This window comes from Schistocerca serialis, chromosome 9 (genome assembly GCF_023864345.2).
Source record: "Schistocerca serialis cubense isolate TAMUIC-IGC-003099 chromosome 9, iqSchSeri2.2, whole genome shotgun sequence".
In the NCBI taxonomy this organism is placed as follows: domain Eukaryota; kingdom Metazoa; phylum Arthropoda; class Insecta; order Orthoptera; family Acrididae; genus Schistocerca; species Schistocerca serialis.
In genome coordinates, this window is record NC_064646.1 from 129,622,759 (window position 1) to 129,694,847 (window position 72,089).

A 72,089-nucleotide genomic window follows, 5' to 3' on the forward strand; every position below is an offset into this window, starting at 1 on the left:
TTGTATACATGGAAGAAGCCTGGAGATACTGACAGGTTTCAGGTAGATTATAGAATGGTAAGACAGAGATTTAGGAACCAGGTTTTAAATTGTAAGACATTTCCAGAGGTAGATGTGGACTCTGACCACAATCTGTTGGTTATGAACTGTAGATTAAAACTGAAGAAATTGCAAAAAGGTGGGAATTTAAGGAGATGGGATCTGGATAAATGACCAAACCAGAGATTGTACAGAGTTTCAGGGAAGGCATAAGGGAACAACTGACAAGAATGGGGGAAAGAAATACAGTAGAAGAAGAATAGGCAGCTTTGAGGGTTGAAGTAGTGAAGTCAGCAGGTGATCAAGTAGGTAAAAAGACGGGGGCTAGTAGAAATCCTTGGGTGACAGAAGAAATATTGAATTTAATTGATGAAAGGAGAAAATATAAAAATGCAGTAAGTGAAGCAGTCAAAAAGGAATACAAATGTCTCAAAAATGAGATCGACAGGAAGTGCAAAATGGCTAAGCAGGCATGGCTAGAGGACAAAGGGTAAGGATGTAGAGCCTTATCTCACTAGGGGTAAGATAGATACTGCCTACAGGAAAATTAAAGAGGCCTTTGGAGAAAAGAGAACCACTTGTATGAATATCAAGAGCTTACATGGAAACCCAGTTCTAAGCAAAGAAGGGAAAGCAGAAAGGTGGAAGGAGTATATAGAGGATCTATACAAGGGCGATGTATTTGAGGGCAATATTATGGAAATGAAAGAGGATGTATAAGAAGATGAAATGGGAGATATGATACTGCGTGAAGACTTTGATGGAGTACTGAAAGACCGAAGTCGAAACAAGGTCCTGGGAGTAGACAATATTCCATTAGAACTACTGACAGCCTTGGGAGAACCAGTCCTGATAAAACTCTACAATCTGGTGAGCTAACTGTATGAGACAGGCGAAATACCCTCAGACTTCACGAAGAATATAATAATTCCAATCCCAAAGAAAGCAGGTGTTGACAGATGTGAAAATTACCGAACTATCAGTTTAACAAGCCACAGCTGCAAAATACTAACGCGAATTCTTTACAGACGAATGGAAAAACTGGTAGAACCCGACCTCGGCGAAGATCAGTTTGGATTCCGTAGAAACATGGGAACACGTGAGGCAATACTGACCCTACGACTTACCTTAGAGGTTAGATTAAGAAAAGGTTCAAATGGCTCTGAGCACTATGGGACTCAACTGCTGAGGTCATTAGTCCCCTAGAACTTAGAACTAGTTAAACCTAACTAACCTAAGGACATCACAAACATCCATGCCCGAGGCAGGATTCGAACCTGCGACCGTAGCGGTCCTGCGGTTCCAGGCTGCAGCGCCTTTAACCGCACGGCCACTTCGGCCGGCGATTAAGAAAAGGCAAACCTACGTTTCTAGCATTGTAGATTTAGAGAAAACTTTTGACAATGTTGACTGGAATACTCTCTTTCAAATTCTGAAGGTGGCAAGGGTAAAATACAGGGACCTAAAGGCTATTCGCAGTTTGTACATAAACCAGATGGCAGTTATAATTGTCGAGGGACATGAAAGGGAATCAGTGGTTGGGGAGGGATTGTGACAGAGTTGTAGCCTCTCCCCGATGTTATTAAATCTGTATATTGAGCAAGCAGTAAAGGAAACAAAAGAAAAATTCGGAGGAGGAATTAAAATCCATAGAGAAGAAATAAAAACTTTAAGGTTCGCCGATGACATTGTAATTCTGTCAGAGGCGGCAAAGGACTTGGAAGAGCAGTTGAACGGAATGGACAGCGTCTTGAAAGGAGGATATAAGATGAACATGAACAAAAGCAAAACTAGGATAATGGAATGTAGTCGAATTAAGTCGGATGATGCTGAGGGAATTATATTAGGAAATGAGACAAAGTAGTAAAGGAGTTTTGCTATTTGGGGAGCAAAATAACTGATGATGGTCGAAGTAGATAGGATATAAAATGTAGACTGGTAATGGCAAGGAAAGCGTTTCTGAAGAAGAAAAATTTGTTTACATTGAGTATAGATTTAAGTGTCAGGAAGTCGTTTCTGAAAGTATTTGTATGGAGTGTAGCCATGTATGGAAGTGAAACATGGACAAGAAGAGAATAGAAGCTTTCGAAACGTGGTGCTACAGAAGAATGCTGAAGATTAAATGGGTAGATCACATAACTAATGAGGAGGTACTGAATAGAATTGGGGAGAAGAGGAGTTTGTGGCACAACTTGACTAGAAGAAGGGATCGGTTGGTAGGGCATGTTCTGAGGCATCAAGGGATGACCAATTTAGTATTGGAGGGCAGCGTGGAGAGTAAAAATCGTAGAGGGAGACCAAGAGATGAATACACTAAGGAGTTTCAGAAGGATGTAGGCTGGAGTACGTACTGGGAGATGAAGAAGCTTGCACAGGATAGAGTAGCATGGGGAGCTGCATCAAACCAGTCTCAGGACTGAAGACCACAACAACAACAACAACAACAACAACAACAACAACGACCGCGAATATCAGGAATTCGGTAAAACATCAAATCTCCGACATCGCTGCGCCCGGAACAAGATCCTGTGAGAACGGTAGCAATGACGACTGAAGAGAATCGTTCAAAGTGACAGAAGTGCAACGCGTCCGCAAACTGTTGCTCATTTCAATGCTGGGCCATAACAAGTGTCAGCGTGCGAACCATTCAACGAAACATCATCGATATGGGCTTTTGGAGCCGAAGGCCCACTCGTGTAGCCTTGATGACTTGCATTCTGTTCTACATAAAGGTTTTCTGCAGAGTTCGGTTGGAAGCCCTCCCTACGCTTATGATAATCTGTGTTGCTGAAAATGAAGATGTAATTTCCGTGTCAAGCATTCGGAATATCGATTGGGAGGGGAGGGGGATACTGTAAACCATGTGGTGCATGTGCAATTGCTTAATATTGTCTCTGCAATGAATATCTCTCGCATACAAATGACCCTGCCATTGACAGTCTACATCTAGGGAATTCTATGAAGCGAAATATCATGTTGTGGCTTTACACCAGTTTATCACATCAAACCAGTCATTCCTGTCTGGACACTAGTAGAATGGATCAGAACTTGATATGGTAATACGATAAATTATTTATTCTCAAAAAAAAAAAAAAGTTTTGAGTGGAAGAAATTATATACATATGAAGTACACAATTTCGGATTCTATACTACCTGTTGTGACTTGGCAAGACAGCCAAGCCACTAGGAGGTGAAGCCGAAAGGCACGCGTTTAAGCTCACGCAGGCTGGCGTGATGTCTGGAACTGGACAAGGTAATTAATATAGCCAATAACGTACGTAGCTGCTGGAATACTTAACTTTAATCCACAATTGGTGAACATCGGTCTGACGGTACATGCATCACAAGATAAATAGCAAATGATAATGGCGCCTTGCTAGGTCGTAGCTAATGACGTAGCTGAAGGCTATGCTAACTATCGTCTCGGCAAATGAGAACGTAATTTGTCAGTGAACCATCGCTAGCAAAGTCGGCTGTACAACTGGGGCGAGTGCTATGGACACTCTAGACCCGCCGTGTGGCGGGGCTCGGTCTGCAATCACTGACAGTGGCGACACGCGGGTTTGACGTATACTAACGGACCGCGGCCGATTTAAAGGCTACCACCTAGCAAGTGTGGTGTCTGGCGGTGACACCACACTATCTGTAATTTCGGGATCGGCAGAACATATGTTCGTCTTTCTTTAGACCACCCTAGTTATTAGACGGAAACAAAGGTGGCTGATACTGATTAGTGGTGAGAAACAGAAGACTACACCGCGACTGACACAAAAGGTCAATGGGGAAGCAAATGGAACTCAAAACATTTACTGTGAGTGTTTCCGCATCCGCCGAACCCGAGTGTGCACATCACTTGGTGAAGAATGGACAGCAGTTGTACTGCATCGATGATCTGCTCCTTGGAGCATTGGCCACTGTGCAGATGACGTACTTGCCATTATTCTCTGCCTACACAGTGGACGCAATTTGCCGTCTGCAAACTCCTAGGTCTGATATTGCCTCAGTAGAAGACAGAATGTGAGCCAAGATTTCAGTTTGCTCACTAACTTGGAATAGAAATTCGTCTCAAGTATTCTCCCGTAAAGAATCACTTCAATTTGCATCAGACCGCACAGGAAGCTAAGAGTCAACTACGGAGTCAGCAGAATAACAACTGTCTTCTCAGAGAAACGACTTGATTCGCTCCTCGTGCCACAAACAACACTTGTGAAAATCTAACCACCAGATTCTCCACTGTGGCTCTCGCCGGCGGAGTCTCTAGGCCGATCCCTGGAGTGGAAGTGGCTTATATCAATCCCTGCTGGGAAATCTCTCCACACTCCCTCACAGAAAGGCGGGGTTTAGACGACGAATCCCGGCGGCCGTTACAGAAACGTTGCCTCCCACTACACGAATCATCAATCTGCCAGCCAATCACCTGAAGGTCGTACTGCTTTCAGAAGATTTCCCGAAGGTTTCTATTCCACCCTACATCCTTAGCACTCCGTTAATCAAGTATGTGGTGTCACCGCCAGACACCACACTTGCTAGGTGGTAGCCTTTAAATCGGCCGCGGTCCGTTATTCTCTGACCAGGGGGCGGTGGTTTCCTTGCCACCGGATTTGCCCTCTATTTTGCAAGACGACGCAACGACTGTGGTTAAGGTCTTACGGTTTTGTGTCCTGTCCAATTTGTTGCCTCGGATTTTAGGGAGAGGATTTTAATGTGCTGGGTGACTGGCTCACCCAGGCTTTAGGTAAGAGGTCCGCCAGTCACGATTACCTACTTGTTTCACTTCGATTTCTGTTCTCTTTTCCTTGTGTTTCCATTTTTAGCGCGTTTCTTCTCCTCTTGTTTTGCCTCTGTATGTGAGGATTTGTAACTGCGTCAGGTCTGTGTCTTTTAGCCGTTCTCCTTGTTCGCAGTCCGTCTTCGTCCCTTCACTGCATGTGTTCCTTTTTCTATGCGTTTGGGCGCTGATGACCACGCTGTTTAGCGCCCGAAAACCTCAAACCACACACACACACACCCGCGTGTCGCCACTGTCAGTGATTGCAGACCGAGCGCCACCACACGGCAGGTCTAGAGAGACGTCCTAGCACTCGCCCCAGTTGTACAGCAGACTTTGCTAGCGATACTACACTGACAAATACGCTATCATTTGCCGAGGCGATAGTTAGCATAGCGTTCAGCTACGTCATTTGCTACGACCTAGCAAGGCGCCATTACCAGTTTATATTGAGATTGTTATTAATGTACCGTCAAGAGCGATGTACACCAATTATGGATTAAAGTTAAGTATTATATCAACTACGTACTTTATTTGCTACTATAAACTCCTTTAATTGTTCCAGACCTCACGCCAGTCTGCGTGATCTTAAACGCGTGCCTTTCGGCTACCTCCGAGTGGCTTGGCTGTCTTGCCAAGTCACTGCAAAGTACATGTCTCGTTTTTGAGCGGGAAGCATGACCCGCTGCTTCACATTGTCCTGCCGGTGACGCTCTTTCTCCAGGTATGCTATTCTGAAATTTTTTTCGCTCCACCAGAGTGCCACCTACCGCCTGCACTGTCCAGCCTGCAGCATTGTCAGACGCCGCTTCCTAGCCCTGCTCTCTCTCTCTCTCTCTCTCTCTTTCTCTCTCTCTCAGGGCAGTATATTTCCGCTCCTGCAGAACGCTACGCTCTTCCCAGACTCCCTTTAGCCGATAGCAGTTTCCCATGAATGCATGGCCCGTATCTCCCTTTCTGTCAGTGTTCAACTCCCAGGCATGCAGTATTTCAGCCAAAGAAACGATTTATAATCCGGTTATGTATTGTAAACGATGATCGAAGATAAATGTAAATCGATAAGAGTATACAGAACATTAAATGTATAGTGCCGAAAATTGCCCGGCCGCCGTGACCGAACGGTTCTAGGTGCTTCAATCCGGAACCGCGCTGCTGCTAAGTTCGCAGGTTCGAATCCTGCCTCGGGCATGGATGTAAGTGATGTCCTCAGGTTAGTTAGGTTTAAGTAGTTCTAAGTTCTAGGGGACTGATGACGACATCAGTTAAGTCCCGTAGTGCTCAGAGCCATTTGAACCATTTGATTGCGTTATATAGGCTAACTATGTTAAATGGGGACAAACTGTATGAAACTATCCCTGAGGGGATGTTGTTGTTGTTGTGGTCTTCAGTCCTGAGACTGATTTGATGCAGCTCTCCATGCTAATCTATCCTGTGCAAGCTCCTTCATCTCCCAGTACCTACTGCAACCTACATCCTTCTGAATCTGCTTAGTGTATTCATCTCTTGGTCTCCCTCTACGATTTTTACCCTCCACACTGCCCTCCAATGCTAAATTTGTGATTCCTTGATGCCTGAGGACATGTCCTGCCAACTGGTCCCTTCTTCTATTCAAGTTGTGCCACAAACTTCTCTTCTCCCCAATCCTATTCAATGCCTCCTCATTAGTTACGTGATCTACCCACCTAATCTTCAACATTCTTCTGTAGCACCACATTTCGAAAGCTTCTATTCTCTTCTTGTCGAAACTGTTTATCGTCCATGTTTCACTTCCATACATGGCTACACTCCATACAAATACTTTCAGAAACGACTTCCTGACACCTAAATCTATACTCGATGTTAAATTTCTCTTCTTCAGAAACGCTTTCCTTGCCATTGCCAGTCTACATTTTATATCCTCTCTGCTTCGACCATCATCAGTTATTTTGCTCCCCAAATAGCAAAACTCCTTTACTACTTTAAGTGTCTCATTTCCTAATATAATTCCCTCAGCATCATCCGACTTAATTCGACTACATTCCATTATCCTCGTTTTGCTTTTGTTGATGTTCATCTTATACCCTCCTTTCAAGACACTGTCCATTCCGTTCAACTGTTCTTCCAAGTCCTTTGCTGTCTCTGACAGAATTACAATGTCATCGGCAAACCTCGAAGTTTTTATTTCTTCTCCCTGGATTTTAATACCTACTCCAAATTTTTCTTTTGTTTCCGTTACTGCTTGCTCAATATACAGATTTAATAACATCGGGGAGTGGCTACAACCCTGTCTCACTCCCTTCCCAACCACTGCTTCCCTTTCATGCCTGATATGAACATGTATCCAGACTAACATTCTTAGGGAGGTGCATCTATTTGAAGATGAAGATAAAAGATCTTTGACAGTGTAGGTTTCAGTGATTGAAAGCGCACAAGGTCACACCTGGGAAGTGGGAATGTTCTTCAGGGCAGTAGTTGTTCCTGACAAAGGCGACGGAGGGTATCGCCGAATGCACGTGTGTTTTACTCCAGTTCGATACGGTAAGACGACGGAGAAAACTAACAGGAACGAAGCCACACAAAAATCAAGCACGAGCTGCGGAACACTGCGATAGCTCCTAAACAAACATACTCCTCCAATCGTAACCCTCTGAATGAAGCAATACTAGCGTTTAACTTTCCTTCGACGACGAAACCATGGAGCACGAGTTGCAAACAAACCACGCAGGCATTAGGGAAACCACGAAGAATCGAAATTTTGATGGCCGGAATGGAATTTGAATCCCTGCCTTCCCGAACGCTATTCTGGTGTCTTACCTGTGACCAACCTCGCCCTGTGAAAGGCTTTGTTTCAACGCAACATTTGGGATTTTTGAATACAATACTTTAGGTTTGTTATACTACGTTGCTAAAAGCCACTGTAATAACTTTTTGTACGTCCATCCCTTTAGCAGGAGGTCGCTGGGACGACAGAAGTATACTATTGTCACAAAAAATAAAAACACCTACAGCCGACCTTACGATTTTATTTTATTTTGTCGCTACCAGTTTCAACGCTTCATTGCGTCATCTTCAGGCTGTTTTGATGCGGTACAGGTTGATACGATCCCGATGCGGATGGGTTATGCGTGGGGATCGTATCAACCTGTACCGCATCAAAACAGCCTGAGGACGACGCAATGAAGCGTTGAAACTGGTAGCGACAAAATAAAATAAAATCGTAAGGACGGCTGTAGGTGTTTATTTTTTGTCACTGTAATAACTGTCTAACTGACGCGTGGCGATAACAGTATTTCGATTCGTCACCACAAAGCTGATCGTATGACACTGAGGCAATGGCAGGTACAGGGGGAGGACAAAAATGTGGAAACACTGCGAGAAATCCACGCTGAAACATAAATGCAGATGATAGCCTAGCCTACAGGTTGCGTGTTGTATTTCACCGTGAACGGCACCTGTGCAATGTATGCAACGTTGAAAGTTCCAGTCGTGCCAGAACAGTGTTTTGTGTTGTTGTGAGTGCAGTGAGTGTGTCGGAGTTAAGGTGAACGCGGGTAAGCTGCTGGTGTCTGTGTGGTGGGTACTTTTGTAATAAAGAGACTAAAGCGCTTGATGTTTCAAGAGGTACAGTATCGAAAATTTATACCGCATACATGGGAAATGTAAAACATCAATCGCTATATCACAACGCCAACGAAAATCTATGTTAACCGGTCGTGACACATTATCATCGAAAAAGATTGCCATGAAAATAAGAGGACGACCTCTCCAAAAGGTACTGCACAAGTGAATGTAGCACTCACGAACCCTGATAGCATAAAAAAAAAAAACGGAGGAATTTCCACAGTCAGGGAATGCAGGGCGCGCAGGAATTCCAAAGCTATTCATCAGTGATGCAAATGCCCAGAACAGGAGAACGTAGTGCCCAAGCAGTAAAACGGACTGCGGACCAATAGGAGAATATCACTTGGTGAGATGAGTCTTGCTTTCCACTGTTTCCAACATCTGGCCGAGTTTACGTCGCAAGAGTGTAACGTGGCGGGGGTTCAGCGATGACTTGGACAGGGGCAGTCATGGTATTTCATGAACCCCACGGTTATAGCTCGCTAGCTGGCGCAGGATACATTGGCCGATGCGCAGTGACCAGTTTTCGTCCATAGCACTGGGCGAGTTCATTCATTTGTTCGGAAGGGGAGGCCGGAAAGTGTTTTCCAGCTTTCAGCCGGTCGCCGATGACAGAATCAAGGCGCACGCTCAGCAGTCTTTTTCAAACGATTTTACAGAAACTATTCGGTAAAAAAAATTTCATTTTTGCTTTACTTATACCTTTATACGTCAGGTTCATGATGATGCGCCAATCATTTCGTTAATGGTCACAGTTATTGTGATATTTGCGTGAAAGTAAGACACTGCGCCAAATTCAGAAAAGTGTGGAATGAAAAAAAAAAAAAAAAGATCGTTATGATTTTGATTTTGGTGCGTATTCTGTAATATGTAGTTGCGTATGAAATTTAGCTAACATATTTTATTTTTATTTAGACTTGGGTCGAGGTAACTGTTACCAGTTTTGAGAAAATAGATCTGATGTAGCACACTCACTTGTGATTGTGCCGCGCCAGCGATAAAGCCAGAGCGAAATATCCTCACCATTCCGAATATTTCACAAGCCGCTTCAGATATCCAAATGATATTACGCCATATGATAGCACACAAAGAGGAGAGTATTTTACCATATTGTTATTATGTAAAACTTCATTATCTACTGTATTATTCCAATAACTATAGACTTCTCCAGTGAAAAAATGTGATTTTTCGGGGTCATTAATTGCTGGTGAAACAAGAAATGCTGTAGGTTTTGGATCAATATATGTTAAGCTATTACACGTTGCTTTGTACGAAGGATGTGCTTTTTCATGAGCTTCTGACTTTACTTTCCTCGGTTGCTCACTTAATGAACTTAACAAACCACCGTTTCAGAATTCTCTCACACGTGTGTCTGCACAACATTTAGTGGTGTGAGCCAGTGTAAACTCCTCTGTGTTTTGGCAAAAGAAGCAAATTTTGACATGGCAACTAACTCAAAATTTACTGATCCAGGCCGGCCGGTGTGGCCGTGCGGTTCTAGGCGATTCAGTCTGGAACCGCACGACCGCTACGGTCGCAGGTTCGAATCCTGCCTCGGGCATGGATGTGTATGATGTCCTTAGATTAGTTAGGTTTAAGTAGTTCTACGTTCTAGGGGACTGATGACCTCAGAAGTTAAGTCCCATAGTGCTCAGAGCCATTTGAACCATTTACTGATCCGGTCCATCCTATTGCTCAATGTTTATTCCCCACTGGCGATGTTGTGGTCCAAGAAGCCGTGTTCACGCAGCTCGCACCCTCCTGAACAGTTTTTGTGTTGTCGGGAATGAATTGTCACGTCTCCCCTGTCCAGCATGGTCACCATATCTCAGTATTATTGAGCCTGTGTGATCTGATTTGGAGAGAAGGATGCTCGATCGCAATCTATCTCCATCATCGTACCTGAACTTATCACTTTTTTTGCAGGATGAATTTTCGTAACATTCCCTAGAAAACCATGCAGGGTCTGTATTTATCCATTCCGAGGCAAGTGAAAGTTAGTTTGTAAGGTGTATGCTTCGCCGGTGATGGGCGAGGCATGACAGAATCTCTGACCAGAGAGTAGTTTATCGTTAGTTGTTGCTTGTCGCGAGTCTGCGCTTGTCTGCGCGAGTCGACAGTAGTATTCAGTCGGATACGGTAGTAGGGAGTCGGCATGCGTCGGCTGTGTGCTGTGGTCGCGACTCTGGTCAGGACACTGGACGATGAGTATTGTTGTAGAAGGTAAAGAAGCGGCCTTGCGCATATTTAATAATGTATGTTAATTGTAATTTAATTTGTTCAGAAAAATTGCCCTAATAATAATTTTTTTTATAAAGTAACTCTTTTAAAGAAAAGTATGCATTTCAATTTAAAGAATTTTTCCACACTTTTGAAGAAAAAGCATTCATTTCAATTTAAAGAATATTTCCTATGCATTCCTTCCAAGAATAAAAAAAAATATACGCCAGCATTGCACGAAGCTGTGTCGATAAATAAGAGCAGATATAGTTGCAGTTTTTATTGAGGTAAGGTCCGCCCCGGTAGCTGAGTCGTCAGCGTGACAGACTGTCAATCCTAAGGGCCCGGGTTCGATTCCCGGCTGGGTCGGAAATTTTCTCCGCTCAGGGACTGGGTGTTGTGTTGTCCTAATCATCATCATTTCATCCCCATCGACACGCAGGTCGCCGAAGTGGCGTCAAATCGAAAGACCTGCACCAGGCGAAAGGTCTACCCGACGGGAGGCCGTAGCCACACGACATTTCCATTGAGGTAAGAATTTTGCTTTTGTTATTCAGAATACAGGGCCGAAGGTCAGCGCAGATATTATTATTTCTGTTAGGAGGTTACATTTGGTTCATGGTTCATTATTTAATCAATATTATTGTCTGGTTCTTTTTTCATTATCATTTTTTAATTTCTGGGGTGAGGTTACGCTTGGCTCCATTTCCATTTCTCATTTAAAATATTTTACGTGCGGAGGGGTTACAAGTTTGAATACCAATGGGTTTCCCACACCATATTAGGCATGGTAATACGTTTTTGGAATTTCCATAATTTCGTGCAACCCCTGTACATCACAAGGAGCAAACATAGGCTCTTCCCCAATGTTGTACCGGCCTTCTAGTAGCATTTTAAATGAGTGGCAACGCAGTGTTCAGACACACCTCGGAGCGTTTATTTTGCGCTAAATGTGTTAACAATATACGGATTATATCAATAAGTAACTGATCTAACGCAAGAGGAGCACGTCAAAAAAATGTACGGAAATCACAGCACGCTGCACTTCACTGTTAGATGGTAAACTCTTAAGGGGTAACACCAGTGTAACGGGCAGAAAAATGTGTTTGTTTGAGAAGCTTTTGGGCGGAAGGAAAGGTGATAGAGAAATAATATTTGTGGTAGTTACTGAGCATATATTTAAGTATATTATAAAAATAATTGTTGGAAGAATTACAAAATGGCGACATTGCAGCAGTTATCCAGAGGCGTGTTGAATTTGAGGCGATCTGCGGCACGCACTATAACTGGTGCTAGTTTGATTCTGGCGAAAAGAAAAAGAATCTATGTAAACCACTTGAGTGTGGCTAGTGAGCCAAGTTCGGAATTTTCGAGACACTCATTTTTTGCAGTTGGCGAGTGTTTGAGTGAAATCGTTAACGCTCGCTAAAAAGGGACAGTTGTTAATTACAAAATATTATTTAAATTAACTAATCGAAAAGCCCCTATGTGGTTCACTTTGAAATGTTATTTCGAGGTTGTGGTTCAATTTTCGAACAAGAGGATTTAAAACTGCGCCGTGCCGTTCTGAAAAATCTATTCCAAGAAAAACGCGTTTGAAGTTCAGAAATGTTATTGACATCAACGATTGAAAAAATTCTACTTTTCGAAAGCTCTTACCGTCGACCTGCTATCCCAGGACCGACCCGTCGTATTGTTGCGATCGAAATCATATCCACTGCTTTATCGTAAAACGATTTAAATATCATATAATGAAACTATAATGAAATCCAGACCTTTAGCTGCTTACAGGCGTTGAAAAATTCCAACGGGGACAGTTGAAAAATGTGTGCCCTGGCCGGGATTGGAACCCGGGACCTCCTGCTTACATGGCAGACGCTCTATCCGACCTCTCCTTTTTTTCCCGAAATAGTTCGTTGCGTTTGGTCTAGGCGGACGTCACAAGACATCCGTTCAAGTTGATCGTTGATTCCTTGATTACGTTTTTTTTTATTACAGAGAGCACACAGTCCTCTGACCGAACACACTGAGCTACGGTGCCGGCAGAAAATCCCTAATGAGGCCGGGAATCGAACCCGGGACCTCATGACGCAGAGGTAGCAACGCTAGCCACTAGAGCACGAGCTGCGGACGACTGGGCCACCGAGCGACTGCCATGTAAGCAGGAGGAGGTCCCGGGTTTGAATCGCGGTCGGGGCACACATTTTTCAACTGTCCCCGTTGATATTTATCAACGCCTGTAAGTAGCGAAAGGTCTGGATTTCATTATAATTTCATTCTTCGAGAGCTGCAAGATCACCAATGGTACCTGTACAGATACCAGCTTCATATTTAAATATCGGGCGTGGCAATTCCATAAACGCACGAAACTTCCCTTTAGCCCCACTCGAAGCAGGCGCTTTGTTAGGACGATTCGACGGTTGATTTCATATGCGTTTCGTATCAAGTTATTACTTGGTATAACAATTTCTGGGCAGTCTGTACAATAATTATTGTGAAGCCAAATACTCGAGGACTTCGTTCTTCCAACATGATGTGTGCAGTGTACGGTTTACATTTCGCGTTTTGAGAAATAATAGAGAAAACGGCAAGAAACTTATAATCCTATTTATTAATCCGTAATTCGCATCAAAACCCTGTTCATTGTCTTTCAGCTTCTTATCAGAGGCACTGATTCCTTCCGAACTGCTCTCAGCCTCATACTGTATCTATTCTCTGGGTGCTTTGATGACATCCTGTTTCGACACCGCGTTGGATAAGTTGTTTTCGTACCGTTTCTGCCGAGCACACTTTGTAATCACTCATTCTTGCTTAATGACAAAACCGTATGCCATAAGATCACAAATAAACTATCAAAAAGTCAATACTGCACATAAAAATCAAGATTCAAAACGAAAGAACTGTCTTAACCGTGCACTTTCTGACCCCAAGTTGACGTATTATTGTTCTGAAATGCTTCTGACTGTATCAAGACACTAGAGGGGGTCTCAAGTTGGCGCAGGTAGGCCGTTTAAGACCATCCGATGCGCTAGAGGAGGACCTCGGAATTCCATAGAACAAGATTTCTTTCCAGGGATTGGAATTTTTGCCACATATTTCAGGAGGTTCAAAGCGTGTTTTAAGTTAACACAAAAAATAATGATTTTTTTTTTTAATTCTACGGTGGTGTAACCACTTAAGTCATACTGTACGGCAGGTAGCGCGTTTCACGAAAGGCCACTTCCGGTATAACAAGCAGTTCTCGCTCTTCACTTTACCGACAGATTGAAAGTAGTAGACGGACAGTGTTACAGGGGCAACATGTCGCGCGGCCTCCTGCATGATACGAGGGCAGTTCAGTAAGTAATGCAACACATTTTTTTCTGAAACAGGGGTTGTTTTATTCAGCATTGTATTACACCAGGTTATTCCCCAATCTTTTATCTACACAACACTATTTTTCAACGTAATCTCCATTCAATGCTACGGCCTTACGCCACCTTGAAATGAGGGCCTGTATGCCTGCACGGTACCATTCCACTGGTCGATGTCGGAGCCAACGTCGTACTGCATCAATAACTTCTTCATCATCCGCGTACTGCCTCCAACGGATTGCATCCTTCATTGGCCAAACATATGGAAATCCGACGGTGCGAGATCGGGGCTGTAGGGTGCATGAGGAAGAACGGTCCACTGAAGTTTTGGGAGCTCCTCTCGGGTGCGAAGACTTGTGTGAGGTCTTGCGTTGTCATGAAGAAGGAGAAGTTCGTTCAGATTTTTGAGCCTACGAACACGCTGAAGTCGTTTCTTCAATTTCTGAAGAGTAGCACAATACACTTCAGAGTTGATCGTTTGACTATGGGGAAGGACATCGAACAGAATAACCCCTTCAGCGTCCCAGAAGACTGTAATCATGACTTGACCGGCTGAGGGTATGGCTTTAAACTTTTTCTTGGTAGGGGAGTGGGTGTGGCGCCACTCCATTGATTGCCGTTTTGTTTCAGGTTCGAAGTGGTGAACCCATGTTTCATCGCCTGTAACAATCTTTGACAAGAAATCGTCACCCTCAGCCACATGACGAGCAAGCAATTCCGCACAGATGGTTCTCCTTTGCTCTTTATGGTGTTCGGTTAGACAACGAGGGACCCAGCGGGAACAAACCTTTGAATATCCCAACTGGTGAACAATTGTGACAGCACTACCACCAGAGATGTCAAGTTCAGCACTGAGTTGTTTGATGGTGATCCGTCGATCATCTCGAACGGCCGGCCCGCACGCGGGAGATCAGACAGTCTTGCTTGATCTTGCAGCGATGATGACACACGCTTTGCCCAACGACTCACAGTGCTTTTGTCCACTGCCAGATCATCGTAGACATTCTGCAAGCGCCTATGAATATCTGAGATGCCCTGGTTTTCCGCCAAAAGAAACTCGATCATTGCCCATTGTTTGCAACGCACATCCATTACAGACGCCATTTTAACAGCTCCGTACAGCGCTGCCACCTGTCGGAAGTCAATGAAACTATACGAGACGAAGCGGGAATGTTTGAAAATATTCCACAAGAAATTTCCGGTTTTTTCAACCAAAATTGGCCGAGAAAAAAAATGTTGCATTACTTATTGAACTGCCCTCGTAGATGAGCCTCGGCTTCCGACGCCTAGTCCGTGCACCACTGAGGTCATTGCCGACGCAGCAACCCACGATGCAATATGGAGGTAAACCCTTCATGCATAGCAAAACCCTGACTCAATTGGTTTTCTACTGTCTTCCACACTCATCGGATTTTTTTTTTACGACTTGTACGTTGCAATGTATTACGATTATATTCAGCAGTTTCTATCAGGATTCTTATGCGATACTCTGCCTTGTGGCAGGTCCGTGTCTTCGGACGGAAAATTTTTGACGCCAATGTTCCCTGTCTTCAGCTTTCTTCTTCAGTCTTTTATATCTTATTCCATCTTTCATGTCATCCAGATGTTGAATACTTCGTCCTCGACCTGTAGTTCCTTTGATCAAAAAATGGCTCTGAGCACTATGGGACTTAACATCTGCGGTCATCAGTCCCCTAGAACTCAGAACTGCTTAAACCTAACTAACCTAAGTACAGCACACACATCCATGCCCGAGGCAGGATTTGAATCTGCGACGGTAGCGGTCGTGCGGTTCCAGACTGTAGCGCCTAGAACCGCTCAGCCACTCCGGCCGGCTCCTTTGATCTTCCGTTCAATGATGTCGTGTATGAGTCCCTCGTGCCTAAGTAAGTGTCCGATCGCGTTGGCTTTTATCCGAATTGTATTTAGAATAGATTTCTTGTCTCCTACTCTTCTCATTACACTGTCGTATGTCGCCTGAACTGTCCACTTCGTCTTCTCTGTTGTTCTCCAGCGTCACATTTCAAAACTTTCCAGATAGTTTTTCTCCATTTTGCTCATGTTCCACGCCCCTGCTCCGAACAGTGCAAAGCGCCACATCGAGCACGTCACCAGTTTCTTCTTCAAGTCCAAACTCCACTTCCTGGTCAGCAGAGTCCTCTTCTTGTCGTACGCGAATATGGCGATGGCGATTCTTGCTCGAATTTCGTTTGTGCAGTGGGCATCTTTTGTCAGAAAGCTCCTAAAGTAGACTGTCGTCAGATATCCTTAAAGGTTTCTTCCGTTTAGATGTCTGCATCACTTCTGATTTCTCGATGTTGATTTCCATGCCATATTTCCTTCCGGTTTCCACCAGCCAGTCCATCACTTGTTGCTGCCGTTTGACTTTTGGCGCGGCTTACCATGTCATCTGTATATTTGATGGTGTTGATGATTCATCCTCCAGTCCTGAAGTTTCCGCATCCTTCAAACCTTCTCTCGTCATCCATTCTCCATACAGGTTGAAGAGATTCGACGATAGACAACATCCTTGTCTGGCTCCTCTTCGTATTTCACCACTGTTTGCATCTCCGTAGTTCATTCGCACCTTTACTCTTTGTCCTAGGTACAAGTTGAGAATTATTCTCCTGTCTCTCAAATTAATTCGTATCTCCCTGAGGATGTTCATCAATTTTGTCCAGTTAACGCTGTCGAAAGACTCCTGCCAGCCTATAAAACAAGCACAAACTTCTCGTTAGCAGCCAAAACTCTCTCCAACAAAATCCTCACCATACCGATGACGTGTCTGGTTCCCTTTCCTTTCCTAAATTCAAACTGGACCTCTCCCATTACTTCTTCAATTTTATGTTCCAGTCATGTGTTGAGTATTCTTGCGACGATCTTCGCCACGTGTGAGATCAGTCTAATTGTTCTGCAATCACAATATTTCTTGGCTTGTTTCTCAAGTGCAAGCATTATGACGTCCAAAAAGTCCTTAGGCCATTCTCCAATTTCGTAGATCGTGTTAATGAGTTGCGTCAAAGCTTTCAAACCTCCGTTTCCGATTTCTTTCACCAAATCTACCAGTCGCCTCCTGTCGCTTTCTTTTCTTCCTCTTCATGTCTAATCACCTTGTCTGCTTCCGTTGTATTTTTTTCCGTCTTCGTCAGTGGTCTCCTCTGTCTCTGATTCGCTGTCTTGCGGACAATTTTACTTATCGTAGAGTTCCTTTACGTATGCTTCCTGTGTATATCATTTCTTTTGTATACCCAATCAAAATAATTCCGCTGGGGAATCGATCTACAGTCGCAATATTGCTGTCCAACTCCGCAAGTAGGACCGAACCAATGACACTTGATCCCAAGCATTTTTCTTTCGATTAATGTGTGTGTCTACTCTTTCCGAGGAGTCTTAGAGTTGCATTAATCTAGCGACCATATTTTATTGAAATATTTCATCCACCTGTATAGTTTGTTTTGGTTTTGGTTTTAGGGCGCAAAACTGCTATGGTCATTAGCGCCCGAATCCACCTGTATAGACGCAATGTTATGAGTGATTAATTGATCGATAGTGGAGTTCTACCACAGACGTTTTCATCGTGTTTCCAGCGCTCCTCATAGTGACTACGATTTTTCGTCTGCAAAATAAGATATAAACGTCTGTTTCATTACTCGTAGTGGTTTTAGCCTTTCGTAGTCACGTAGCCCGACGCCCGAAAGGATATTATTCAAATTCAGTCTGGCCGTGGAAGACTACACAGTAACAGGGAAGTTGTCTTGGCTCGATCTTCCCTCTAAATTAGGGCTGTTGATATTTTCATAAATATCGGGAGTCCCATATATCGAAATTTAAAAAATATTGTCGGATCTAGATACATCGAAAAGATGTGTCGATATAACGATATATTGACCGTAAAAATATCCATAGAACGGCCTATAAAAATATCGGCTACAGATTGTAAAAATTCTGGCTGTTTTCGAGCTATATATTTGAGTAAAGGTCAGAAAGTAGTAAGAGTTCTTCATACAGTGAAAGGAAAATTATATTCTACTACAATTCCAAAAGAACAATTTGAAAAATGTATCGAAAATTCCGAAAAAATATAACATAAAACAAAAAATATCGGCACTCGGTGTTGCCATTTCGATATCGAGATATCGGTGGAACGAATATCGCCGACATGTATCGAAGTTTTCTGGGAAAAATAACGATATCGATATTTAGACGTACTCTACATCAGGCGACATAGGGACTAAAGGGATGTAGCAGGGAAATGTTGGGCTCGTACCTATGTTGCGATGGGTTCAAATCTTGGTGTGCTCTACGTGACCCAGGTTACCAAAGCTTCTCCTCTAATCTGGTCAAACTCACGCACCATCTCGTTTCCGTAGCAACGGAGTGAGGTTTTGGCAGTGGTTACGACTATGAATCGAGCTTGAGTGAAGCTTGTTTAGATTTTTGGGATTATTGAAGAATGCGATACAACCGTCGGCTTTGACCAATGACGTCACAGCTTACCACAGATCATGTTTTGCACCGATTTAATAGCAAAGATGAATGTTGAGAAACAGCAGACTGTAGGACAGAGAAAACGGATGGCAGACATATATCACGTACATTCATATTTCGAACATAATGTTAAGTATATCGCTTCTTTCAGTCCTAGTATCGTGCTCTTTGGTTGACCTATATAGCTCAACTGAAGAATGGGAGACGAGTGAAAAAAAGGAAGGAAACAAAGGAACAGAAGTAACGTTTGCATGGTGTACCTCAATTGACATGTATTCCGAACGTCAACTGATCTTTATAGGTTAACTGCAGTACGGGGTACAAATTTTTCGCCTTCACTACCACTAGTATCCTATTTTTCAGTCAACTGAAGTACAGGATACACATTTTACAGGTGTTGCTTTTTCTGCCTCCGCTAGTACTAGCATCCTATTCTTCAGAAGGCGAAAATACCGACATACGTCAAATTTGTATCTCATACTTCAGTTGATCTGTATAGATCAAATGAAGGATAGGATACTAATGCAAGCGAAGACGAAAAAATCGATGTGCATAACACTAACATCCCGTACCTCAGCTGAACCACGCGAAGGAAAGAAAGAAAGCGACCTACATAGGTCAACTGAAGTATGGAATACAATTTTTTTTCGGCTTCGATACTATTAGTATTAGCTGAATATTATCATAGTAGTACTATGGATGGCGAAAAAACGTACAACAGTAAAATTTGTATCCGCACTTCAGTTGACTTATAGGTCAGCTGAAGAATAGGATAGTAGTGCTAGCGAAGTCAAAAAACTCGGCGTGAGTAAAATCTGTGTCCGTACTTCAGTTGGCCTATATAGTTCAACTGAAGAATAGGATACTAGTGGTAGCGAAGGCGAAAAATAGCGACACACGAGAGATTTGTGTCCCGTACTTCAGCTGACCTACGTAGATCAACTGCAGAACATGATATTACCTTCGTTGTTCAACTGAGGTACAAAATGCCAAAGTTACGTATGTCGCTTTTTTCATCTTTGCTAGCACTAGTATCCTATTCTTCAGTTGATCTACATAGATTGACAGAAGTGCCGGATACAAACTTTTCGTTTGTCGGTCTTTTCGCCTCCGATAGTACTAGTATCGACTCAAAAATGTTGTTGTGATAGTAGTGCTAGCGAAGGCGGAAGAAAGTGACAACTGTAAAATTTGTATTCTGTAGGCCAACTGCAGTTGACGAACCCTGGTTCGAGTTCAAAATGGCTCTGAGCACTATGGGACTAAACTACTGTGGTCATCAGTCCCCTAGAACTTAGAACTACTTAAACCTAAGTAACCTAAGGACATCACACACATCCATGCCCGAGGCAGGATTCGAACCTGCGACCGTAGCAGTCGCGCGGTTCCGGTCTGCGCGCCTAGAACCGCTAGACCACCGCGGCCGGCCCTGGTTCAAGTCTTCCATATTCATAGGAGTAGATAAATTCATACTTACAAACAAAAACAAAAAATAAAAATTGTCCAGAATGAAAACCGATTCTGCCAAAATATGTACCTAATGAATTGGAACGAACAAATGATTTAATACAAGTGACAAAAATCTTACACAATGTGTAGCAGTGTCATTTAAAAATTCATTCATTACACACTTTGAAACGAATGCCGGTTTTTTTCAATGAAAAAGGCACTAGAAGGTTTCAGTTCCCTATAGTCCGTGTTCCTTCGTCTTATCGGTTCCAGATGACTTCTACTTAAACGGAATGTTAGAAAACTATCTTTCTTTGCCATCATCAGTTGCCTCACTACAGCTGGAATGGTAGCTCCAAGAACGGTCAACGAAAAAAAGTGAAACAACCGCAGTGCTCAAGAGAACTGCGACCGCTGCTGGCTTTGCGCAGACTTTTTGCGGGGGCGGTGTCAGCTGACGCTGCTGCCATGACCTCAGCCACTGCCTCGAGCCCCCGTATTGATTCACAGCGCCGCATCCACACTGCACTGTGGCCGGCACCGTTTACCTGTACATGCTCATCCCAGCACGATGTGTCGACCTCTTTCCTTGGTTGTCGGTATGCCACTGTTCTATAGTCCACTTTTGACTATGTTCTGCTTATCTAATGATGCTTTCTTTATTGTTTTGATGCTCTAATTGTTATGGTGCAAGTCGGCAGCCGCTATGTTCCGAGGAGCCAAATGTTATGTCCTGGGGTAGGGTGGATAAGAAAATCGGTTGTATCTTTTTCCAGAGGAACCATTATGTCATTTGCTTTAGCAATTTATCGAAACCACTAAATCTTGAATCTTAATGTGTAAGTAGGTTGTTTAGGTTTTTATATTGGTAACGCCACGTAGCGCTCTGTATGAAAAATCACTGGCTGTGCTGTGTGCAGTCTGTGGCTAGTTTGCATTGTTGTCTGCCATTGTAGTGTTGGGCAGTTAGCTGTTAACATCGCGTAGCGTTGCGCAGTTGGAGGTGAGCCGCCAGCAGTGGTGGATGTGGGGAGAGAAATGGCGGAGTTTTGAAATTTGTAAGACTGGATGTCATGAACTGCTATATATATTATGACTTTTGATGACTATTAAGGTAAATACATTGTTTGTTCTCTATTAAAATCTTTCATTTGCTAACTATGCCTATCAGTAGTTAGTGCCTTCAGCAGTTTGAATCTTTTATTTAGCTGGCAGTAGTGGCGCTCGCTGTATTGCAGTAGCTTGAGTAACGAAGATCTTTGTGAGGTAAGTGATTTGTGAAAGGTATAGGTTAATGTTAGTCAGGGCCATTCTTTTGTAGGGATTATTGAAAGTCAGATTGCGTTGCGCTAAAAATATTGTGTGCCAGTTTAAGCACAGTCATGTACAATTTTTCTAAGGGGACGTTTCAAATGGACGCACGAATATTTAAACTTCCGTGCTCCCGAAGCCGAATTCGGTAATCCACCCCGCTCGCTCCGTGAAGGTGGAGGCAGTGGTTCATTACGTCACGATTACAGACCGCACTCAGAGTGGCTGAGTCTTGGTTAGAGAAATGCGAAGCCGTTCTGTTCACTCGAAGACCGAAGCAACTGCGAAAACATCGAGACTGCAGGCCAATAAAACTACAGGCACGTCCAATACGGTTTCGTGAGAAAGTCGAATACCATGATATCTGGCTGGACCGGAAATTACTCTGGGTGGACCACATACAACACATGACCAACCAAGCTAGCGCGAGGCTCAAACAGCTCTACCCTATGCCCAACAGCACACTGAACAGAAGGGTGTCGAGGTCCATGTTCATGACAGTTATTCGATCCCTGATGACGTACGCAGCCCCTGTCTGGGGATACGCTGCGCCCACACGCCTGCGTCGTCTGCAGATCATACAAAACGAAGTACTCAAAATCATAAGCAATGCTCCACGATACACACGCATCGTGGATCTTCACCGGGAATACCGATTTGAGACTCTCACGGAGGTAATCCACAAACTCACCACAAGACTATACAGAAACTCCAGACATTCGCAGAACCCGTTCATTCTGAATCTGGGGAACTACGACCACAACCGTAGATGGAAACATAATAGACCAAAAAACATACTTGCAAGGACCTACCATCTATGGCTCAGTACACGCAAACAAAACGGTACGGTGAGCACCTGTTTATCAGCCACCATTACTGGATATCCAGTTGGAACACACCCGCCGAAAAACTGGCACCACGCAGGGAAGCCGTACCGTACACTACATGCAGACAGGCTACAGACACCTCGCACATAGTGAGATGATCTATGGTCGATCTCTCACTAATATATAACTATCTTGACTGTTCCAGGAATGCAGCGGCTGCAGCAAACCGGGATATATCGCCATCGCCTGCCACGGTAATGATGCCTGATACCCACACAAACCAACCCAACCTTGCATGAACTATCGCAGCTAGTAAGCCACTACTGCTCTTACTACCCATCGCACTGTCACCGAGGTTTTTTCCCTCGGTACGAGCCTTGGCACTTTTTTCCCTCTGCTACCCTCATTCGGGTTTCGTCCACAATCTATCACCTGATGGACCGTTCAAAAAAATGGCTCTGAGCCCTATGGGACTTAACTTCTGAGATCATAAGTCCGCTAGAACTTAGAACTACTTAAACCTAACTAACCTAAGGACATCACACACATCCATGCCCGAGGCAGGATTCGCACCTGCGCCGTAGCGGTCGCGCGGTTCCAGACTGTAGCGCCTGGAACCGCTCGGCCACCCAGGCCGGCTGATGGACCGTGTTAATGCGTAACCTTACCCAGACGCACGGATAAAATCACAGCACAGTATCCTGTAATCCACTGATTAGACAACTAACATGTTGACGAAGGTGACAGTAGAACTTTTGGTTTGGTCACCACGTTGGTGCGGTCGTTGAGGGGTCCCATCTCTTTATTTTTTTATTTTATTTATTTTTAATGAAGCAGTGGTTTCGTGTCTCGACTATCACCGGGAGGAACACGTGCATGATGACAGCAATACGGACACTATTCCAGACATATCCACAATTGTAGTCCAAAAGAAGGTTTCCGAAATAACCGCACCTCTTAGATAAAAACCACAGTGAGAAAGCATATTTTTATGACAAAAAGCGTCAGAACGTCCGAAGCTGGCTAGAACCAAATGAAACACTTCCTCCCGGTCAATCGGGGAAGAAAAGACGACAAGAAAACCCCTGAATAGACTGCACTGTGTTAGCACAGGTTCCAGTAAAAAAACGCCGAATGCTTTACCATTGCACTGTTACACGTAGAACTTCGCTTGCTTCACTGTGTTGAGTCTCGAGCGACGTACACTGTGTAACTTACGTTCCTGGCGGAACAAAACGCAACGGTCTGCTGTTGGTCTTCTGTTATGGTTAGATGCCGATTAGTAGGAAACATAACGAGGAGATGTGTTTCCAGAACGTGTCAGAAACAAAAATGTTGTTCTGTTGCCGAGGTGGCTTTCTGGTATACACACTCAATATTTACTGTTGCAACAGCGCATATGGAGTACACGAAATGATTACATTTACATATCAATTGCGCAAGCGATTCTTAGGTTCCAGGTATCTACCCAGGGTGAGACACCCATATCGTCACAGAAGAAACTGAGTAGCATTTTTAGCAAATTTTTAGAGTACAGAAGCGTATAATAAGAGAAATGTGTAGTGTAAATCCAAGAACATGTCGAAACCTATTCAAAGAATTGGGCATACTAACCACGGATTCTCAGTATATTTATTCCTTAATGAAGTTTGTTGTAAATAATACATCTCTTTTTCCAACTAACTAAGTACACAATATCAATACTAAGAATAAGAACAATATACATAAATACTTAAAATCACTTATTCTTGCCCAGAAAGGAATCCAGTATTCATCAACGCATATTTTCAGTAAGTTTCAGACAAGGCACAATTTAAGCATAATTTAAAAGAATTATTGATGGCCAACTCGTCCTGTTCCATCCATGAATTTCTCAACAAGTGCAGTAGACCGATTTTCATGAAAATTTATTGTACTTTAATTTTTGACAATACTTGGTTGTAACAGCCAAGTAACTACAGGGTGTTTCAAAAATGACCGGTATATTTGAAACGGCAATAAAAACTAAACGAGCAGCGATAGAAATACACCGTTTGTTGCAATATGCTTGCGACAACAGTACATTTTCATTTTCAGGCAGACAAACTTTCGAAATTACAGTAGTTACAATTTTCAACAACAGATGGCGCTGCAGTCTGGGAAACACTCTAGTACGATATTTTCCACATATCCACCATGCGTAGCAATAATATGGCGTAGTCTCTGAATGAAATTACCCGAAACCTTTGACAACGTGTCTGGCGGAATGGCTTCACATGCAGATGAGATGTACTGCTTCAGCTGTTCAATTGTTTCTGGATTCTGGCGGTACACCTGGTCTTTCAAGTGTCCCCACAGAAAGAAGTCACAGGGGTTCATGTCTGGCGAATAGGGAAGCCAATCCACGCCGCCTCCTGTATGTTTCGGATAGCCCAAAGCAATCACACGATCATCGAAATATTCATTCAGGAAATTAAAGACGTCGGCCGTGCGATGTGGCCGGGCACCATCTTGCATAAACCACGAGGTGTTCGCAGTGTCGTCTAAGGCAGTTTGTACCGCCACAAATTCACGAAGAATGTCCAGATAGCGTGATGCAGTAATCGTTTCGGATCTGAAAAATGGGCCAATGATTCCTTTGGAAGAAATGGCGGCCCAGACCAGTACTTTTTGAGGATGCAGGGACGATGGGACTGCAACATGGGGCTTTTCGGTTCCCCATATGCGCCAGTTCTGTTCATTGACGAAGCCGTCCAGGTAAAAATAAACTTCGTCAGTAAACCAAATGCTGCCCACATGCATATCGCCGTCATCAATCCTGTGCACTATATCGTTAGCGAATGTCTCTCGTGCAGCAATGGTAGCGGCGCTGAGGGGTTGCCGTGTTTGAATTTTGTATGGATAGAGGTGTAAACTCTGGCGCATGAGACGATACGTGGACGTTGGCGTCATTTGGACCGCAGCTGCAACACGGCGAACGGAAACTCGAGACCGCTGTTGGATCACCTGCTGCACTAGCTGCGCGTTGCCCTCTGTGGTTGCCGTACGCGGTCGCCCTACCTTTCCAGCACGTTCATCCGTCACGTTCCCAGTCCGTTGAAATTTTTCAAACAGATCCTTTATTGTATCGCTTTTCGGTCCTTTGGTTACATTAAACCTCCGTTGAAAACTTCGTCTTGTTGCAACAACACTGTGTTGTAGGCGGTGGAATTCCAACACCAGAAAAATCCTCTGTTCTAAGGAATAAACCATGTTGTCTACAGCACACTTGCACGTTGTGAACAGCACACGCTTACAGCAGAAAGACGACGTACAGAATGGCGCAACCACAGACTGCGTTGTCTACTATATCTTTCACATCACTTGCAGCGCCATCTGTTGTTGAAAATTGTAACTACTGTAATTTCGAAAGTTTGTCCACCTGAAAATGTACTGTTGTCCCAAGCATATTGCAACAAACGGTGTATTTCTATCGCTGCTCGTTTAGTTTTTATTGCCGTTTCAAATATACTGGTCATTTTTGAAACACCCTGTACCTACTGTGTGAATGATCGATGTATGAAAAGCAGATGTGAGTCTTAAGTCTGTAAATAGTGGAAATTTAATTTTAAATCTTGTACATAATTTGACTTTTCTTGACTGAGGATCATGGAAATGAATAATTTACTTAAATTTATGACAATGCTTGGTTGTAATAGTCAAGTAACTAGCTACTGTGTGAATGATGGATTTAATGAAAGGAGATATAAGTATTAAACCTGTAACTATTAGAGGTTTAATTTTAATTCATGTACATAATTTTACTGTTTATTGACTGAGGATCATAAAAATTAATGAAACTTAAGATTTTCTAATTTCATTTTTGTAATGTGTTTATCTGACATGTTCCACAATCGGGAGGATCCCCTCTTTTATGAGTCTCTGGAATGAATAATTAATCTAATCTATCCTAATCTACAGTTGCCGTAGTGTAGTGGTTATGATACACTACTCCCCATTAAAATTGCTACACCAAGAAGAAATGCAGATAACAAAAGGGTGTTATTGGACAAATATATTATACTAGAACAGACATGTGATTACATTTTCACGCAATTTGGGTGCAGAGATGCTCAGAAATCAGTACCCAGAACAACCACCTCTGGCCGTAATAACGGCCTTGGTACGACTGGGCATTGAGTCAAACAGAGCTTGGATGGCGTGTACAGGTACAGCTGCCCATGCAGCTTCAACATGTTCATCAAGAGTAGTGACTGGCGTATTGTGACGAGCCAGTTGCTCGGCCACCATTGACCAGACGTTTTCAATTGGTGAGAGATCTGGAGAATGTGCTCGCCAGGGCAGCAGTCGAACATTTTCTGTATCCAGAAAGGCCCGTATAGGAGCTGCAACATGCGGTCGTGCATTATCCTGCTGAAATGTTGGGTTTAGCAGGGATCGAATGAAGGGTAGAGCCACAGGTCGTAACACATGTGAAATGTAACGTCCACTGTTCGAAGTGCCGTCAATGCGAACAAGAGGTGACCGAGACGTGTAACCATTGGCACCCCATACCATCACGCCGGGTGATACGCCAGTATGGCGATGACCAATACACGCTTCCAATGTGCGTTCACCGCGATGTCGCCGAACACGGATGCGACCATCATGATGCTGTAAAAAGAACCTGGATTCATCCGAAAAAGTGACGTTTTGCCATTCGTGCACCCAGGTTCGTCGTTGAATACACCATCGCAGGCGCTCCTGTCTGTGATGCAGCGTCAAGAGTAACCGCAGCCATGGTTTCCGAGCTGATAGTCAATGCTGCTGCAAACGTCGTCGAACTGTTCGTGCAAGATGGTTGTTGCCTTGCCAACGTCCCCACCTGTCGACTCAGGGATCGAGACGTGGCTGCACGATCCTTTACGGCCATGCGGGTAAGATGGCTTATCTCGACTGCTAGTGATACAAGGCCGTTGGGATGCAGCACAGCGTTCCGTATTACCCTGCTGAACCCACCGATTCCATATTCTGCTAACAGTCATTGGATCTCGACCAACGCGAGCAGCAATGTCGCGATACCGTAAACCACAATCGCGATAGGCTACAATTCGACCTTTATCAAAGTCGGAAACGTGACGGTACATATTTCTCCTCCTTACACGGGGCATCACAACAACGTTTCACCACGCAACGCCGGTCAACTTCTGTTTATGAGAAATCGGTTGCGAACTTTCCTCATGTCAGCACGTTGTAGGTGTCGCTACGCGCGCCAACCTTGTGTGAATGCTCTGGAAAGCTAATCATTTGCATATCACAGGATCTTCTTCCTGTCGGTTAAATTTTGCGTCTGGAGCACGTCATCTTCGTGGTGTAGCACTTTTAATGGCCAGTAGTGTACTACACGGTGCAAGGAGGGTTGTGACTTCAAAACTCACCTGAACTGTTAAATTTTAATTTCTATATTCAGTTCGAGTACATTCTAGAAGTATCCACAAATGGCAAAAACTATTGTACTATAATGTTCTGTAGTTGTATATATACCGTATGTGTTCTGGCCGGAGGCAGTCCGCTCCGCGCTCTTGTATGTGCAAGTGCTGAATACACTTTCGTTAAGTGAAGTTAGTGTTCGTCATTCATCTAATAACACCTTCTTCTTCGTGACAATAGTAGTACGTGGTGTAGACTGCACAGGCGGCAATGCAACAGCTCACTCTGGCATCCAGTCGATCGTACAGATCGCGATTACTGTCCTGGGCTACGTTATGCCTCGCCTGGTCGACCTGTTCACGTAGCTCTGTAAAAGTTGTCGGTCGACGAGTCACACAAATCACTTCTCGCACCATCATATCCCACTCGTACTCGATTGGAGACAGATCCGGAGATCGTGTTGGCCAGTGAAGTTGCTGCACGCTTTGCAGAGCACGTTGAGTTTCACGGGCAGTGTGTAGGCGAGCATTACCCTGTTGGAACAACACATCAACTTTCATTTCCAATATCAGCAAAAGAACAACATCCAGCACGTGCCGAGTGCTGGTTAGAGTCCCCTCCAGGAACACCAAGGGTGAACGAGAGTTGACCACAAAATGGTTCAAATGGCTCTAAGCACTATGGGACTTAACATCTGAGGTCAACAGTCCCCTAGAACTTAGATCTACTTAAAGCTAACTAACCTAAGGACATCACACACATCCATGCGCGAGGCAGGATTCAAACATGCGACCGTCGCAGCAGCGCGGTTCCGGACTGAAGCACCTAGAACCGCTCGGCCACAGCGGCCGGCAAAGTTTATCACATCCGAGACCATAAGGCCTGGAGAAGCGCCAGTGTGTTTAGGACGAGTCCACACTACGAGACAGCACTCACCAGGTCTACGTTGCCTGTGCGCAAACGACCGTCAGTTGCGTGAAGCAAAATCAGCTTTCATCGCCGAAGAACATGGCGCGCCATTCCATCTTCCAAGGGTTCCTCTGACGGCACCAGTCGAACTGTGCACCTCAATGCTGTTGCTTGAGTGGAAGACAGTCTAGAGGTGAGCATGCCTATCCCACTGCTTATAACCGGTTCGCAACAGTTCGTATTGACACCTCTCGGCTCACAAGCCTTCTTATACGAGGTGCATTGAAGTTCTAAGGCCTCCGATTTTTTTTTTTTCTAAATAACTACTCACCCGAAATCGATGAAACTGGCGTTACTTCTCGACGTAATCGCCCTGCAGACGTACGCATTTTTCACAACGCTGACACCATGATTCCATGGCAGCGGCGAAGGCTTCTTTAGGAGTCTGTTTTGACCATTGGAAAATCGCCAAGGCAATAGCAGCACGGCTGGTGAATGTGCGGCCACGGAGAGTGTCTTTCATTGTTGGAAAAAGCCAAAGGTCACTAGGAGCCAGGTCAGGTGAGTAGGGACCATGAGGAATCACTTCAAAGTTGTTATCACGAAGAAACTGTTGCGTAACATTAGCTCGATGTGCGGGTGCGTTGTCTTGGTGAAACAGCACATACGCAGCCCTTCCCGGACGTTTTTGTTGCAGTGCAGGAAGGAATTTGTTCTTCAAAACATTTTCGTAGGATGCACCTGTTACCGTAGTGCCCTTTGGAACGCAATGGATAAGGATTACGCCCTCACTGTCCCAGAACATGGACACCATCATTTTTTCAGCACTGATGGTTACCCGAAATTTTTTGGTGGCGGTGAATCTGTGTGCTTCCATTGAGCTGACTGGCGCTTTGTTTCTGGATTGAAAAATGGCATCCACGTCTCATCCATTGTCACAACTGACGAAAAGAAAGTCCAATTCATGCTGTCGTTGCGCATCAACATTGCTTGGCAACATGCCACACGGGCAGCCATGTGGACGTCTGTCAGCATTCGTGGCACCCACCTGGATGACACTTTTCGCATTTTCAGGTCGTCATGCAGTACTGTGTGCACAGAACCCAAAGAAATGCCAACTCTGGAGGCGATCTGTTCAGCAGTCATTCGGCGATCCCCCAAAACAATTCTCTCCACTTTCTCGAACATGTCGTCAGATTGGCTTTTGCGAGCCCGAGGTTGTTTTGGTTTGTTGTCACACGATGTTCTGCCTTCATTAAACTGTCGAACCCACGAACGCACTTTCGACACATCCATAACTCCATCACCACATGTCTCCTTCAACTGTCGATGAATTTCAATTGGTTTCACACCACGCAAATTCAAAAAACGAATGATTGCTCCCTTGAGTAAGGAAAACGTCGCCATTTTAAGTATTTAAAACAGTTCTCATTCTCTCCGCTGGCAGTAAAATTCCATCTGCCATATGGTGCTGCCATCTCTGGGACGTATTGACAATGAACGCGGCCTCATTTTAAAACAATGCGCATGTTTCTATCTCTTTCCAGTTCGGAGAAAAAAAAATCGGAGGCCTTAGAACTTGAATGCACCTCGTATGTGCTGTGGTAGTGGTAGGATCTGCCGCTGCTGCTCTTACAATACGACCATCCTGGCGGGCATGTGTGTTGAAAGGGTGTCGAGAACCTCGTCTACGGGTGTGAGAATGTTCACGTGACCGCTGATGCAGTACATCCAACTTGTGTTGCAGTTCTCTGAAAGGGCCATCTCATCATTCGGAAGGCCACAATTTCACTCTTTTCAAACTCGCTCGCTTTGTTGTAGGAAGCACGAGTGCGTCATCGTGGCATGGTTGCCTGCTTGCTTCACACGTTTGCGCCACACTGAGCCTTCTGGCTGCGAGGATTCCCTGTTAAAGGGTAAACACAAATGGCGCTATGATAGCTACGTGGTGTGTTTTTTAAGTAAGGTCCATTTTGTTGTAGACACTGTAGTTCAATTCTTTTATCTTGGCGGCTCGCGCACGCCCGCCCAGACGCGGGAGATCGCTGCGTTGTCAGTTGCAAACGTAGCACGCGCCAAGAGAAGCGGCGCCATAGTATGGTATAGTTCACAAACTTACACGCAATTTACGAAGTAAAGCCACCACGGCCGCATTAACCCTTTCGCTGGTACAGAGCACTGTGCGCGATTTTGTCATCACTGCACTGCTTGCCTGTGCAGACACACGGTGTTCTGACTGCTTTGACACGTTTATCATTCGATTTCACAAAAACTATTTGGCCCAAAAATTAAATTTTTACACATCTTCTTGACTGATACCTTCCCCCCATAAATGACTTAATTTTGTTTCGATGTTCAGCGCAGTTATTGTGCAGCATTAAATGTAGTATTGCACGAAATTTTGAAGAGTTTGCAGAGGTAAAAATCCATAGCGTATACTTTCCGTATTGTCGATTTTAGTTGCCACAATGTTGACAATGAAATGTGGAGAAGATACCAAAGTTACATATAAAATTTACTGTATAACAATATCTCATTTAATTTAAGTACCAGATACGTGTCGTATGTAATATTGAGAAATATTCCGTCTTTCGCGACTGTAATAAAACTTTCATTTATACCAGAGTCATTTCGCTTTTTTGTTAAACGTTCTGATTAAAACAAAGTTGGCGAAGTACACAAAACTTAATTGTGGACATAGTAAAACATAGAAACTAAAATATATTGTCAGTGAGGCGCAGTGCGCAAACAATTTGTGTTTGTCACAACGGACAGCAAATACTTACCAAAACATAGGTAGGCGAAAGCACTGAATTTTGTTGCCAAAGGAGCGAGGCAAAGAATTGCGTCAGACAATCAAGTAGCTCGGCAACGTACGAGCCGAAATTTTGCTCTAAATAATATTTTTAATACTGTTGCAAAAGAATATGTCTCAATATGAATAGTAACACAGCGACTACAGAAGAGAAGATATACAAACAAAACAGATAACATGAATATTGTTTGTGTGCCTTTCCATTGTTTTTAGTTGCTGTGAAAAGAAATATTGGAGGACAAAATTAGAAAAACCGAAAACTTATGATTATAATGAAGAGACAAAGCACTAGAAATTTCAAAAAGTTACATTCAAACGAATTAAATTCATGACATAAGGCACTTCGATATTGTTTTTAAATAATGAAAATATTAAGCAATGCACAAGGTTTGAACTCTGAACCTTGCACTTAGCAGCCAAACACCTTCACCATTGCACTAACGCGGCTCGTCATTCAACTGAACTCCTGGAGGACTATAAAACATCAAGCAAAATACCGACAAACACTGTTGGTAGGACTATGAATTGCCGACGTTTCGTCGAAGTACAGTAGGAAATAAACAATTATCGCTGTTTTTGTTGCAAAAAAGCGGTTTCCTTACTATCGCCTGAATTAGGAGGCTTATTGCTTGTTTGGTTTAATTAATTAATAGAATATAAAGCAACTGGTATAAAGAATGCTTTTTCCAAACGTTCTATAAAATGAAGTCTGCTGTCAAGACATTGATTTTGTTCAATTTCTTTATTTATGACTGTGTTTCTAAAACTGAAGACACTCGTCCGTGCTCTGCATTGCAATCGAGCTCTGGCAACATCGTTCTCTGTTAATTGGCTGACTGTGTTTTGTGACGTCAGATGTGCAGAACGAACCTAAACTCGGCCGCCGACGTAAATGACGCACACTGTAGTAGCTCGCATGCATAGTCAACGAGCACGTGCGTCGTGTACCTGCATGCCTCGGGAAGAACGGTGCTCAGTTTCAGCTCTTTAGCTGACCTGTACGGTTCTGTTCTGTGCTTTCAAATGTTTAAGACTGTCAACTCGCCAGCCGCGTGTGAGGTTTGCTCAGTGATACGGTTTTTGTCAGCAAGGAACGTGTCTGCTGCAGAAATTCATCAACAGATTTTCGAAGTGTACAGTGATACTGTTATGAGTGTAAGCAACGCGTGTAAGTGGGTACGAGAATTCAAAAATGGCCGTGACGTCCATGATGAGGAGTGCTCCAGTCGTCTTTCTTTGATTACAGATGATTTGGTGGCTTCAGTTGAAGCGAGGATTCGTAAGAACTAGAGATGGGGGATCCGCTCCTGAACTGATTCATAGAGTTGAATCTTTCAAAAGAATGAATAATCAGTGATTCAGAAAAAAAGAACAGTAGCTCCAAACGTTTCCCACAGCAGAGAGAGAGAGGGGGAGAGAGAGGGAGAGAGGGAGAGAGAGAGAGAGAGAGAGAGAGAGAGAGAGAGAGAGAGAGAATATCAGCGGGGCCTCTGCTGGTCAGAGCACACTGCACGCCACACAACACAGCCAGCGCCGGCCTCTGCCCTGCTTCTGCCTTGGCTGCCTGCATTGTGCAGTGCCCCATTGGATTTTGTGTTTCACATATGCGGTGCGGTCTCTGTGCCTCCTCTGCCGCGTGCAGTGTCTGGAGTACCTTAACTTAGCATCGCACTCCGTCGGCGATCGTTTCAGTCGCACGTCCTGCCCTCTGGGCAGTTGATGCGAGCAACAGGACAGAGAGCCTCCTAGTGGAGAACATAAGAACTACTTGCAACAACCTGCTCGCAAGAGAACGGACCATTTGTCTCGGAGCGGGTGACTGGTGGCAGTTCACCGCTCCCCCGACCCTCGGAACTCACCCGCTCAACGCTCATCCCTCCGTTCTCGACTCTACTCAGAGCGTTGAGCAAAGCAACTCAAGTGTCACTCTGGTCTCTGCGGTCTTAGCTCACGCAGTAATACAGCTTGCAGCTCGACCTGCTTGACTCAGCGCCTCTGCATCGGAGTTCGTCTCTACTGGATATTGTTCTTCGTAGTAATACCGGTATGTATATTACATAATTATGTTATATACACATCATTTGTTTTTATTTTATTTTTATTTGTTTAAACTGATCAGATTAGGTTCCTGACGACTTCTCTTAACATAACATATACTCGTGTGTGTCGACTGTGCATACTGAAATATATTACAGTTTTTGTATGTTACTTTTTATGCAATTAAAGTTTGTTTACATAATATGAATCAGTCTTATTTTCAAAATTTCCCTACCTGATAAAAATACTTCGAATTTTATTGTAATATTTTTATTTTTTCCACCAGATGAATGTATAACTTTTCTATCTCAAAGTGACTCAGGATGTAATATAAACCTATCAGTGATTTTTCCTTCATTGTGGACTGCAGTCATACTGTACTTTATGAATGAAAATCCAACCATTTGATTAAGTTTCATTATTACTTCATTTCACACTATCACTATTTAGATGTGGAGGTTTGTTTTGCGGGGCACTGAAAAGTGTCATTATCAGCATGCTATATTAGCTTTGTAGCCATTATCACATGCAAAGGTGAAATATTTATTACATGTGTGAATGATTGTTGTCACAATATTACAATCATTCAGATGTCAGATATTTTATGACTATTTCACCATTGCCGGCCGCGGTGGCCATGCGGTTCTGGCGCTGCAGTCCGGAACCGCGGGACTGCTACGGTCGCAGGTTCGAATCCTGCCTCGGGCACGGGTGTGTGTGATGTCCTTAGGTTAGTTAGGTTTAAGTAGTTCTAAGTCCTAGGGGACTTATGACCTAAGATGTTGAGTCCCATAGTGCTCAGAGCCATTTGAACCATTTCACCTTTGACCATGATAATGGCTACAAAGCCAAAACCACAATAGTGCAAAATAAATCTATAATCAAAAACTTTGTCATATCATGGAAATTTCAATAAACAATACAAAATTCTTACTCATTATCTGTGTTTCTTCAAAATAGGATCAAATAAGATCAAAATACAGGTATAGTACTGGTATAAACAAAGTTTAAAGGGCAATGTGCCTTCCATTTATTTTCTATTGTGAATGAGTGGTGAGTCATGAAAAAGAGCTAGTTCATTTCAGGTAGTGAACAGTTCTGACCCGATCTCTGAAGAGAACAGTTTTGCCCATCTCTAGTAAGAACAGGCGCTTCACAATAACAGGTCTCTCAAACGAATTTCCTGACATGTCGAGATCAGTGCTTTACAACATTGTTTCTGAACACCTAAAGTTTAGGAAACTGTGCTCCCACTGGGTCCCAAAACTTCTAACACAGGACCACAAAAACCAAAGATTTGAGTGTGCGATGAAGTTCTTGACTCGTTATCATGAAGAAGGTGACGGCTTCTTGAGTCACATCATAACTGGAGACGAAACATGGATTTCACATATTACGCCCGAATCGAAGCAACAGAGCATGGAATGGAGACACACACACCCGCCTGTAAAGTTGAAGGCCAGACTCACTCTGTCCCAGCTTAAAATCATGGCGTCAGTGTTTTGGGATAGGCATGGTGTTTTATTGGTCGACTTCATGCAACGAGGAACCACTATCAATGCAGAAGAATACTGTCAAATCCTGAGAAAGCTGCGCAGAGTGATTCCAAACAAAAGACGGGGCATGTTGACAAACGGAATTGTCCTTCTCTATGACAATGCAAGACCTCACACTGCAGGTCAGTCCCGCGATTTACTGGACAGTTTTGGCTGGGAATTAGACCACCAACCCTACAGTCCTGATCTTGCGCCGAGCGACTACCATCTGTTCCTCCACCTCAAACAACACCTCAGTGGCACACGTTACAATGATGACGACGACGACGTGAAAACGGCAGTGAACTCATGTTTATCGGAGCAGGCGGCAAGTTTCTATGAAGAGGGTATTTTAAAATTGATTGAGAGGTATGATACGTGTTTGAACAAACTTGGCAACTACGTCGCAAAATAGACTGAAGTATGTACTGTAAGTAGGCTGTTTAGGTTTTTATGTTGGCAACGTTACGTAGCGCTCTGTATGAAAATCACTGGCTGTGCTGTGTGCAGTCTGTGGCTGGTTGGCATTGTTGGAATATTCGCTATTGTAGTGTTGGGCAGATGGATGTGAACAGCTCGTAGCGTTGCGCGATTGGAGGTGAGCCGCCAGCAGAGGTGGATGTGGGGGGAGAGATGGCAGAATTTTGAGAGTGGAAGATCTGAATGTGTGTCCATCAGAAAGAGTAAATTTGTAATACTGGATATCATGAACTGATTATAATGACTTTTGAACATTATTAAGGTAAATACATTGATTGTTCTGTATCAAAATCTTTCATTTGCTAACTATGCCTACCAGTAGTTAGTGCCTTCCGTAGTTTGAATCTTATTTAGCTGGCAGTATTGGCACTCGCTGTATTGCAGTAGCTCGAGTAACGAAGGTTTTTGTGAGGTTAGTGATTCATGAAAGGTATAGGTTATTGTTAGGCAGGGCCATTCTTTTGTAGAGATTATTGAAAGTTAGATTGCGTTGCGCTAAAAATATTGTGTGTCAGTTTAGTGTTGATTAGAATAAGTAAAGAGAGAAATGTCTGAGTACGTTCAGTTCTGCTCAGCTGTCTGAAAATCAAATAACGTAAGAGGTTTACCAGCACAGTAATTCACAATTTTTTGTAAGGGGACGTTTCCGTACTTTCTCAAGATAAATTTACTTTTTTGAAATAACCTTTCGTTGTGTACTTATGTTCAAACGGATCTTACTTAAAAACACTCCTCGTATGACCTGCGCTTTGTTGGCAGACGACGATGAGGCTACTGTCAGTATGTCTACCATCCCCCAGGTGACATATGCCGTTATCGGATCAAAATTTATGTCGTCTTTACTTGTGTACTATTTTTTTCTGGCAGTGTGTATACAGCGGTTTTGTAATTACTACCGTGAAGGCTGGATCCACAAAGCATCACCCCTATTGAAGATAGATTCATTCTTAGAGATCTTTACTGTTTCCTGATCTTTTCTTAAATAAATGTCATATTTATTTTGGCTAGAAGATGTATGTTGTTGAAAGCTACCCCTTGAACTCTGCTAGAACGTATGGCACACTGTTTCAAATTTGTTTTGCTCAAGCCTTTTTAACACATTTTATTGGCTCCCAGTTTTATCCATGTACGTCTTCGTACAACCACCCGTCAGTATGGATAGGATCTGTCGCTTCTGTGGTCGGAAAACAATCGCTTACTTTACACTGACTGAAAAATGTAGGTTTTACTTATCAAGACTATCACCCAGAAGACGCACAGTAGTCTTCTAGAGGATAGTTCCTCCTTTCCAAGCATGCGCTTTTAGTAGAACATCGAAGTCCCTACCTATTAAAATACTCTCACAGTTGTTGGCCTCTGGAGTTTTCCATAACTACATTTGTCGCAGCTGTTATCACTAATGCATAAATGCCGGCCGGTGTGGCCGAGCGGTTCTAGGCGCTACAGCCTTGAACCGCGAGACCGCTACGGTCAAAGGTTCGAATCCTGCCTGGGGCATGGATGTGTGTGATGTCCTTAGGTTAGTTAGGTTTACGTAGTTCTAAGTTCTGGGGGACTGATGACCTCAGATGTTAAGTCCCATAGTGCTCAGAGCCATTTGAACCAATGAAGAAATCCCAAACAGCTAGCGAGATCGGCGCTGCTTCCTTCTAGTGTATATCTCGGGGAAAACGCTGCCAGGTTATAGGTTTGGCCGAGTTTTAGTCGAAGGAAATAGCGCCCACTTTGGCGATGGTACGGCTCGAAATCGAGGGTTGGCACGTGTGCAGCTCCCTGGACTGTACCACACGGCATGTGGCTGCTGTCTCCGTGCCGACGGCCCCAGCATCCTCCGGTCATTAATAACTGCTGGAGCTGCGACCGCGGCACTACGAGGTCGTCTGGTACGGGAGGCAGCGCTCACCCTGTGGCTGATGAATAGGTGAGCGGCTTCGCACGCTGGATACAAGTCTGCGGTTGATGCACTGAACGTACAGTGTTTTCACTGACTCTTGGGCAACAGTTATTTATAATACGAGTACACAGAAGGGAGTGCTAACATTTTTCTGTACTGCTGGTCATTAAAACTGCAACACCAGGAAGGAAAGCAAATAACGAAATTTTACTTACTGTGCACGTACGCTAAAGTATGAAGAACACACGATTAAATTCGCTAAAAGGTCGTGGGTACACATGGTGCGAAATTGAGTAAATAAATAAACTACATTTTTATTTGTGGGACACCCACAACTGTTCTGCAACATGTTCATGGTAAACAAATCGGCCGTAGTTGTAAATTGTCTGCTTGCCGTAGCCGCACTGGTCAAACAGGGGCGCTTAATTATTGTTCGACTGTATGCATTCCCGCTGGCAATTTTGGGACGAGAGGAATTTTCCCAGGTCGCGACTGAATGTTGGAGTTCCTCGCAGCCACAACTTGGAATGTTATTTGATGGTCCACCTACGGTAGATTTTAGCCTATTAGTTCTCAGGGCATGCACATGATGTCCTACTACTGCTAGATTTCAGATAAACCACATGGTGGGGCGAAGACCCCGAAACCGTTGTAGTCTATAGTGACTTCTGCGGAGCAAAACTCCGGTCCATAAACTATTTTACAGCTGTGGCGCCGACCTCGGTGGCCGTGCGGTTCTAGGCGCTACAGTCTGGAACCGCGCGTCCCCTACGGTCGCAGGTTCGAATCCTACCTCGGGCATGGATGTGTGTGATGTCCTTAGGTTACTTAGGTTTAAGTAGTTCTAAGTTGTAGGAGACTGATGACCACAGAAGTGAAGTCCCATAGTGGTTCAAATGGCTCTGAGCATTATGGGACTTAACTTCTGAGGTCATCACCCCTAGAACTTAGAACTACTGAAACCTAACCAACCTAAGGACATCACACACACCCATGCCCGAGGCAGGATTCGAACCTGCGACCGTAGCAGTCCCGCGGTTCCAGACTGTAGCGCCTAGAACCGCTTGGCCACCACGGCCGGCTAAGTCACATAGTGCTCAGAGCCATTTGAGCAGCTGTGGCGGATTTGTTTACCATGAACTGAGTAAATAAATCTGCCACATGTAGCAGCAGCAGAGGCTCTAACCTGACTCATAGTGTCTCACTGAGATTGGCTGACATATGAGTAGATTTCACGGTATTTCAACTCTATGCCAGAGAACATCAATTTTACTTGGAATTCGATTATTCGATAAATAGTACAATTCTCAAGGCTGTCAATTCAACAAAGTACCTGGGTGTTAAAATTACGAACAACTTCAGTTGGAAAGACCACATACATAATATTGTGGGGAAGGCGAGCCAAAGGTTGCGTTTCATAGGCAGGACACTTACAAAATGCAGCGAGTCCACTAAAGAGACAGCTTACACTACACTCGTACGTCCTCTGTCAGAATATTGCTGCGCGGTGTGGGATCATTATCATGTGGGATTGACGGAGGACATCGAAAGGGTGCAAAAAAGGGCAGCTCGTTTTGTATTATCACGTAATAGGGGAGAGAGTGTGGTAGATATGATATGCGAGTTGGGATGGAAGTCATTAAAGCAAAGACGTTTTTCGTCGCGGCGAGATCTATTTACGAAATTTCGGTCACCAAGTTTCTCTTCCGAATGCGAAAATATTTTGTTGATCCCAACCTACATAGGTAGGAATGATCATCAAAATAAAATAAGAGAAATCAGAGCTCGAACAGAAAGGTTTAGGTGTTCGTTTTTCCCGCGCGCTGTTCGGGAGTGGAATGGTAGAGAGATTGATTGTGGTCCGATGAACCCTCTGCCAAGCATTTAAATGTGAATTGCAGAGTAATCATGCAGATGTAGATGTAGTGGCTAGCGACTTTTGACATGCTATTCTGTCGGCAACCTATAATCAGATGATTTCAAAGGGTGAAAGATCTGCAGAACAAATTGGCTGGATCAACAGTGTCTGTATCGAAGGAGGTCAGAATAGCACTACTAAAATGCGATGTTGCTTCATCTTGTCGATAACTGTGTACCTGAGAGTTCTCCGCCATGCACCAACTACAACACGTGAATAGCTTTCAGCAGGTGTACAGACCAGTCTTTTACAAAGGAAGAGAATTAGTTAACTGACCGATAATATTTTCAGTTACGGATGCATAGCTTTTCTTTCTTTGTGTTCTGCCTGACGGCGGATCTTGTCAACGGGGAAGCCTCATGAGAGAGGTCCACCGCATGAGCGTCTAGGGAAGTGGTTCCCGTTGCTTTCCAATGATTATGATGAAATGATAATGAGGACAACTCAACACCCAGTCCCTCAGAGGAGAAAATCTGCGACCCAGCCTGGAATCGAACCTGGGCCCCTTGGCGTGACAGGTCGCCGCGCTGACTACTCAGCTATCAGGGCGGACACGGATTCATAGAGTAGGCATAATTACAGACGTAATGACAGTAACCACGGTCCTATACAGTGAATACTGAACAAGTCGGGAAAGTTAACAGACAAGAACTAATAATGATTTCCTTTCTCCTTGCATTTCTGTTCCACCGATGTATTGCCTAAACACCAGATTCTAGAATGATGGGTTTGAATGAATTACAATATCAAAAAGTCACAACGGGGAGTAAATTGGTAAAAGACAGAGCCATTGCATTCAGATTCGCGATGCAGACACGCTAACGTGGTAGGAGGCGGTTCTTTGGCAGGAGTCTCCCTCTGGAGCCACTGCAGGAAGACACTTAAACGTGAGGGCCTCTCCCCCCCCTCCCTCCCCCCCTCCCTCTCACTCACTGCTCTCCACCTTCTCCAGTGAAAAGGCACTGGAACAGTCAGCGGCCTCCCCCTCCCCTCACTCCCCCCCCCCCCCCCCACCCCTCTCGGCCGTCTGAAAATATTAACTACAGGAACTTCTTTCTCGGAATTTACCCCAAAACAACTCTTACGCATACTTTAGATCGAACTCACTCAATTGTAGATGCTCGACAGTATTTCTAGTTAGTTAGAGTTGAAGTTGCCGCCATCTTTAGCTCCCACGAAATGGTTTCGATTACTTTCGAATGAATTGGTTGTAAAACCACATTGATAGGACTCTGTTCGTCCCTTCAGAGCTTTTACGCTCTGACCTCGAGTGCTGAAATACATCTGCCCTCAGCTTTCCTAGTGAGCTGGAAGCATATCACTTACCGATGATGATGGGGTGGGAGTTATCGTTCTTATAGCTCTTTGTATCCGAATCCTTCGCCTCTCACAGCCTCCGTTTCTCCTGTATGTCTCTGATGATGGCTAATTGTGTACACTACTGGCCATTAAAATTGCTAGACCAAGAAGAAATGCAGATGATAAACGGGTATTCATTGGACAAATATATTATACTAGAACTGACATGTGATTACATTTTCACGCAATTTGGCTGCTTAGACCTGAGAAATCAGTACCCAGAACAACCACCTCTCGCCGTAATAACGGCCTTGATACGCCTGGACATTGTGTCAAACAGAGCTTGGATGGCCTGTACAGGTACAGCTGCCCGTGTAGCTTCAACACGATACCACAGTTGAACAAGAGTAGTGACTGGCGTATTGTGACGAGCCAGTTGCTCGGCCACCATTGACCAGACGTTTTCAATTGGTGAGAGATCTGGAGAATGTGCTGGCCAGGGCAGCAGTCGAACATTTTCTGTATCCAGAAAGGCCCGTATAGGACCTGCAACATGCGGTCGTGCATTATCCTGCTGAAATGTAGGGTTTCGCAGGGATCGAATGAAGGGTAGAGCCACAGGTCGTAACACATGTGAAATGTAACGTCCACTGTTCGAAGTGCCGTCAATGCGAATAAGAGGTGACCGAGACGTGTAACCATTGGCACCCCATACCATCACGCCGGGTGATACGCCAGTATGGCGATGACTAATACACGCTTCCAATGTGCGTTCACCGCGATGTCGCCGAACACGGATGCGACCATCATGATGCTGTAAAAAGAACCTGGATTCATCCGAAAAAGTGACGTTTTGCCATTCGTGCACCCAGTTTCGTCGTTGAATACACCATCGCAGGCGCTCCTGTCTGTGATGCAGCGTCAAGAGTAACCGCAGCCATGGTTTCCGAGCTGATAGTCAATGCTGCTGCAAATGTCGTCGAACTGTTCGTGCAAGATGGTTGTTGTCTTGCCAACGTCCCCACCTGTCGACTCAGGGATCGAGACGTGGCTGCACGATCCGTTACAGCCATGCGGGTAAGATGGCTTATCTCGACTGCTAGTGATACAAGGCCGTTGGGATGCAGCACGGCGTTCCGTATTACCCTCCTGAACCCACCGATTCCATATTCTGCTAACAGTCATTGGATCTCGACCAACGCGAGCAGCAATGTCGCGATACGATAAACCACAATCGCGATAGGCTACAATCCGACCTTTATCAAAGTCGGAAACGTGACGGTACATATTTCTCCTCCTTACACGGGGCATCACAACAACGTTTCACCACGCAACGCCGGTCAACTTCTGTTTATGAGAAATCGGTTGCAAACTTTCCTCATGTCAGCACGTTGTAGGTGTCGCCACCGGTTCAAACCTTGTGTGAATGCTCTGAAAAGCTAATCATTTGCATATCACAGGATCTTCTTCCTGTCGGTTAAATTTCGCGTATGTAGCACGTCATCTTTGTGGTGTAGCAATTTTAATGACCAGTAGTGTATAACTAGCTAGAAATACAGCGGGGGCTGAATACGCTTGTACTTCTTGTTCAATGTTTTATTACGTTACTTTCATTGTTTCTGGAGGACCGACTATCCGACAAGTGATCAAGAACTGTAGATTGCAGTCATAGCATGCTGTAACAAGGCTACCTCGGTTTTATATTTATAAATAAAAGTTCAGTGTATTCGTTTTCTACACATTTATCGCTTGTCTGTTATGAATTTGTAGCCTGTCCATTAGTATCTAACTTCCTCTATCGGAAACACCGGCTGTGGGGCCGATTTCTACTGCTGCTACAATCAGATGCCAGGAAGTTGGAAGGTAAGACTCCTTTCATGTGCTGACGAGAAAGTGTAACAGGCAGAACAACTAAATCAATTACGTAGACAACCTAGTTAGGTCAACCACAGCTATTAGTAGTCATCTTGGGTAATAACAAACCGCTTCAGCTGTTGAAAGGTGGCTACACTGAGCCACAGCGCCAGAGATTGCGCCAAAGAGTATTATTCAGCCGCCTCCACTGGCAGTGCTTGTCGAGAACTCGTAGTCAGTGCTTGTCGAGAACTCGTAGTAGGCAGTGCTTGCTGAGATGTCGTAGTGAAAAGTTCTTGTCGAGAAGTCGTAGTGGAGAGTGCTTGTTCCATGTTTTATGCAGTTGTTTGATGGGATAGACAGCAGATGTTGTTCCAATGGAGATATTGTAATGATCAGAGTGCTTTTCGTTAATATATATGAAGGTAAAATATTCCCTGTTTTTTCATTATTTCAGTGTCTTAAATAATGCGTCATTACAGGTTCAGTCAACAAAGCATCTGGCTTGTGTTCTTGTATTAGAGTGTAATTCTGGTTTTCTTGCGCAATTATAATATTTCTATTTTTTTAATTACTTCAGTATAAATGGTATTTAAAATTTCTTGTCTTATTGAAGAAGAACCGTGCCAGATGTGTACGTTGAATCACACTTCCACACACAGAACAGCGACACTTGTGCCTTGTTGTTTCGTAGCTTTCATAGTTGCTGGGGACTTAATTGTGTTAACAGAAATTTCGTTTCATTCTTTGTTGTTGTTCTATGCAGTCAGATTGCGTACTAAAACTAGTCAGGGCCAACCGTTTACGACACAGCGTAACCGGACAGTTAGCTACTAAAAATTTAAAAAGTATTTGCATTTAATATTTATTTAAATAAGCCCCCATGCACTGTATTTAGACCTTTCTTATCGGATCACAACCGGTTTCGTGGCACTAAAACTCACATCCTCAGGTGAACACGTAACTAAAGCATTAGAGCAGATAAGCTCGGAACTCTGTACGCAACATTCGTTGTCGGTCAGAACAAAACATTGCTAAAAGCCGGCCGGTATGGCGTAGAATAAAACGTCCGTATTCCAGTTGTAAGGTGGCTATAATTTTACACCTTACAAGCACTCATCTAATGGAATGTAGTCGAATTAAGTCAGGTGATGCTGAGGGAATTAGATTAGGAAATGAGACACTTAAAGTAGTAACGGAGTTTTGCTATTTGGGGAGCAAAATAACTGATGATGGTCGAAGTAGTGGGGTTATAAAATGTAGACTGGCAATGGCAAGGAAAGCGTTTCTGAAGAAGAGAAATTTGTTAACATCGAGTATAGATTTAAGTGTCAGGAAGTATTTGTATGGAGTGTAGCCATGTATGGAACTGAAACATGGACGATAAATAGTTTGGAGAAGAAGAGAGTAGAAGCTTTCGAAATGTGGTGCTACAGAAGAATGCTGAAGATTAGATGGGTAGATCACGTAACTAATGAGGAGGTATTGAATAGAATTGGGGAGAAGAGGAGTTTGTGGCACAACGTAACAAGAAGGGATAGGTTGGTAGGACATGTTCTGAGGCATCAAGGGATCACTAATTTAGTATTGGAGGGCAGCGCGGAGGGTAAAAATCGTAGAGGGAGACCAAGAGATGAATACACTAAACAGATTCAGAAGGATGTAGGTTGCAGTAGGTACTGGGAGATGAAGGAGCTTGCACAGGATAGATTAGCATGGAGAGCTGCATCAAACCAGTCTCAGGACTGAAGATAACAACAACAACAACAACAACAACAAGAAAAATATGCTTCAGGGGGTAGTCAGACATGGCCAAATCTTGATTTTCGCGTTCAATATTTTCCGTTGCGCACATTCATTTTACATCCGCCTGGAGTAGCAACTTGGAGAGTATAGTGTATGGGTGTGCTCCGATCTATACGGAGTTGCAAAACAGAGTACAAAGTTCCGAGCTTCTCCGCTCTAATGTTTTAGTTATACACTTAATAGCCAAAGATACTGGAATAGGCACGCTAATTTAAATACAGAGTGATGTAAATAGGCAGAATACGGCACTGCGGTCGGCAACGCCTACATAAGACGACGGACAAGTGTCGGGCGCAGTTGTTAGATCTATTACTGCTGCTACAATGCCAAGTTATGAAGATTTAAGTGAGTTTGAACGTGGTGTCATAGTCGGTGCACGAGCCATGGGACACAGCATCTCCGAGGTAGCGATGGAGTGGAGATTTTACCGTACGATCATTTCACGAGTGTACCGTGAATATCAGGAACCCGGTAAAACATCAAATAACCGACACCGCTGCGGCCGGAAAAAGATCCTGCAAGAACGGGACCGACGACGACTGAAGGCAATTGTTCAACGTGACAGAAGTGCAAGCCTTCCGAAAATTGCTGCAGATTTCAATGCTGGGCCATAAACAAGTGTAAGCGTGCGAACCACTGAACGAAACATAATCGATATGGGCTTTCGGTGCCGAAGATCCACTCGTGCACCCCTTGATGACTTCACGGCACAAAGATTTACGTCTCGCCTGGCCCGTCAACGGCGCCATTGGACTGTTGATGACTGGAAACGTGTTGCCTGGTCGAACGAGTCTCGTTTCAAATTGTATCGAGTTGATGGACGTGGACGAGTATGGAGACAACTTCATTAATGCATGTAGCCAGCATGTCAGCAGGGGACTGTTCAATCTGGTGGAGGCTCTGTAATGGTGTGCGGCGTGTGCAAATGTTCAGAAAGTGTGTGAAATCTTATGGGACTTAACTGCTAAGGTTACCAGCCCCTAAGCTTACACAGTACTTACCCTAAACTATCCTGAGGACAAACACACACACCCATGCCCGAGGGAGGACTCGAACCTACGCCGGGACGGGCGCGTGCAGTTGGAGTGGTATGGGACCCCTGACACGTCTAAATACGACTGTGACAGATGACACGTACGTGAACAACCTCTCAGATCATCTGCAGCCATTCATGTCCATTGTGAATTCCGACGGACTTGGGTAATTCCAGCAGGAGAATGCGATACCCCATACTTCCAGAATTGCTATGGAGTGGCTTCAGGGGCACTCTTTTGAGTTTGAACACTTTGGTGGTCACCAAACTCGCCAGATATGAACATTATTTAGCAGATCTTGGCTTGCAACGTACCGTTCAGAAGAGATCTGCACCTTCTCGTTCTGTTACGGATTTATGGGTAGCCCTGGAGGATTCCTGTTGTTGCGTTAATTCCCTCCAGCACTTCTTTAGACATTAGTCGTGCTGCGGCACTTCTGCGTGTTCGCGGGTGCCCTACACGATATAGGCGGGTATAACAGTTTCTTTGGCTGTTCAGTGTATGTTCACCTGAAGAGGTGGCTTTTAGTGCCTCTAAACCGGTAATGATCTAGTAATAAAGAAATAAATACATCTGAAGTGGTTTATTAATACCCAAGAGAAATCAATTTAATTTTTATTCACTTCGATGTCATCAGTAAATTTCGCAAAAGTTACATAACGTCATGATGATCTCCAAGAAAGGCACAGCCTATCTAAAAAACTCCGCCCCAAGAAGCCTCGGAAGGAACAACGGTACCGACCGAGTGCCGTGTCAACCCTCAGCCGATGTGTCACTCGATGTGAATATGGAAGGGCATGTGCTCAGCACACCGCCCTTCCAGCCGTTGTCAGTTTTCGTGACCAGAGCTGCCACTTCTCATTTGGGTAGTATCTCAGTTCGCTTCACAAGGGCTGAGTGGTCCCCACTCGTCAACAGCACTCGGCAGACACGGAGGTCACGCACCCAAGTGCTAGTCACTTCGGTGATGTAACTGGAACCAGTGTTAGCACTGGGGCAAGGCCGTTGGCACAGCCTATCTATACCAGGAGTTTGTAATGGCTGCTGTATAAATTATCAACTACGCGAATCAGATGTGGTCTTGGTGCATTCCCAGTGGCATCTAAAACCATAACACTAGGTGTTTGGTCGGTATGGTGGTGAGTGAACCTATGTGCTCCGACATGTCCATCGTGAAGAACCAGGTCGTCTGAACTCCATCTAGGGTAATTGTTGTGAGCACCAGCTCCGTGGACTTTTCGTCTCTGGCGTTTCTGACCCTTTCATAGATGACATAGGTACTGTGGCACTTCCGACCTACAACTTTTGCGCCGTGGCCTTTGTGACCAGAGCCTTCCTCATTGTTGTGACGACCTTTGACGTGGTGACAAAGTTGGGAGGATGTCGGAGCAGCAGGGCAACGTGCTGTCTGTCCAGCTGGGAGCACAACGCAGGGGTTCCATCGCCGACTGCTCAGAGAAGTGGCGACAGGAGCCTGCCGATCGACTTGGTTCTTGGTGGCGGCAGAATCCTTTAGCTGAAGTGTACTGTCTGCCCTGCACCTGAGCCCCCTGGTGAAATGCTCCCCAGCTTCAGTGAAGTTTCCAAGAAGTGAAGTTCCCAAGATGCTACTCCAGGTGGGTGTAAAATGAATGTGCGCAACGAAAAATAATCAACGCTAAAATGAAGATTTGGCGCAGTCTGACTAGCCCCTGAAGCAGATCTTAGGATCTCTTAATTCTATAAATTTTAACCTAAATATGAAAGAGTGATGGAGGAAACTAATGCTACTAAATGATAAACGTTCTTGCTTATATATTTATTGTGGATTAAAAAAAAACCTCTATATTACAAAATCTACATTTCCTAAGTAAAATTACTAATCAATTGCCCAATCTGCCCCTTATTATGACTGCTCGATCTAATATCAATAACGCGAAATGACTCACATCATTCACGTACCAAACAATAGAAGACACTACTTTCAAAGATGATCTACATTGGTGTGGGACCTCAGTGGAAATAAACTAACGTGGTCACAGCTGTTTAGCTTTTATAGCCCTAATAACGCGAAGCAATTTGCGATATCACTGTACATATGTACTGCGTCCGGTGCGTCGAAGTGATTGTTCTCATACTCGTCTGCAACGATGGAAGAACTCCAGCAACAGATAAACACTTTCAAACACTAGGACGGCAGAAGGCTGTCCTCTGACTAATATACTCTAATACTGTCTTTTCCTCTCAGTGTTCAACAGACGAGAAACGCGAACTCCCAGCCACAAGGACGGAGTTAACATAACATCTCAACGTAAGTATAGAAAGAGGAAGTGCTCTCAATTACTGAATGCTGCGTACTCAACGACGACTTCCAACCCGGAGGTGAAGTCCGGAATCGTATAGGTTCGCAACAGTATAGTGCCTAACTGTTCTAACTATAAACTCTACTGAGAGCAAAGACACAAAGTCCGTCTGTATGAACAAAGCTGATACTGAGTGACCGTCACACACAGGCGCTCACAATGGAAGACCTCGTCTCTCCACCGCTGGCTTCCCAGCACGGCTCGGCTCCCCACCCTTGTAACACAGAAGGCGAATCACATTGTCGTAACCACGGAATATTCTCCCTCTCTACAGATTCTTCCAAACGCCGACCAACCATATTTCAGTCTTTTGTCTTCCAGCGCGAAAAGTTTCCGAGGAAATACCTACACTTGCACAATGGTACGCTTCTGAGTAAAAATCCTTGAAAATAACCCAGCCTGCGTAGTTTCCGAGGTGCCACTTCTTCGTTCTTCTCACCTGCGTCTAAGATTTGCAGAGTTCGGAAGTATTACTAGTTATCCTTCCGGCCCTACTACAATAGTGGCCAATAGCGGCCGGTCGCCCCTTTATTGTTTTCGCGCTCGGGTGTCCAGACTTTGGGCCTTGGCTCTTCCTGTGTGGAGTTGAACTACCACACCTGTGTGTTCCGCTGCCGTTTCATTTCCACTGTCGTTCCCACCTCTTCTAGTATGATAATAAAGACACTCCGTAACCCTTCATGTAATAAGTGTTAATTATTTACAAGGCATATGTGACAATGTCAGTCTCCATTATATATTCATATATACGATGCACAACCTATCACATGATACCTAATTGTGTTTGTAGATCACGGCAAAGTATGTGGATGGGTGCTTGTAAGGTGTGAAGTTATAGCCGCATTACAAGTTCAATTGGTTTGAATGTGCCATCCGGCAGTTTATATTGAATGTTACGTACCTTAGTGGGGAACGATCATGAAATTGACAGGAAATGCCAATTTTAAATTTATTTTTTATTTATTAGTAGAACTCAAGGACAACAAGTTTCCAAAGTTTCAGTGATGAAATCGCATCCAAAGTGCCTGATAAATAATTAAATGCTCGACTCGACCTTCCTGCCACAAAAAAAATTTTGGAGCAGCACTTCATTACTAGCACGGTCAATAACGATTCCGTGGGTGACTTTCAAGCAAACTTTAAGTGGATAGATGTGAAGCACACTTACGGGTTCCTGACCGATCCTGAACTCTACGAAAGAGTATTCAAGGCAAAACTCAGAATCCAAATGAGTCTTTAAATTCACTCATATGGAAACGATGATCTAAAACCACATTTACACCTGCTACAGTTGTCAGAACAAATTATGATAGAGTTCTTGTATTCAATGATGGGAACGTAGTGAGGATAAAGGTATTGGAGAGAATGGGCTTTAAGATAAGAAATTTCACTGAATATTTCTTGAGAAAAGCAGATTTACAGCACCTCTCTGAAAAGTCAGGTGAAGACCTGGTAAAGAACATTGCTGGAAAAACAACGATTGGTTCGCTAAATAAAATTGCTGCAGTTCTGCGACTGGGGTCAGCACAGCTGCTCAAAACATCATCATTGCCAGCCTGATGGAGCATTATCTGAAATGGCGTACTACTACAGGGCGAAACCAGTAATATTTTTAATAAATGACTGTGCGATCGAGATTGTTTTCTACTATTTCTAGATAACAAACCAGAATAGAAGCCTTCAAGGGAAAGAGGATCCTGAGCACAGGTCTTGGCCCTTTCGAAGAAAGTTAGAATGAACTTTAAATTCCATTTCACGGAAATCACGTTTTTTAAACTTTGTATACCTTTTTCTCAGCATCTATAAAGGATAGAAGTATGAAAATTTGTACACTTATTTCTGTAAACCCAATAAACGTTGTCTCAAGGATAAAATTTGAAATTCTGAGCGTTAACTCTGATATGAGGCAATGTGCTTGGAATGTGCATGAATTTTATATTATACTTACAGAGTTAAACTAAAAAAAATTATTAAAACTCTTCTACTAGATATATTCAAAAACACTTCATGAGAGAAGCTTAACTATACGCAAAGAGATTAAACAGAGAAAATTTTGTAGAATTGCGTTGAATAGTTTCTGAGAAAAAGATACATACACTACTTTTTGAAAATAAAATTTTTGAGTTCCGTAAGAAATGTTAAATATGTATAGTCCAAGAAAGTTAACACCAAATATGTTAATTTCATGTAAAGCATGGAACAAAATTTCATTACCGTATCTTGAGAATTGTGGATATTGGTGCATCTTTTAAATAGTGTGTGTTTTCCTTTAACTCACTAATTGCCGTGCATTTGCAATGCAGTGCCGGCCGGAGTAGCCGAGCGGTTCTAGGCGCTTCAGTCTGGAACCGCGCGACCACGACGGTCGCAGGTTCGAATCCTGCCTCGGGCACGGATGTGTGTGATGTCCTTAGGTTAGTTAGGTTTAAGTAGTTCTAAGTTGTAGGGGACTGATGACCTCAGAAGTTTAAGTCCCATGGTGGTCAGAGCCATTTGAACCATTTATGCAATGCAGTGCCGATTTTGTGTTGATGTTACTGAACACATCGCTTCCATCTGTTTTTCTTTTTTAGCCTCTCTTGTTATGTTATTGTTGTTGCCTTACACCATTCCACATGTTTGACTGTAAACACAGTATATATCACGAATATGCGGCTAAATTAAAAAAAACTGTAACATTGACGTGAAAATGGTAACAAATGTGCAACTGGGTGTAAAAACTGTCACCACAGCATAATTATAATAAGGATACCTCATGTTTATTGATCTACAGCAATATTACCATGCACTTGAATGTATAAACACCTGAGGATGGGCGCAAGTCCGAAACCGGTCGTGTAACGAACAAATAATCTTTTATTGTGACTGGTAGAGGAAATTTTTCTACATCCTATAAAGAAACAGTCACGGAGTTCAACAGCATCCATTATGTTCGTTTGGTATTTTTACCTTACATGTAATATCCTTGCTGCCATGTCCTGTTCTTTCTTTTTTTTAATTATTGCTTTCTCCTTAGATGTACGTTGGAGACGTATATCTGACTTTAGTCGGTTTTCATGTATCCTATTTTTCCCTTCACAGCTTTTCTTTGCCATTAGAAGACGAAGCAATTCAGAAGGAAATAAAAATCTCAGAGTATACAGCCAGGTGAAACGATTATGACCCCAAAACTCTAAAATTGTATTACAGTAAAACACTACCAGAAAGGCCCAATAAGACATTTCTTCATGTCTAATGTTATTTCTTTATAACATACACACGACGAAAAAGAAGATAGCAGCATACGTAACCACAACTTACCTTGGAAACATCTCAAACAAAATTAACAGATTATTCAAGAAAACCGACATCGCCTTTGCATATCAACGCACACACAGCCTTAAACACGAAATCCACGAAGGCAGCTCGAAAATTCCCATACACAACCACCACGGCGTAAAACATGCCACAGATCCTATGCAGGACAAACCGGTAGAAACTTCAACAGTATATATAAAGAGCACATCAGAGAAAGTGGAAACAACCCATCCACATTCTTTCACCATCTGCGAACCGAAAAACACGACGTAAGGCCCATAAACGAAGCACTAGATATGCTCCACGTTTCGCAAAATGGAGCAATCATGAACATCGTTGAGGGAAGAGATGTATTCACGTGGATACAGCAACCTCACAAATTTACAGAATGAACAAATCGACCTAAAGCACACAAAGTACATAGAAAACTTTATTCACATTTTAAAGCGTGGAAATGGGTAAAGTAATAAACCAGAGACACTAAATGATACACATCCATAGTAACAGTGATAACAACATGAAGAGTGTACAACTAAGACATAACACCAAGAAAATATCACAAATCATCGACAATAATAAAATTATTACAAAAAATTAAAATATAACATAAAAATCTCAATTGAAACTAAAATAAAATCCCAAGCACTAACATAATTAGAACCAAACCTATAAAAATAGTAAAGAAACAACCAAATTCCCACACATCACTTATAATACTTATGATGGAACTTCGTAAAACATATAATATGGCTAATCCACTGTCACCGAAGCTGCCAAGAGAAAACTAGCAAACATAAAATCGACTAAAGTCAGATATACGTCTCCAACGTACGTCTAAGGAGAAACTAATAATTTAAAAAAAAAAAAAAAGACAGGGTATGACAGCAACTATATCAATGTAAGGTAAAAGATGAACCAATGTATTATAACTTTTCTGATCGTAGTTGCAGACCATTATATTAAGACCATGTGTTTACAGAGCGCTTAATGACGGCAACATGCCGAAATGTGTTCAGCATGAGTAATTAAAAAAATCCATTTAAAAGGGAATGTAGCTGAATGGTATTCATAATAACGTTTTTATCGGGTTGTTCTGTTCTGTGTCCGGTACAAATTTTTCAATTGAAATTAAAATAACTTCCCGAGCAGCTAGATATTTGAAATTTTAATAATAGCTCAGAACTGGATGACAATGGAATAACGCGGGGTAAGAACCACCTACCTGCAATAGTGAGTGAGGTGGAGGTGAAAACGGGGTGACAAAGAAACAAAGGTGCGTTTACATCCGACACTTATCTCTGGGGACACACGTCGAGTGTCAGATAGAAAATCGCTTTGGGTGTTTACATATTCACAGAAATCACTAGAAATTTATGGCATGGATATGTATCTGACAGTTCCCTAAAAGCTATAATTTGTAATAAATGAACAGCCCGCTTTGCCACGTTTATATCTGACAGATATGGCATGACACATGCAAATGTGTCCTATATCGCACATCCGCTCCATTGTGCTTGCCATGTCGAAAGCATCGATACACAAAATCGCGACTTGTGTACGTAATTATTCGAAAGATGTTAGAAAAGACGAAGAAACGTTCTGTGTGGCTTCGAGAGTGGACTTTGAGACCTGAAAATTTCGGTGCCTATAGTCAATGTCTGAGCTCCGTGTTGAGGATCCAGCATAGTTTTTGATTTTTTAAGAATAAGACCAGCTGAATTCGAAAAGCTCGCTTGTAAAATAGGACCACTTATATCAAAGCAAGATACCAAATTCACGATAGCTGTTAGCGTAACAGAACGGCGTGTTGTAACTTCGCGATTTTTAGCAGAAGGTAAGTAGATACCAAGACTACTTAATGAAATAGAATTTTATTTCATGAAATGTTTATTAAACTTTTATTGTTTGAAACTCAACATTGCACCTGTATGTTTACAAGTGATTCTTACGTATGCCTAAGTCATGTATTTAGAATAGCAAAATGTACAATACGCCTCACTGCTCCTGAAGTATGCAGCGCAATTATGTCAACATTAAAAGAAGATTATATTAAGGAAGTTATTGAGTAGGGGTAAAGATAACGTTCAGTCGCAATTAGTGCTAAGGTTTTTGGTGGTTGTAGATTTGTTATTGTTCAGAATTTCTTCCTACTGCAAGTTTTCACGCTGAACCGCCTTGCGGAAATTATAATACGGCCATTTTGATACGTGAAATTTGTTCTTCAGTGCCATGGCCGGATTTCATCTTGGTGCTTCTTTATAAATTCATTGTCAAATTGATTTCTTAAGTTTCATATTTCTTTGAATGCCATCTACGTTTGTACTAAATTCTTCCTCCATTTCCATTAAGGCATTATGTTTGTTCCCTCTGTCTTTATAGGTATTGCAAGTAATGTCCTACAGTTCAGGTTTACTGTGGAACATATTAATTCCCCGAATTCGACTTTTAACCAGTCTTATTTTGTCAGCCTTATTCACTAACGCAGATGACCCCTGTGCGCCTGGAGTTCCTGCACTGTGGCTGTGCTTAGTAGATCGCGTCTTGCCCTACAACCGCAATGTGCTTAAATTATTTATTGCAGAAAGAGTCCGTGTCAACTCATTCAATTTATAGATGCACCTCCTGAAGCGATTTCTGTCAAATTAGGAACACGTATCACATGCAACCTTGAAAAACAAAAAGCAGAAAATCTGTGACAGTAAGACCCTCATTGCCTCCTCACGGCTGAGGTTGAAGATGGAAAGGTGTGCCACAAAAGTATATCTGGACACCTGGAGCAATTTCAACCAAATTTGCTGTAGACAGGACTGATTTTAATACGTTTTTATTAACTCTCTCTCTCTCTCTTGCCTATCTGTCTGTTCGGTATAAATTTTGCAATTAATTTTAAACTAGTTCTCCAGTGAGCTTCAAACTAGAAATTTCAACATAGCTGAGAACTGGATGATGATGCAATACTGACGTGCTTTGTGTGGTGTGTGGCGGAGGGTACTTTATTTCCCTCTGTCTCTTCCAGATGAGCTGGATACGTGAAACTTCGAACATAGAACTGGCTAACAATGATATATTAACTCGTTTTCTTGTCTGGTACGAGGCAGGGGATAGTTTGTGCACCACGGCTATTTCTCCCTTTTCCTGCTCCAGTCGCAAACAACTGGTAAGCACCCATGTGACCTCGAATTCCTCCAAATTTTAACATGGTCTTTTCGCGAGATATATGCAGGAGGAAACTGCACGTTGGCTGACTCAGGTGAAGAGAAACTGAAATAAACGTGTAATTTGTAACACGTCACTATTTTAATCTATTCAAGATGTTTGAAGTCAATTGAATAATTTCACACACATAAGACAATAAAGCAGAAAACAGTTATTTTAATAACAATACATTCCAAATACAACGCCTTTTAAATAGGACTATAAAGTATAAAATAATTTCTCCTACCCCTATACATATGATTCTGATAATTTGTGATCCTAAATTTTTAGTAGCTATCAAAGTACTCATACGATTTATGACGAAAAAGGTGGGGAGCATGCAGTACATAATGGATGAATAATTCATCTCGTATGTAGTATCTACTGCATTTATCAACTTTACAAGACTTTCAAAGCTATTAAAAATTTTCAGTCACAAATTTTAAGAACTTTCTATATGGGGTCAGGAACCTGTATGGGCCCGGCAGAAATTATTTTATACTTTTTAGTATAATTATAAAACGTTTCATAATAAAAATTTAATTTAATTTCAATAATTATTTATTGTATTATTGTTTCTTAGTGCCAGTGGCATTTCTTGCGTGTAAGTCTCTGAGCATATTTTAATACTGTTTCTTAATACTGGGGACCTTTCTTCTTCATAAGCTACTTCTGTTTATTATTCCATCTCGCTTTGTGTAATCGAATTGGTACCTAGACATCTATATATATACTTGTGCCCCCAAAATTCCCAAGCACTTTCACTACACAGCCTGAGCTCCTGCTAATCATTCCACTGCATGAATAGAAATGTCATTTCACATGAAACGCAAAATGCAGTTTTCATTCAGACGGGTTACACGAAATAGCAGAAATGTGTTGCCAAGGTGAGCAACCAAGTTGGGATGAAAAGATTCTTTCATTACGTGAAAGTTATCTGTAGTCGTTAAGCTTGAGACGAGCGCATTAAGTTTTTGATGGCGTCTGTAGGAGATGTGGGAGGAAGACAGTGTCTGGTTTAAAATTCAGTCGAGGACAGAGGAAGTCAGTGACCAGCATTCGTGAACGCAGTTACGGAATATGCAGGTAGCGACAAAAGCGGCTAATGGGAAGGGGAAATGAAGGACAACGGAAAGCTGGAGAAAGTCAGCGCGTGCACTCGTGTGTGTGTGTGTGTGTGTGTGTGTGTGTGTGTGTGTGTGTGCGCGCGCGCGCGCGCTCACGGGAGGAAGTCATCAATCAGATTGCGATAACACATCAGCCGCGGCCTGTAGCTGAATTGATGAATCTCATTGTCGCCATCTAAAAGTCCGCGTTCCGGAGTACACAGTGCAGTAGTCTGTACAGACAATATTCCGTTTCCCGTTTGTAACGTAAGAACAGGTGAACTTGCTGCCACCGAATTAAAGAAAAAGAGTGCAGCACACCACGATACAAAATGACCACTTACACACATGCTACTTTAACAAGGGAGAAGAGAGGAAGACATCGATGTAGCCCGACCCCGGTGTGACTTAATCTGTACATTGAGGAAGCAGTAGAGGAAACGACGGAGCAATTTGTTAAGGGGATGAAAGTTCAGGGAGAAGAAATAAACACTTTGAAATTTGCCGATTACATAGTAATTGTCTCGCAGGCGATAAAGAACTTGGAAGAGCAGTAGAACTGAACGGAAGTTTCCTTGAAAAGAGGTTATAGGTTGGTTGGTTGGTTTGTGGGATTAAAGGGGCCAGACTAAGAGGTTATAAGTTGAATATCATGAAACGTACAGGGAAAGTAATGGAATGTAGTCAAATTAAATAAAGGGATTTTGAAGGACTTAGATTAGGAAATGAGACACTAAAAGTATAAAACCAAGACTTTTATCCGGGCAGCAAAATAACTCACGGTGGTCGAAGTAGAGGGGATGTAACGTGTAGACTCGCAATACCAAGAAAAGCGTCACCGAAAAAGAGAAACTTGTTAACATCGAATATATTCTCTGAAGTCGTTTCTCTAGAGCGTAACCTTGCACGCAAGTGAAACATGGACGATAGACAGTCTGGACGACATGAGAACAGAAACCTTTGAAACTTTGTACTATTGGAGAATGTGTAGGATCAGATGGGTAGATCGGATAACTGAATCGGGCTGGAGGCAAAAGTAATTTATAGCTCAACATGACTAGAAGAAGGGAACAGTTGATAAGACACGTCGTGAAGCATCAAGAAATTGTCAATTTGGTAATATTAGGAAATGTGTGTGTGTTGGGGGGGGGGGGGGGCAAAAATTGTAGAGAGACCAATTTGAAATAGTACATAGCTTCAAATGTATGTAGTTTCCAGCAGTTATGCTAAGTTAAAGAGGCTTGTACAGGGTAGAACGAAGGCCACAACAACAATATTTTAGCGGTGTAAGCCCTGTCGTAAACTTCCAAAAAGACAAAAATGGTGCTACCGTCAGTTCGATCCAAGCGATCATTATTACATTACTTCATTCAGCGTTTTTCGCTTCTTCTTTTGATCAGCATGCGTTTACCTGTTCATTCCTACCGAACAGCGAATGTCTGCTGGCAAGGAAAAACATCGCAACAGAGTAGAACTTCCAATTACATCGGGCTTATGTTCGACCGTACCAGCTCTGTTTGATGGAAAATATTGACAGGGACAACTTAGGATGCACAACTACAAACTGTGAGAATCTTCTTTACTCGCTCTGTGCTACTCCACAGCTGATTGCGAATGCGCTGCATCACAGATGCCTCCATATCTAAGCAGCGGATGTACAGGCGGTGGAAAAAATATGGGAACACCAAAAACACGACTCACTACCTCGACAGATACAGTGTAGGCCAACCTTTGGCATTCAAAACGATGATGGGGTGGATTGCGATCACGAACACTTCTCTTCCAAATTTTTCAATTGGCTCTGAGCACTATGGGACTCAACATCTGAGGTCATCAGTCCCCTAGACTTAGAACCACTTAAACCTAACTAGCGTAAGGACAGCACACACATCCATGCCCGAGGCAGGATTCGAACCTGCGACCGTAGCAGCAGCGCAGTTTCGGACTAAAGCGCCTTGAACCGCTCGGCTACAGCGGCTGGCACTTCTCTTCAAAGTAGACCACAGACGCTGTTGTGGAGTTATAGTACAACTGTCATGAATCAGTACTGAGAATGTTACACACCAGTTGTCAAATGCTTTATATTCTGACCACAACATGTTTAGAGACTATGTTCCCCATTATCAAGTGCTCAAAGCTTCTATGTCATTAGACACCGGGAAATGTAAACACCCAGCAGCAAACAAGCAATGTCAAACATACAACTCTTTTTACAAAATCTCATGTTATGAGCACGTCAACATAAGATTTTCTAGGAAGAGTTTTATATTTGACAATGCATGTTTGCTGCTGGGTTCTTATTTTTAATGGTCGGGATAAAGTAGTCCCGAAATATTTTGTGGTAAAAACGTTTGATAACTGGCGCGTAACATCTTTGTGCCAATAATGAGATATGGTGACTGTGGCGATCAAGGCAGATCCGACAAAAACCAGTGTTTGACGAAGCGAGCTGTATGAACAGGGACCCTGCCGTCTTGTAACACAGCAGCACCACTGGGGAACAAACACTGTACAACGGGATGGACCTGATAAGCCGAAATCGTCACACAACGCTTGGCAGTAGCGCGACGTTGCAGAGTAACAATGGGGCTCACGGAATACTACGATATGGCTGTCCAAATCGTCGCCGAACCATCGCCATGTTTCATGCCTGGGGCGTTCACTTGGCTAGAAGTAGATAGCCGTGTTAAAAAAGACTCATCCGACCAATGATATTACTCCATTGCTCCGTAGTCCAGCTTTTCATGGTTTCGGCGCCACGTATTCGTGTCACGGGCGTTTGCATCATTGATGAGTGGTTTTTCAATACCTGCTCGTTTTGTTTTGGCGCTGACAGGTTTCTCGCGAGAGGCTTTCAGCACTGCAATAATTTATGCAGCTGTCGTCCTCTTATTTTTCGTCACATCTTTCTTCAACAGCTGCAAGTCAAGATCGCACCGCACTCACTTTCGTCCGCCTTGTGAATTAACGGTTGATGTTTTTGGTTCAAATGGCTCTGAGCACTATGGGACTTAACATCTGTAGTCATCAGTCCCCTAGAACTTAGAACTACTCAAACCTAACTAACCTAAGGACATCACACACATCCATGCCCGAGGCAGGATTCGAACCTACGACCGTAGCAGTCGCGCGGTTCCGGACTGCGCGCCTAGAACCGCTAGACCACCGCGGCCGGCGTTGATGTTTTTCCGCGGTATAAATGTTAGATACGGCGCCTATTAAAAACCAAAGCACTTCGTCTACCTTTGTTTGCATCGGAGCACCAACAAGTTTCCCACTTTCAGTGTCACTTAGCTCTGACATAACACATTCACAACTGCACTGAAGAGCCAAAGAAACTGGTATACCTGTTTAATGTTGTGTAGGGCCCCCGCGAGCACGCAGAAGTGCCGCAACACGACGTGGCATGGACTCGACTAATGTCTGAAGTAGTGCTGGAGGGAATTGACGTCATGAATCCTGCACGGCTGCCCATAAATCCGTAAGAGTACGAGGGCGTGGAGACCTCTTCTGAACAGCACGTTGCAAGGCATCCCAGATATGCTCAATAACGTTCGTGTCTGAAGAATTTGGTGGCCAGCGGCAGTGATTAAACTGAGAAGAATGTTCCTGGAGGCACTCTGTAGCAATTCTGGACGTATGGGGTGTCGCATTGTCCTGCTGGAATCGCCCAAGTCTGTCGGAATGCACAATGGACATGAATGAACGCAGGTCATCAGACCGGATGCTTACCTACGTGTCACCTGTCAGAGTCGTATCTAGACGTATCAGGGGTCTCATGTCACCTCACACCATTACAGAGCCTCCACCAGCTTCAACAGTCCCTTGCTGACATGCCGGGTCCAAGTACTCATGAGGTTGTCTCCATACCCGTACACTTCCATCTGCTCGATACAATTTGAAACGAGACTCGTCCGACAAGCCAACGTGTTTCCAGTCATCAACAGTCCAATATCGGTGTACGTGGCCCCCGCGAGGCGTAAAGCTTTGTGTCATACAGTCATCAAGGGTACACGAGTGGTCCTTGGGCCCCGAAAGCCCATATCGATGATGTTTCATTGAATGGTTCAAATGGCTCTGAGCACTATGGGACTCAACATCTTAGGTCATAAGTCCCCTAGAACTTAGAACTACTTAAACCTAACTAACCAAAGGACATCACACACACCCATACCCGAGGCAGGATTCGAACCTGCGACCGTAGCAGTCCCGCGGTTCCGCACTGCAGCGCCAGAACCGCACGGCCACCGCGGCCGGCCATTGAATGGTTCCCACGCTGACACTTGTTGATGGCCCAGCACTGAAATCTGCAGCAATTTGAGGAAGCGTTGCATTTCTGTCACACTGAACGATTTCCTTCAGCTGTCGTTGGTCTCGTTCTTGCAGGAACTTTTTCCGGCCGCAACGACATCGAACATTTGATGTATTACCTGATTCCTGATATTCACGGTGCACTCGTGGAATGGTGCTGTGTCCCATCGCTCGTGTGCCGACTATAACACCGCGTTCAAACTCACTTAAATCTTGATAACTTACCATTGTAGCAGCAGTAACCGATCTAAAAACTGTGCCAGACACTTGTTGTCTTATATCGGCGTTGCCGACCGCAGCGCCGTATTCTGCCTGTTTACATGCCTCTGTATGTGAATACTCGTGCCTATACCAGTTCCTTTGGCGCTTCAGTGTACATTCAATTGTTTTAAATTCCTGATATATAACCTCTTTCCGAAACAGTATCCATTCATTGAAGTCATATTCCAATCGTTTGCAGTCTCCTACAGACCTACTGTGTTGTTACACTTGACCAAGCTATCTTGAAAGGTTGATATTATTCTTATATATATGCATAATGGAAAAGGTGTTAATTTGAAATCTTGCATAATATTGAAACTAGCCGTTGTAGAATTCTTTTATCACAACAGTTCGAAAGCCAGGTCCATCTTCACCTCCACTCAGTGGCACAAAGATACATTTCGATAACACAACTAAAGCACAGAAAACGTAAGCAAACATGGAGCAAAACAACCCTGACAGTAGATCAATCAACTGGAAACAGAGTGATTACTGAAGCTAAAAGGTGATTTAATTTTAGTTAATCCTTCTCCTACAAACAACATGTGACTAACCACAAGCCCTCAAACCATTAAAACTGATTTATAAATCTTTTCTTTTGTTTACTAGCACAACAGGGAGACCAACCGGTAGAGCAAAAGCCAGTGACTGTGGAATACACTATTTAACTATAGTTATGATGCCTTATAAGCAACTACAAGAGAAATCGGAACAATATGATACATCCTTTTTCTTTAAAATACAAGATAACCATTAAAAAACTTGAAACAACTATATCTAATAGACTCTGGCTCGGCTAAAGCATTAACATTTAGTTGTGTTATTAAAAAAGCAGAGGCACTGATCACATGCCTTTACGAGTGCAACCGAATAACTTCTCAAACGTGCTATATTAGTTTCGAAACCTGTGCCAATCATCGACGGCCTACATGCTGCAGACTGTAAATGGCATCAAATCGCTGCACAGCCGAGTACAGCATGCAACGACTGGAGTTTGTTTTGTTCCCAGTGGGACCTCACTCGTATCAGATAAATCATCAAATGATGCCGGACACAAAGATCTATACTGTACATTGAATGTCTGCAGGTAATAGTCTGCAGACCTCGACCACCACAGCTGATAGATGCGTGGCAACTCCAGTCAGAATCGTCACTATGCAAATTGCAGATATGCGATTTCACTGCGGCAAAGCTAAACATACGCCAACGCCAGCAGTATCAGTCTTAAGTCACTGGGACATAGGCAGCTCACTGACTTCCGGTCTAGACTGCAAGAGACAGATAGGCTACCAGTGAGACTGAATCGGTACGCACGCGACAGTATGCTCTACCTAATGTGTACCAAAACGCGGTGTATAAACACGGGATATTTCTGGGCTGGTACCGGCGTTTCTGTAGGTGATAGAAAGGTAGAGCCAAGCGCTGTTGGTAGCCCCTGCTCTAGGGGTCATTTGTACACCCAATAGAAGGGTCGTTTTCCTGTAACTTTCCTAATTCACACAGCCCGGTCTCAGGCGCCTTGTCACGGTCCGCGCTGCTCCCCCCCCCCCCCCCCCCCCCCCCCCTCCCCCCGTAGGAGCAGCGAGTACTTCCTCGGGCATGGGTGTGTGTGTTGTCCTTACCGCAAGTTAGTTTAAGTTAAATTAAGTAGTGTGTAAGCCTAGGGACCGATGACCTCAGCAGTTTGGTCCCATAAGACCTTACCACAAATTTCCAAATTTTCCTACATCACGGGGACTTAGTTTGAATATTCTACACCTCCTCCAGCTTAAGAAAATAGAGAAAATCGATTGTTTTTTTTTTGCAGTACACAGGGTCTATGGTTCGCTTTAAGCTGCTTATGGCGGTACTATTTAGCTCATGGATGGTTCCTGAGAATACTTGAAGAACGCAGTTTTTGGGTACAAAACCCGAGCTGCGGGTTCCAAGACCGCTATGCACTGTAAATGGCTGTAATTTTTACGATATATTCCTAAGATCCCGAATTTGAACAACCTTGAAACTTTTCTTGATAACTTTAAAACTTACAGAGGTCGTGAAATACGCACTTATTGTCCACTGTGAGGCGGTCTCATAGTTTATGAAGTGGGGCAGCATGGTTATCATCAGAAGGGTTCTGAGAACCCCATATTGTAGTACTGAAGCATATGCGAAATTTTTGTGCATGTAAAATCTGGTCTGAGGTGTAAAATTAGTTTTGCGTTATTTCGATTTAACATAATTAAACTATCAAAATTTTACTGACCCATAAAGTTCTTGTAGTATGAGTGACATGCCCTGCTGTGGCAGAGAATAGAATGATCTAGTGGGAAAAATGCTGTCATCGGAGCACAAAAAGGAGAATATGTTCCTGTTCAAAAGACTGACTAAAACGTGGGATACAAGCTGTCACGTTCTAACACCATCAGCACGTTTAAAAATTTTGGCCTCAAAACATAATCGCGCTTTTTTATTAGAGAGAAGGAGACAATAGCAGTGAGAGAGAGAAAGAGACAGAAAAGTAATAAATACTGGAAGTGGTTGTGGTATAGAAAGGGCGGAGACAATGGCAGTGTGAGAGAAAGCAAGGAACACAGTGGCAGTGGAACATAGTTGACAGTGACAGAACAGTGCTGGAAAAAGAGTGGGGGAGACAGTGCCAGTGACAGAGGAATAAAGAGAAAGTGGAGGTGGGTGAGAGCCAGTAATAATGAGAGATAGAATCGATGGTAATAACAATGACGTGGAGAGAGATAGTCACAGTGGGAAGAGACAGCAGCAGTAGCAATGAATGAATGCGATAGTAGCAGTAAGAGAGAGATGGCGGGAGACAGTAAGAGTGAGAGGGGAGTGTAGTAGTAGGACAGAACGAAGGGGACTGTCGCTGTGACACAAGAGTCAATGACAGAGAGACAAAATGAGATGATGACAGTGAGTTGGTCAGAATGAATCAGCGATAAAGGGCAACAGAGTGGATGGGTATGAGCCACGTACAGCGGTGGACTAGTGGGTGTGAGCAAGTTACTGTTAGAGAAACTTGTGGGAGTCTGAAGTGAGTTGCATGTTAAAAAGAATGTCAATGTGTTAATATGCCATAATTTTTGGGAAAATTTTTGAACGTGCTGAAATAGGAGAATGAGATATTTGGTACCCCACTTTTCAGTCACAGTCTTTTAAATACACCGGAATATATTCGCCTTTTTGTGCTCCGATAGGAGCGTTTTTCCACTGCTCATAATTTCTTGGTAGCACCACCGCCTAGGCGGGCGCTGCGACGCGTTTTGGACGGTGGTAACGTGCAGAGTTGATGACAAACGGTCCATGGAGGGAGTAGCAAACTGGCTCAGAAACCCCGAAGTTTTTACAGTGGCAGTCAAAGTTTTCTCACCTGACAAACATAAAGTTTAATCCTTTGTTTGCTGGAAGGTGCGTGTCTACAATCAGGTATCAGTGAAATACCATGCTACACCACCAAAGCAGACCATTGATAATGTGGAAGATTGTGAGGTAATTCGTTTTCAGGCAGCAGTGTAAATGCTGCAGATGTGTCAGGCCACTCCAGACACTAGCAGGAAACAAATCTCTAGTGGAATTCTGCGACACTACAGAGTGGGGATTTTGAAGTGTGACAGAAAATCAACATGCAACGCAGACAAAATATTGAAACGTCCTGATAGATGAAAATATATGCCGGACAAGGATTAGAACGTGGGATCTTTGCCCAAAGGTCCCAGGTTCGTGTCCCAGTCTGATACAGAGTTTTAAAACGCCAATTTCTCAAATCAGCACATGCTCCGCTGCAGAGTCAACATTCATTTTGGAAATGTCCCCCAGGCTGTGGCTAAGCTATGTTTCCGCAATATCATTTCTTCCAGAAGTGCTAGTCCCGCAAGGTACCAGGAGAACGTTTGTAAAGCTTCGAAGGTGCGATTTGAGGTGCTGGTGCATGTAGGGCTGTGAGGATGGGTATTAATTCGTGCTTGGGTAGGTCAGCGTGTTTGGTCAGGGGCTGCCTAATTTCTGTAATAAAATAAATGAGTGATGTCTTCATTGATAGAATTTGAAAGATGTCATGTCATGTGACATCTGTAAAGAACCACTGACTTAATGACAAAAAAACGGATCGGAAAAAAGAAGACCAACGAAAATGTTGAAAAACGTGACGGATGTACGTGCCGTTTTTCACATGTTTGCTCACTTAAAACTGCCTCCTTAAGTGCCTTATAGAGCGTTACATGTAGAGGTTATGCAAATTTGGTATGTTACAAGTACGAGCAGTCAATGAGTATGCATACATTTTCTCCTTCTTATCCTCTTTGTTCCTTAATACAGCAAACTCCTTTCTACTTCTTATGGCAAATGCAGTTCAGCTTTTAGTTGCAATGAGTTTGCCTCTTAGTAGAGCAGACTGTCTCGGCTGAGTGAGAAGGCCAGTCTTACACGGAGCTACCACAAGTGGCAAGCCCACGATTTTCAGGTAAATATCTTTACAACGGCTGGCGAGGTGAGGGCGCCGCATAGGCGGTACCAACCACTGGTACAGACACTATGGTTTTGCAGAGGGCCATGACCCGTTCACGGCCAGACGTAGAATATCTTTTTTTGCCTCAGGCTTCAGGTTTGGCTAAAACTTGGGACGAGCTTTCTTGTTGCCGTGTGCTGGGCAGAAAGAGCGTTCTTCGGCCGACAATGGGGAGCTAGCTCTCTTGGGAGTTAGAATTTTGGCTGAGGGACAGTGCTGCTGTTTAGTTTTTAGTGAAATTCCGAACTGAGCGTGAGAGCACTGTGATTTTGGCAATATGTAGAAAGAGAAATGCTGATTGGCTTAAATGCCATGACATAAGGGGCGCAGTAGGAGATGCCTTCCTGGAAAAGATAAAAATGCAAAAACTTGTGGGAGTCGACAGAAATTTTTCTCGTTTGTAATACAGACACTCTGTACTGTGCTCTTCCTGTGACTGGCAGCGGCGTGCAAGAAGTGATGTAAGATGGGGAACGTAAGGCTTCGTAATTTATAATGAGAGAGTCTGGTGTCATTCTATTTTCTGAGGTCAGGCTGTTTGCTTTACGAGATTAACAGCCATCTGTACGTCAAGTTGCGTTGGCAACGGCCAGGAGCTACTTCTGCTTGGCTGTTAGCAAGTGCAAATTGGCCATCTGCCTTAGCAAAGAGCCAGGTAGACAGTTTTATGTTTAACTTTCAGCTGTGACAGACTGAACTCTGTTAATAGCTGCAAGATTTGACTGCCTAGCTGCAAGATTTGACTGCCTTCTGGTTATGATCACGGACAGTGGAAAGGACTTGGAAAAATGTTCGTTTGTTGATCCATATAAGGGGAGCTTTGGCTGTAAGTGTGGGTTTATTCAGGCGCTTCACTAAGGAATAAATGTTTTACCCTGCGTTGGCATTTTTTCCTTTACTTTGTTTTGAATTTTGCACAAGTTTAAAAACAGGTTTTGCTCTTGCTTTGCAGGCATATCATCACACTCTTAAACTTAAATTTGAGCAAATTTGATCGAAAACCTATTTCAGCGCAGGGTAGGTTAAACCGTGATTCAACAACTCTCAGACGAGTCTGTAAACACAGACCCGGTATGCATATCGCACGCCAACCAGCCCCAGTTCTCAAGACCATGACGTTGCAGTACAATTACTCGCTATGGCAAAGAACTGCTCAGCTGTGGCGTGATAGGGAAGTAAGGTGGCAAGAAAAAAATTGTTCAAATGGCTCTAAGCACTATGGGACAACATCTGAAGTCATCAGTCCCCTAAAGTTAGAACTACCTAAACCTAACTAACCTAAGGACATCACACACATCCATGTCCGAGGCAGGATTCGAACCTGCGACGGTAGCGGTGGCGCGGTTCCGGACTGAAGCGCCTAGAACCGCTCGGCCACAGACGCCGGCAGGCGGCAAGACTCAGGCTAATTTCTTTCTCTTCGATAGTTGTTTTTTACTTTCTTTTCTCTTTACTGCATGCACAGTTTTCGTTAACATCCGTAATACACTTTCATTCGGGAAGGACAATTTGTCTCGTGAACGAGAAGTAGAAAATCTTTGGGTTTTTGTTTCCCCTTTTTTCATATCCAAACACACGTCTACTAACTCAAATTCGTTCTCGTTTCTCTAATGGAGCTTTTGGGTCGTGTTAATGTGGTCAGCAGTTGTTGAAATCATGTTCAATGTATTTTTTATGTGGCGAAAATAAATGGTAAAAATTATTCCATTCCATGGCGTGGTGGTATAGCAACCTTCTGTTGCTACTATTTTAAAAAACAGCCGTAGGTTGCAGAATGATCTTTATTAACTTAAGAAAGACGCGTTTCGCCCGGACGGGGCGTCATCCAGGTTATTTGTAAATATAAGGGCACGACGATATTACAATAAATCCGGCGTGGTCCTATTCTGGGCCACTACAAAGGAAAATAAGCTTCAACAACCGGCCGAGTAAAATCAGAGAGAAACGTCATGTAACTCATGTCAAAAGATCAGAAACTGTTTACCAAAAAACAGCCGTTAAGAAGGCTTGGTACCGCATAAAACATACCAAAGGGCAACATATGTGGAATAATATTAAAAACTCATGAAATCACCTGTATCACGCATGAGTAGAGAGCGAAGGAGAAACTGGAGACGACAACAGGCACAGCAGCGCAAAACAGGACCTCGCGCGCAAACCGTAAACACAGCCGCACACTACAACGGCCTGAGAGGCCATTCCGTGTTCACATAGAGTATACATGTGAATGATAAGAGCTGATGCAAAATATTGGGCTAGTAGTAATGACAGTCGCCATGCGGCGCTGCCGTCGTGTTTACAGGGTGATAACGGCTTAAACTTTAAAGTGTAATGGATAAATAAAGAAATACATAAAGCATAATAGAGTGCATGGGAATATAACAATACAGGACATGCCATATCGAAAGCTGTTCAAAGACACATAAAGAATCATTTTTCTCAAAAGCAGTGTAAGAGAATAAGTCAGATGTGTTATTCCAAGTAGTTATAAGCAGGAGTAATTTGTGCAGAACGTCGACGTTAAACTGAATGTCACAGGGTCAAATTTATTTCTTTTGATGCAGTTTTTCAGAACTTTGTACGGATTTGTCAGATATTCAACTGGAAGGGAGCAGTACGGCATTTGACATATGCAGACATGAGGCAGAAGACAGTGAAAGGTGGCTACACTGAGCCACAGCGCCAGAGATTGCGCCAAAGAGTATTATTCAGCCGCCTCCACTGGCAGTGCTTGGGGAGAAGTCTTAGTAGTCAGTGCTTGTTGAGATGTGCTAGTGAAAAGTGGTTGCTGAGATGATGCAGGGAAGAGTGCTTGCTGAGATGTGATACTGAAAAGTTCTTGTTGAGATGTAGTAACGAGTCGGTGTGGAGAGATTGTAATGTTTAGAGTGCTTTTCATCAATATAAACGAAGGTAAAAAAAAAAAAAATCTTTTCTCTCTCATTATTTCAGTGTCCTGAATAATGCGTCATTACAGGTTCAGTCAACAAAGCATCTGGCGTGTGTTCTTGTATTAGAGTGTAATTCTGGGTTTCTTGCGCAATTATAGTATTTCTAATTTTTTTTTATCACGTCAGTATAAATGGTATTTGAAATTTCTTGTCTTGTTGAAGAAGAACCGTGCCAGATGTGTACGTTGAGTCACACTCCCACACACAGAACAATTACATTTGTGCTTTGGTTTCGTAGGTTTATAGTTGCTGGGGACTTAATTAATTAATTGTGTTAACGAAAATTTTCATTTCATTCTTTGTTGTTGTTATATGCAGTCAGATTGCGTAATAATACTAGTCAGGGCCAGCCGTTTACGAGACTTGCGTAATCGGACAGACAGCTACTAAAAATTTAAAAAGTATTTTCATTAATAGTAAAGCCCCCATGCAACAGTTAACTAATTAATAACTTCAACTGGTATTTTGCAACGTTAATAGAGCACTTGCTGGCGAAAGGCAGAGGTCCCCAGTTTGAGTCTCAGTCTGGCACACAGTTTTAATCTCTCAGGAAGTATCGGATCAGTGCAAACAGTGCTGCAGAGTAAAAATTCATATGGGAAACGAAAAATTAATTACAACTTTGATCTTCTGTTCCTTTTTATTTTATTTATTTATTTATTTTACAGATATTCTCATTGATTTCGTTAACTGCTTCTTCAGTGTACTAACTGAGTTACATAGAGCGTAGGCTACCTTACTCTCTTTTCTCAGCTACTGACCTTCTTTCATATCCCTAGACTGGTCTCTCTACAAGTTGCTGCAGCCGGCCGCTGTGCCCGAGCGGTTCTAGGCGCTTCAGTCCGGAACTGCGCACCTGCTACGGTCGCAGGTTCGAATCCTGCATGAGTGTGTGTGCTGTCCTTAGGTTTGTTAGGTTTAAGTAGTTCCAAATCTAGGGGACTGATGACCTCAGATGTTAAGTCCCACAGTGCTGACAAGGGAACCTCCCCATCGCACCCCCGTAAGATTTAGTTATAAGTTGGCGCAGTGGATAGGCCTTGAAAAACTGAATATAGTTCAATCGAGAAAACAGGAAGAAGTTGTGTGGAACTATGAAAAGATAAGCAAATATACAAACTGAATAGCCCATACGCAAGATAGGCAACATCAAGGATAGCATGAGTTCCGGAGCGCCGTGGTCCCTGTGGTTAGGGTGAGCAGCTGCGAAATGAGAGGTCCTTGGTTCAAGTCTTCCCTCGAGTGAAAATTTTACTTTCTTTATTTTCGCAAAGTTATGATCTGTCCGTTCGTTCATTGACGTCTCTGTTCAACGTAATAAGTTTAGTGTCTGTGTTTTGCGACCGCACCTCAAAACCGTGCGATTAGTAGACGAAAGGACGTGCCTCTCCAATGGGAACCGAAAACATTTGATCGCAAGGTCATAGGTCCGATTCCTCCACAGGAAAACACGTCTGATATATTCTATACGACACTGGTGACGGCATGTGCATCACATGACAGGAATATGTTGTCGACCCACCTAACTTATACACTTCGCGAATTGGTAAAAAGATTCTTCTACCTTGCCCGATTTAGGTTTTCTTGTGGATGTGATAATCACTCCCAAAAAGTGATGAAAACTTAAGAGTTTGTCATGTAAACCGAAAATAAAAAATTAATCTTCTCACTCGAGGGAAGACTTGAACCAAGGACCTCTCGTTCCGCAGCTGCTCACGCTAACCACGGGACCACGGCGCTCCTGAGCTCTCACACTTCTTGTTGTTGGCTATCTTGCGCATGGACTACTCAGTTTGTATATTTTGCTTATTTTTTCATAGTTCCACACAACTTCTTCCTGTTTTCTCGATTGATCTGTGTTCAGTTTTTCAAGGCCTATCCACTGTGCCAACTTATAACTAAATCTGAGGGGGGTGCGATGGGGAGGTTCCCTTGTGAGAGCCATTTGAACCAAGTTGCTACCTAGATCACGGGAGACCGGGATCGATTCCCGGCCGGGTTGGCAATTTTCTCTGCCCGGGGAATGGGTGTTTATGTTGTCCTCATCATTTCATAATCATCATCATTCGTGACAGTGGCTATATTGGATTGTGAAAAAATTGGTCTGTATAAAAACTGGGACTTTGCACTTCTGCTTATGACCGCGCAGTTGAGCACCCCACAAATCGAACATCATCATCATCTCTACAAGTTTTCGATTATCTTTCGATCCTTCTTTTTTATCCGTGCTATCTTTAGCTTTTCAAAGAATTTTGGAATAGTCAAATTAGAATTGGGCTTGACATTCCATTTACGTCGAGGTCACTAGAGACGGATAACGGGCTCAGATGGAGAAGAAGAAACTGGCCCGTGTCCTGTTCACAGTATGGCCTAATTATAAAGTTGGTCTGTGAGCTCCTCGGAAGATGGCTGAAAAGATTTCGGTCAAAATTTTAGTGAGGAAGATGGAACTATTTCGGCAGCACGATCTAAACATGACTTATCCCTTTTATTTCTTTGGTCACGTCAATGATTCAGCACTGCAGTGCACAATGCAGTGGTACATAATTGGACGAGCGTGATACATGACCTTGTTACCTTTATGACATGATGCAACGTGTACAAGTAATAGGTTTTTATTGTAGAGTATCATTCTACTTTGTTTGTCTGGCTACATAGCTAAGTGGGTAGCACAGTTGACTGCCGTGCTGGTCAAGCGGGTTCGATTCCAGGTGCTACCAGGAATTTGTCTTGGTGCGAGGACTGGTACGGGGTCCACTCAGCCTCGTGCTGCCAACTGAGGAGCTACTCGAGCGATTAGTAGCGGTTCCAAGGTCAAGAAACCCGACTGTGGCTGCGAGAGCAGTGTACTGGCCACATGACCCTCCCACACATCTAATGACGCCATTGGCAGAGAATGATATGGCGGTCGGCAGCCCCGACTGTCCCTCCTAGGGCCAGAACGCAGAACATTACCTAGCTTACCTTACCTTCTTCGTGAAATTTAAATCTACAATGTGCTTGTTTGTTTTGTTGCATTCATGCCGACGAAGTGTGGAGATGTGGAAAACGCCGATGGATACTTCGCGTGGTGCGTGATGACACGTTACAGGTTCGGTACACAGTTTGGTCGAGGACAGCCCAGCGCAGAAGGTTCAAGAAATGTGTTTTAAAAGTATTGAAAAAAGTTCAGTGCTCTTTATTTTTGACTCAAAGTAACAGAATCTGTTACATAAGCCTGCAAATGTGTTATACGTATTGTAAACATCGTCGAAGATCCTAGCAGATGGCAGCATAATTTGTGAAGTTTTTTAATTTAGTAAGAAAAGAATAAATTTATTTTTGAAGAGGTTTGAGGAAAAAAATAAGTCACTAGGAGCGTCTCTATTTACCAAGAGAAATCCTGTTTGCTTTTTATAAGAAGATTTTTTCCTATATGCGAAAACAAAAGTAAATATTCTCTTCGTTCATATGTAATTACGATGATTTGATCTTTATGAGAGAAGAGATGTTTGCAGGCTGACGTATAGAGGTAACTGTGAATGTCGTACCAAATATTCAGGAAATTATAAATTGAGATTTAATAGTGGCAAAAATATCAGTATAAACAGAGCTTCAAATCACATCTGGTTGCCTTACTGACGAGCGAAATTTCTTCTGAACACATCTACCTTTCGACTCTTATTCTTTCTGAAATGAGAGTGAACCCGGGACTTTTTCATGCTATGAACCCGGGACTTTTTAATGCTATGCAATGAACAGTTATAATATCCTGACCTGATAGGTCGACGATTGCGAGATGCGTAAGTTTTCAGATTTTAACTGCAACTGAAGACTTCCTTTTAATGAAAAGTGTAAGGAAAGCAATACTAATAATTGAAACAAGGTGGGGACCCTACAACGCGATCCAGACCGATAGAATAAATTAATTTGCCATCGCCAGGTTCGCCCTAATAACCACCAACCACCTCGCTGCTGCACATGAAGTCCGGCGGGGGGGGGGGGTGAAGTCCGGCGGGGGGGGGGGGGGGGGTGGCGATCGCCACCGGGCTGCCTTACTAAATCAGAACGCCACAATGAGGCTGCCTCCTACTGACAACCTATTATTACGCCGATAGCATCTCTTCAAAATTTAATGCGTCTCAGGGACGAGCTAGATAGCAATCTGATGTGTCATACTGTCCGAGAAGCGTCACATCGAAGAGTAGCTGGCCATTTCGTGTTGCGTGACGTGCCGGTCGTGTCGAGATTACCATCTCAGTTGGCGACAATGGATGGAATAAGAAACACACTCTCGACACGCAAAAGAACAGAAGGAGCGAAGAAAAGACTATGGGTTATCGCCCCATCGGTGACGGTCTCACGGGATGATGTTATTGCTGGTGTTGGTGCTGCTGTTCTTCAATCCGAAGACTGGTTTATTACAGCTCTTGACGCTAGTCTATGTTTTGCACGTCTCCTCAACTCCGAAAAGCCACTGCGACCTACATTCATTTTAACCTGCTTACTGTATTCATCTCGTCCTTTGTATCTGAAATTTTTATCCCCTACTATCCCCTCCCCACCTCCCACCACCACTTCCCTCCATTATCAAACTGACGATTCCTTGATGCCTCAGAAACTATTTTGTAAACAGATCCCTTCTTCCAGTAAAGATGTGGCGCACATTTCGTTTTTCTCAATTCGATTCAGTGCCTCCTGGCTAGTTACTCGATCTACACAGATAATCTTCAGCATTAACTTTAAATGTGAACGTTTTAGGTTAGGCTTTACCGTGACTGTTATTGACGTTAAATGAAACAACAAGTTTACTGTTACCAAACACTTTATGTATCTCCACGACGCGCTTCAAAGGTTAACCTCCATCATCAGGTGATTTACATTTGTGACTATGACGTGAGTGTGTGTGTGTGTGTGTGTGTGTGTGTGTGTGTGTGTGTGTGTGTGTGTGTGTGTGTCTGTTCAAATGGTTCAAATGGCTCTGAGCACTATGCGACTTAACTTCTGAGGTCATCAGTCGCCTAGAACTTAGAACTAATTAAACCTAACTAACCTAAGGACATCACACACATCCATGCCCGAGGCAGGATTCGAACTTGCGACTGTAGCGGTCGCTCGGCTC